This window comes from Beta vulgaris, chromosome 7, assembly GCF_026745355.1.
Source record: "Beta vulgaris subsp. vulgaris cultivar EL10 chromosome 7, EL10.2, whole genome shotgun sequence".
Classification (NCBI taxonomy): domain Eukaryota; kingdom Viridiplantae; phylum Streptophyta; class Magnoliopsida; order Caryophyllales; family Amaranthaceae; genus Beta; species Beta vulgaris.
The window spans coordinates 16,444,719-16,505,709 of NC_079208.1; the positions used below are offsets into that span (position 1 = coordinate 16,444,719).

Consider the following 60,991-nt stretch of genomic DNA (forward strand, 5'->3'; position numbering starts at 1 on the left):
CCTGTCATGTGCTTGGAACAACCACTATCAAGATACCATGTGTTGTTCCCCCTCACTCCAACCTGCAAAAATCAACTAGTTGTTAGTTGAAGGAACCCCATCTTTCGTGGGTTCCAGTTCTTGACTAGGATTTGTTTTGACAACCCATTTTTTCTTACTTATTGTCACATTTTCCCAATCATCTCAGATTTTAGTTGACATTGATTTATGTAATGACCTACCTTGCCACAATACATACAAAACTGTCACTAAGTAGATCCACATATTTCTTTGTCTTGTTCCTTTTCTTGTAATTTTCAAAACCAAGACCTTCCTTCCTCTTGGTCTGTGGTTTCTCAATCCACTTAGGAACTTTCATGATTTTGCCTCTCTTCCTTATGACAACCAGTTCCTTTTTAAGATTACAGATCTGTTCCTTTAAAATAATTTTCTCTTTATTCATTTTTTCAATCTCAGATCTGTATCCTTTCAAAGGGGTTGATGTAATCCCCCACATTTTTAAAGGATTTTCATAAATATATTTAAGTATTTATGTAATTATATTTAAATCCAAATGAGTTTGGAAAATGATTTGACTTTTAAAAAGGGTTGACTATTTTAAAAGTCAACTAAAAATATTTTTCTTAGCTTAATAAAGTTTGTAATATTTTAATTAAGCGTGTTTTAAATAAGAGTTTAATTATTAAAAACGTATTTGAAAAGAAAACTTAATGGAATCGAAAGCCCAAAAGTAATAAAAAGGGAAAGGATAATTTGATGACTAAAGTCCTAATAAGCCCATCTTGTTAGTCATCAAAAGTTTTAATTATTGAATTCCTTTTCCTAAGCCCAATAGGATTAGCCTATTTAAATATCCTAAAACCCAAATATTTTGCCCTACACTTTATTTTCTCTCTCCTCCCTTGCACGTGATTTCGAGCTCCCTCTCACTCGACATTTTCTCTCTCTCCTTCCTCTTGAGCGTGAGTTCATATTTTCCTCAAAAATCGTTTCTTCTTCGCTAAGTAACGTTTCTTGTTGAACAAGAAACGTCACAAACTTTTCTTGAAGCCGAAACCTTGCTGGCCGCCGGTCCCTTGCTGCTGTCTTCAGTCCGGCGCCTCTTCCTCCTCTTATTTTGGTTGTTTTTCTTTACTTCTCCTTTAAGATTCCATTAAAGTTCTAATTTTTATTGTTATTTTATTATTATTTGCATGATTACGATTTGAGTTATTATTTTTATTATGAAATATATATATTTTCGGATCATATGTATAAAAGAAAATTTTCAGATTTATTATTTTTAGTTTTAATCATGAAAGATGTGATTTTTAGGGTTTTAAATCACTAGAAATCGTATATTTAAAGTATGAATATAAATTTTGATTGGAATATGATTTTTATATGCATTTAAAATATTTTCAGGAGGTTTAGAAAATTTTATAGATGCTGAAAATTCAGAAAGTTAATATTTTAAGGTTTTTAATGGTTTTTAATCACTAGAATAGTTGGACTATACTAGGGATTAAAAATAATGAGAGTTTAAATTATAAAAACGATTTTTAAAGAAGTTTAAAAGGGTTTGGGACGTTTTAAAGTTGCTGTATTTTTTTTAGTTCAAGTATTTACTTGATTATTTGGTTGTTCTAGGCGGAGAATTCACTGTAGGGGACTTTTAGAGCATAAAGGTGGCCTACCGTTGCGTTTATACAAGGTACGTACATAGTCTACGTGCTAAATGGTTTAGAACATGCCTTAGGGATGATTTTTACTTATTAGTATCATGTATAGGACCTTGTTGTCATGTATATGATTTACTATAATTACTTTACATGTTACTTGCCTGTGTACTACATGTAAATTGAGAATATGTATGAGTATGACTTGTTTGTATGGAAGTTTGATGCAAGCAATAAGTTCAGTTTGGTATTAATTCGTAAGTGGATTAATTTAAGTAAGTTGGAATCATGTGTTACATAGATTCTTGGAGAGTATTTATTTATCTTATAAGAACCGTGGATCTTATTTGGTAAGTATGGTTTATACCTATGTAAAGGTACGAATTTCTGTTGGCTGGGTTCAACAAAGGATAAAAAGAAATAAAAGGAGTCTTGATTGATAAGTTGTGAACACTTGTTAATCTAAAGATAAAAAGAATTTTGTTATGATTATGTGATTGTGAATGGTGTATTATTTGGTTGTTGTGGTGTCAACACAAGTATTAAAATGAATGCAACGTAAAGTGAAACGAGAATAAGTTATAGACTTTAGACTAGTGCACGTCTAGAGTTGGACATAAGGGTTGGGGTTATGGTGAGCGTGCCATAGCTTTTCTAGGAATGGGTTGATCACCATCCCTTTTTATTCAAAGGTTCCTCGATATCGCAGGTCACTCTGAAATGCGGAGTCGCGCCCCCATTTCATTTTTATTGGCAGGACAACTCGTCTAATAACTATTCCATTAAAGTGATAAAAAGTTAGTTTAAGTTTAGTTCAGTAAAAGTTATCTGCAGAGTATTATTTACTTATGTTATTATTTATTCCTGCAAGTTTATGTTGTAGTATCATGTTTAGGATTATTTATGTCTGATATGTAGTACTCAGCTTTGCTGATTACGTGCTTGTCTGTGTTTGTGATCATGGCTTTGCCTATTGATCCTGTGGTGATCCTTCGGGGGAGCAGAGTCAAGAAAGCATTGACATTACAGGTTCGAAGATGCATACCATTGGGGAATCTGGAATGGAGAGGCTTTTGTGACATTAGTATTATTTAAGTTGTTTTCGTAGGAACATCTTTACTTAAGTTTGAGGTTTATTTAGTTGGTGTGCTTAAGTTTGACATTGTCATTTGGTTTCATAAGTTTGATAAAGTTGATTTTTGTTTTAATAAGTTTTCCGCTGCAAAATTCTGAGTAAGCCGAAACGTTATCACACGGGCGATAATGCCTGGGTAATTCTCTAGATTTGTTATAAAGGTATTTTCTAGAAAGAGAGAATTATCGGGGTGTTACAGTTGATCTTATATCAAAGGAACTCAGAACAGGGACAAATTCCTTCAAGTGTGAAATCTCTAAATTAATTAGATAATTTTCGTTTTTCAAACTTTCATAACATTCTTTGATTTTTAGGTTTTTATCAAATAAGTCAAAGAATCTTGTTTCGACATCTGTTCTCATTTTCTTAAGCCATTCTATGTGTTCCTTGCAGACTTTTAATGCTTGTTCCGTTTGTTTACGTTTTTCACTTTCATCTCTACACTCAACAATTGCATCATAAAGAAGATCATATATTTCAGGCCTAGTTTTACCATCTAAGTCTGACTCAAGACCATGTTGACTTACCTCAACCTTTTCTTCATCTTCTTTTTCGTCAGTGTTTGCCATGAGGCAAAGGTTTGCTGATTCTTCAGTTGGTTGTTCCTCGATCTTCTTCTTCCGTCTCTGAATCTCCCCAAGCAGCTATCATAGCTTTGCGCACATTTGCCTTAGAGAAAGGTGCTTTTGATTCTGTGTTCCTTTCAGCAAAGCGTTCCTTGTTCCTTTCTTTGGTTTTGTCATTTTCCCAAAGAGGACATTCCTTGATGAAGTGATCTGTACTACCACATTTATGACAAGCAGCTTTGTTAGAAAATTTCTTAGTTTTACCTTTGAAGTTTCCATTCTTCATGTTCCTGTACATCTTTCGAAATTTTCGAACCATGAGGGCTGCTTCTTCTTCTTCTGAGTCTAATCATCTTCATCATCTGCTTTGAGAGCAATTGATTTTGATTTGGAGCTTTCACCATATTCAGTATCAAGGTGAAGCTCATGAGTCATAAGTGACCCTGCCAGCTGTTCTAAGTTGAACTTAGTGAAGTCTTTTGTTTCTTGAAGAGCGGACTTTAGCCATCCATCTGTCCTTAGGAAGACTCCTAAGAACCTTTCGAACCTGTTCCTCAGATGAAATAAACTTTCCAAGAGAAGCCAACTCATTAATAATGTTAGTAAAACGAGTAAACATGTCTCGGATGCTTTCTTTGGATTTCATGCAGAACAGTTCATATTGATTCATAAGTAAATCAATTTTCGATCTTTTAACTTCATTAGTTCCTTCGTGGGTTACTTCTAGTAAATCCCATATTTGCTTTGCGGATTTGCATCCCATGATCCTATTATGTCTCATGGGGTCCAAGTCCACAATGCAACAATTTAATGCCATGGCATTTACTTCCATTTTTTCAAAATCAGATTTGTCATAATCAGAGAGGGGTTTTAGAGTTACCTCATTTTTGTCATTTGTAGTTGTGACTTCGAAATCACCAACTTCAATGACTCTCCATACCTGATAGTTTTCAGCTTTGATGAATATTCTCCATGCGGTTCTTCCAATAGTTGTAGTACTTCCCATTGAACATAGGAGGCCTTTGAGTGGAATAACCTTCTTCAAGTTTCTCGGTGGTATTCATTGTTCCTTGGATCTTTTTCTCAATAGGGTTTCCTATCTTACGTGAGTTCTAGCTCTGATACCAATTGTTATTTCCCTAGGAACACTACAAGAGGGGGGGTGAATTGTAGGTGTAGAAATAAACGTAACTTTTTGCGGAAATTAAAACTTAAACGAATAAACAAGCTAAAGGAACACAAGGGATTTTTACGAGGAAAAACTTCTTGGGCCCAACAAGAAGAAACAACCTCGACCACTAGGGATTTTAAACTCAACACTTTCACTAATTAGGCCAAACAACTTTGTTACAACCTAATTCTAACTCGAGCCACACCTTGAGTTCCTAAACTCAAGTTCCTGAGCCACTGTTCCCTTAACAGCAGTTCCTCTCAACTTCACTCGAAGTTTTCTCACACATACAAGCTTCACTCAAAGCCCCTCTCTTACAGAACTTCACTCAAAGTTCCCTTACCCCAAAAACCAAAATACAATTGATCGAAATAAGCTTAGTGGAATTAGAGTAAGAAGGCAAAGAACAAATGGCTATTATGAGAGAATGAAGGCACTGACACTTAATTAATTAAACTCACTTAATTACTTAGTCAGACACAATTTGGAACTTATCTAGACTTCTATATTTATAGTGTTAATCATGAAGAACGTGGGATTAAACTAGAGTACATGTTTAGTCCATTAACCCATGATGTTCCTTCCCCTAAGGAACACGTTTTCACATCATGTCCCATGATCCCATGAACTATAAATGAACGTGGATATTTTTCAGCCATTACTCCTAAGTAATAGGAGTTCCTTGAGCTTTATCCGAAAATCAGTTTTATAAAAATACTTTTTATCTTTAAAATGAATTTTTAATCTTTAAGAAAATAATTCTTTTAAAACAAATCTTTCTAACAACCGGATATTTATTTTCTTATTTTCCGAAAAATAAAATCTTTTTTAAACAGATTTTCTTTTTAAAACTGATTTTACATTTGAAATTAGATATAACTAATTTCCTATAATTTAGGCATGACTTACTCAATATATTTTTAACCGTTATATGTTGCACGCCTAAGTCTAGTTCCTTTTATTAACTAAGTTCCTTTAACATATTTGTTATAGTGCCACTTAGTTTGTTCCTTACAAAGGAACAAACTCTCATTCTCAAATAGACTGCCACAGTTCCTTACCATTCTTTCTTTGTTCCTTTACATTGGAACTAGAAAATAAAACGCCTAGCTTCTATTTCTTCTTGATCCAATGCTTGCTCCAGTATCAACATAGAAACTTCTTTACTTAGCCTTTGAAATCCTCTCTTGACTTCTTCATTGACTTCGTATTCTCCCAGTTCCTTATTGATACCCTAAACACCATACACTTAAATAACTCATTAGTTCACTGCTTAGTTTGTTCCTTTGTTTCTTTGTCATTATCAAAACTAGGGTTCAACAATAAGGATCAGCCAAAACCTTTTTCAAAAACAGAGAAGAAGAGAGCCATGGTTGCTGCATGAGGAGAATATGATTCTTTGAAGAGGAGCAGCCTATGTCTCATGGCCAAGACTGAAGAAGGTTGAGAGTCATCAAATACCAAGGTATGTCCTAACACTATAGAAGAAGAGCTTACAGAACTTAACAAAAGCCAACTTATGATATTACTTCTCTAATACTTAGAAGTTTTTAAGGCTATGTGTGTGAAAAAGGATCAACTAGGGAACGTCTTAAAAGTCACTAAGAAACATTCAAACTGGCACTATTCTTTAAAACCGATACTGAAAAACGATTCTTTGACCTTTTTGATAAAAATCGAAGTATACAAGAAGCTTTCGAAAAGGTAAAAAATGAGAATTATTTTTCAAAGGAATTGGCAGAGTTGAAACTCTTTGTTCCTGAAGGATCTGTTCCTTCAACTAATACCAGGACAGATTTTGAAATACTAAAGTCAGATTATGAAAATGCCTTAAGTGAAAATCGTGTACTAAAGAAGGAACTGGGTTTCTCTAGGAACAAACTTACTGACCCTGTAAGTTGGATATAAAAGTATCAAAACAAAGGAAGAGATGGACTAGGCTTTAATCACAAGAAGAAAAATAAAAAGAAAAAATATATTGATTTGCCTAGTAGCAAGGTATGTTCCTACTATGGGAACAGTGGACACATAATTTCTGACTGTTCCACCAGGGAAGAAAGTATAGAAAAAATACATACCTAGTGAAACAGGTATGAAAATTAAAGAATGATTTGAGTCCACAAAAGGAACTCAAGCAAGACTGAGTTCCTATCATTGACTAGTTTCTTTGGATACTGGCTGAAGTAAGGGGGAACAACATGTGGTTCCTCGATAGCAGGTGTTCCAAGTATATGACCGGTGATGAATCCAAGTTTCTCTCACTCTCTGAATACCATGGAGGAACAGTGACCTTCAAAGACAACCTAATTGATAATATTGTAGTTGTAGGTAAGATTGCTAAGTCTCTGTCACACTCCATAGATGACGTATTTTCGGTTGAGGGCTTAAAGCATATTTTACTCAGTATTTCTTGATTTTGTGATAAAGGGAAAATAGTGAAGTTCACTAATGAGTCATGTGTTGTTAGCAATAAAAGTACAGGAACCAAGATACTTGAAGGAACAAGGAAAGGAAACACCTACATGTTCGATATCAACCTTGTTCCTAGGAACAATCTCACATGTTTAAGCGTGATTGAAGAAGATCCTCTATTATGGCATAAGTGTTGCAGTCATGCCACCTTGTCCCTACTAAACAAACTAAATGGGAAAGACTCAGTAGTTAGATTACCAATGATTAAGTTCTCGAACCATGGTGTCTATGATCCATGTGCAAAAGGGAAGCAAGTGAGATCATCATTCAAATCAAATAAAATGGTAAGCACGCAAAGTCCATTGAAACTCATTCATATGGAATTATGTGGCCCTGTACGCATTCAAAATCGATCAGGTAATAGATATGTATTGGTTATTGTAGATGATTATTCAAGATATACATGTGTTATCTTTCTTCTTAGCAAAGAGGAAACATTTAGTGAATTCTTAACATTTGGTTAAAAGATTCAACAAACGAGTGGTTTCAAATTAAAACATCTAAGATCTGACCATGATAAAGAGTTTGAAAACTCCAAGTTTGATGAATTTTGCAGCAATGAGGGTCTAGATCACAACATCTCAGCTCCACGAACACCACAACAAAATGGTGTAGTAGAAAGGAAGAGCAGGACCCTAGAGGATAAGGCAAGGACAATGTTAAAACTAGTCTTCCGAAGAATTTTTAGGCTGAAGCAGTAAATACAACATGCTAAATCATCAATGGAGTCATGCTAAGACCAATTACATTGAAGACTCCTTATGAGTTGCTCAAAGGAAGAAAATCGAATATTTCTTACGTTCGAGTTTTTGGATGCAAATGCTTTGTACATAATGATGAAAAAGACAACTTAGGAAGGTTTGATGCTAGAAGTGATGAGGCTATATTTCTAGGATATGCCTCGAATAGTAAAGCTTATCGTGTTTACAATGAACGTACAATGTGTATTGAGGAAAATGTTCATATTATATTTGATGAAACTAACTCCTTGCAGGAACAAAGTCATGATGATGACTTTGAAATTGGATTGACTCACTTAGAAGAGTCTAATCATTACGACGAGGAACTAACTCCTGCGGGAAATGAGAAGAAGCTAGTTTCTGATCCAGAGAACCATGTGCCTGATCCATCAGCAAAACAAGCAATAAGAGGAACTCAAGAAAATATAGTGTCACATGAACCTGACGAAGCTCACATAAATCAACCAACTCAAGAAACTCAAGAAGCAACAAGGAAATTTGATCCAAAGCCATGGAAACAACTAAATTCTCATCCCTTAGAATTAACTATAAGTGATATTGAAAAAGGGAACTCAGAAAAGATCTGAAATAAAGATTTTTTGTGCTTTTCAGGCTTTCTTATCTATGACAGAACCTATGGATCATATGGAAGCACTCAACGAGGCTGATTGGATAAATGCCATGCAAGAGGAACTGAATGTGTTCTAGAAGAACAAAGTCTGGCACCTGGAGAACAAACCAAAGAACCAAAAAGTTATTGGACTTAAATGGGTCTTCAAGAACAAGCTTGACGAGCATGGAACATTGGTAAGGAACAAGTCCATACTTGTAGCTAAAGGGTACAATCAACAAGAAGATATTGATTTCGATGAAACCTTTGCTCCTGTTGCTATAATAGAAGCAATAAGAATTTTGATTGCATTTATTGCATTTATGGGATTCAAGTTGTACCAAATGGACGTAAAATGTGCATTTTTGAATAACTTTCCTTGATGACGTTTATGTGGAACAACCTCCTGGGTTTGAAAATCCAGACCTTCCAAATCAGTTCTATAAGCTTGGAAGGTTCTTTATGGGTTGAAACAAGCTCCTACATCTTGGTATGAAAGGTTGTGAAAATTCCTATTGTCTCATGATTTCATTAGAGCCAAGGTTGATAGAACCTTGTTCCTTCGATCAAAAGGAACATACATATAGGTAGTTCATATTTATGTTGATGATATAATATTCGGTGCTACTAATGATCTTCTGTGTAAGGAGTTTGATGATCTTATGAGTAGTGAGTCCGAGATGAGTATGATGGGAGAATTGAACTTCTTTCTAGGATTTTAAATCAAGCAAACTAAAAGAGGAATAATGATCCATCAACAAAAATATGTCAAGGAACTTCTGAAGAAATATGAACTAGAACAATAAAAAACGACCACACTCCCATATGAACAGGAACAAGGTTAGATGAAGACACAAATGGTAAGTATGTAAATGAGAAGCAATACAGAGGTATGATTGGTTCTTTACTCTACTTAACTACAAGAAGACCTGATATTGCTTTTAGTGTTGGTTTATGTGCGAGATTCCAATCAAATCCCAAAGAATCTCACTTAATGGCAGTTAAGAGAATTCTTAGGTATTGGAAAGGAAGTGATGGCTTATGTTTGTTCAATCATCAAAGTGATATTTTTGATCTTGTAAGTTACCCGGATGCGGATTATGCAAGAGACTTAGTTAACCACAAAAGCACATCAGACATTGTTCAGTATCTAGGAACAAGCTTAGTCTCATGGAGCTCAAAGAAACATAAAACAATTTCCCTATTCACTGTAGAAGCAGATTATGTGGCAGTTGCTGCATGCTGTTCCCAGGTCCTCTAGATCAAACAACAGGTAAGAGACTTTAGCATTAAGTTTAAGTGTGTTCCTATCTACTTCGATAATACAAGTGCCATTTTCATTTTCAAGGATCCAGTTCATCATTCAAGAGTCAAACACATACACATTAGGCATCATTTTCTTAAAGACAATGTGGAAAAAGGTCTTGTCAAAGTTGAATTTCGTCCTACTGAAAATGAAATAGATGACATCTAAACCAAACCACTTCCTAGAGACAAATTTAAGAAAATCCGCCTATTTGCTACACAAAAATAGAACCCTTTGTCTCACTAAATTCAATAATTGACTAGTAACATGTTGTGAAGATGTTCATATATTACAAATCATGGTAAAGGACTCACTCTTGTCTTTATTAATACTCCTCTTATTCTCTCTGCATATACTTGAGCATAAAATAGTAAGGATAACGTACATATAACTTAGAAATATAACATGCATGAGTTCACACCTTCTTCATTTTCCTTTGTTATTATTCCTCTAAGTTTTCTTTTCAGTTTTAATTTTTCTTTTTTTGTTCTCCTTTTATGTCCATTCTCTCAAATATTAAGTTCATTAATCCCCACAAACAATTTACAAAAATTAAATTAAGCAATGCTTCACCAGCGTGCATGCAGAAACCCATGATTCGATAAATTCAAAGGATTTAGAGAAAGGAAAAAGAAAAGCCGCATTAAATTTCTTTACCATCCCTAACAAAATTACCCACATAAAAATCCATCAGATCAATCCACTCTCAAATGCCAACTTTCACCGTTTTTAACCCCAAAACCTACGCATATGCAAAACCACTTTATTCTCTCTCCTAAAACCTCTCAACCTCAAACTCATCTTATTCACTTCAACCAAAAATGGCTTCCAAACGAAACACATCCAAAGATACCCAAATTTACCCACCGAAAAATCTTCTCCATTGGTCGACAACAATGCAAGTGAAACTGAATCCTCAAATTCCAATGCCAATTCTATGGAAACTCACGAAATTTCGGGAGAACCGGAAGAAAATTCTCCGAAAAAGAAGCCTTCTTGGAGGAGGTTGAAATAGAGCAAGACAAAGAAGTGTTGGTTCCTACTAAGAGGGGTAAGAAATCGAAGTCGTCTAAATATATAATTGGGTTTTGTGTCGACTTTTCTTGGTGTATTGGGGTAGTAAACGGGAAAATTGTGAAACTTTCCGAGAAACTTTTGGGCGAATGGGTTGAAGTACCTCTTGAAGGGTACAAGGAGTATGTGAAGGGTAGGGCTAAGCTAAATGTCAATGGTGCATGAAATGCTATCATTTTAAAATACTTTGGGGGTAAGGAATCTGACTTGTCCCGTGATCAAAAGGATCTTTCTCCTCACCACAAATTCCTTTTTCAAATGGTTTGGTGGTTCAACTTACCAAGAACACAAACGAACACAAGCGAGCCAAAATCGCCGCAATAGGCCATTTAATGATCGCAGCAATAAGCATTTATTCTACTAGTGGCTTTTTGTCCCTTTTTATTGATTTTGTATTGTCTTTTTCTCTCCTCATATTTCCTTTCCTTTTTAGTTTCTTTGTGATAACTTTTTCATCTTCTCTCTTATAACTTCTTCATTTTCTCTCTTATAACTTCTTCATTTTCTCTCTCTTCAAGTTTTTACTTTGTTTTTCAATTTTTTTTTCTTGCATTTCTCTCTCATTTCTTCAGCTGAATTTTGGAATGGAAAGGAAGAAAAACACTTCTGGCAAGTTCTCAAATGTAGGGATTTGTGTTCGTCACTTGCTACTCGGTTGTAGGTTCCAAATTGCATGCTGATCTTGAAACTGCTCAAACTGATGCTAATTATGTCGTTGAAAAACACAACTTGAAAGCTTCAAAGAAGGGTTAATTGTGTTAGAATATGAAGGACATAGTGCAAACCTTTTTGAAATAACTTGTTGTGGTAAAAGGCTATGTGAATTGAATGAGGGGTTGACTGCTGAACAAAGGAAAGTTGTGATAGAATTTAGTTTGGGATCTTTGCTTGATTTAAGGATTACTTTGACTTATAATACTCTAAGTGGATGGCTAATTAAAAGGTTTGATTGGTAGTTTTGGTATGTTTAGGATTGGTTATGAGAAAGAGTTTGAAATTAGCTCATATGATGCTTATGATGTGTTTCAGTTTCCTCTCCATGAAGGAAATATGTTGTTAATGTGTTTGGGGGAGCTAATGTAGACACTCGTAGCAGGTACGTTTTGAATGAAATTTCCTTAATATAATTTTTAGTGAAAATATTCTTAGAATTTATGTTGTTTGTTGCAGTGAAGAGGTTTGTAAGCTGGATGATGTTTTTTCTCCATTCCTCGAAGTGAGATATGACTATTTGTAGTAAAACTAAAATATTTCAATCGGTGATTGATAATTGGGCAAGAATGATGAAGATCAATGAACAGAGTCTGTCTTCTACTCCAAAAAAAGTTTATTTTACTTATTCTTCTCATAGTATAAGAACTTTTTGTAATATACTTATTTGTTGAATTCTTTATTTTTGCATGTGTTTTTTTTATTAAAAGAGTTTTTATGTTGCAAACTGCATTGATGGATGTTTTGGAAGATATTCTAGACGCATTGATGAGTTGATTAAGTGCTAGAAGTATCAAAACTTGAAGAAATAAATGAAATTCCAAGACCAGATTGTGGTGTTGAAATAGTGAGACAAGTTCTTTTTTTGAGATCGTGATTTTGTTTTTGATATAGTTGTGTCTCATATGATATCACTAGGGGAAAAAAAGGAAGGGTTGCGCCGGAAGGGTTGCGCTTTTCCTAAAAGCGAAGCCCTACTAACAGAAGGGTTGCGCTTTTTATAAAAAGCACAACCCTTCTCACACTCAGAAGGGCTGCGCTTTTCTACAAGCGCAGCCCTACTAAGTGAAGGGCTGCGCTTTTCTTGAAAGGCGCAGCCCTTCTGTTATGTAGGGCTGCGCTTTTCAGCGCAACCCTTCTTAAAAAAATTTGATATAAAAAATTCGCGGGCTTCAAATATATTATCCCTCTCTCTCCTCTCTCACATCCCTCCTCCCTTTTCCTCTTTTTCTCTCCTGTCCCTCCTCCCTTTCCTCCTTCTCCCTCATCCTCTTTTCTCTCTCAAAAACTCGCAGAAATGCGACAAAAAGCCTAAAATGATTTGCACTAATCATGCCGACAGAGTCCAATTGCCTATTGTGATACCTTTTCGGAAGCGGAACGGGCCAACGAGTCAAACTCACCGCTAAGCCGTGACGTATAGGCTTTTTAAGCCATCCGAGTTCGTTTAAGGATCCAAATAGGCATTTTAAGTATTTCCGAATTTTATTATCTCCTTAATTATGTATTAGGTTTTTGTTTTACGTATTTAAACATTATTAGGTCAATGTTTGGGGGCAGTTTTTGATTAATGTTCTTGTATTTTCAAATCTATAATTTCTTAATCTTTGTTTTGATTAATGTTCTTGTATTTTCAGATCTATAATTTCTTCTCTTTTGTATATTAGTTTTTGTTCCTTTTCGTTTCGTTCTTTTTTTTTTTTGGGTTTAGTTGCATTGTAGATTTATAATTTCTTCTCTTCTGTATATTTGGGTTTAGTTGCATTGTAGATCTATAATTTCTTCTCTTCTGTATATTTGGATTTAGTTGCATTGTAGATCTATAATTTCTTCTCTTCTGTATATTTGGGTTTAGTTGCATTGTAGATCTATAATTTCTTCTCTTCTGTAATTTCTTCTCTTCTGGATTTGGATGGTTTACTTTAAAGTTGAATGCAAATGTTAAAATTCAGAAAATGTGAGATTAATATATGAGTAAAAAAATGTCAAAAACAAATTTTTTTTTTTTGGTAGGAAGGGTTGCACTTTTTAGGTAAAAGCGCAGCCCTTCTAAGCTTGAAGGGAACCCTACTTAAAAAGTGAAGGGCTGCTATTGAAAGCGCTGCTGTCAAAAAGCGCAGCCCTACAGACCTTTTTTAGCGCAGCCCTTCTTCATTTTTCCACTAGTGTATGTTTGATTTTTTATGATATAGTTAATTGCCATAATATAGTTGGGTTTGTTATGATATAGTTGGTTATGTCATGATATAGTTGGTTTTGTACTAATATAGTTGATGTTGCAATGATATAATTATTTCTATTATGTAGTGAGTTCATATATTCTCTTTTCATTTTGTAGTTTTTCCCTAGCTACACTAAGATGAGCTAATCGTTTTATTCTGTTTGTGCTGAACCTAAAGAAAAAATAATGTTTTTTTTTTATATTGACAACAAGATTTGTGATGATGAGACTCTCAGTTCAATCAAAGCTGATGGAGTTTCTACTCTATTCCAATCTTATGAAATCCCATAATATGAAGGTGATGGTATGGGTTTATGGCCAATAACAGAAGTGAAAGGAAGCTGGAAACAAGGTGCATATAATTTGGATTGTGGTATGTATGTAATTGTCCATATGCTACTTTTTGACGGCTCGGTACAATTTGAATGCCTATATCTGAATGATGTAAGTTTGATATAATTATTTTAATTTATTTTAGTATTTAATTATTTTTTCAATTTTATAGTCTCGTACTTATTTAATTTATTTTTAGTAGAGGATTGGGAAATTAATAAGAGTCTCGTTGTGTGGTTGCATGATTTGTTTTTTTTTATCTGAATTTGGAAAGAAGTGTACTTGTGGAGAATGTTATCTCATTTAGATCAAAGAGATCATAGACAATTGCTTTGATTGAAGAAAATGAAAGAAAGAGGGCTGAAGAGAGTGAGAGGCTTAAAGATGAATTGAGAAAGAGAAAGTAGAAAGAAAAAGAGGACAAAGATATAGTTGATATACAAACTGTAGTTTGTAGTTGATATATGTATGTTTTAATTGATATAGTGTAGACTAGGCTAAATCATACAACTAGTTGTTTTCTCATATGAATTCTTTTATATAGTGTATTTCATAACTATATTATCTTGGGCTCCTTTTGGAAACCCATGGTAAGAATAATTTCCTCTAGGCTGCCCTCGCACAAGATCACTCACCTAGAGACTCAACAATTCCCAACCTAGCTCCCCTCCTCATCAACATTTAAATTTTTGCTTTCACCAAGATTTGAACCTTGGTCTCTCATGTGGGACATAACAAGTCATATCATTGAAACCAAGGGTTCTTGGTGTATCTAATAGCTATAGTGCATAATATTTGCATATAAGGCTTGTTCTCCCATGCTTATCTTCAGTCCAGTTGCAATCAGTTCAGTTCGGTTCGGTTCGGTTCAATTGCAATCAGTTCAGTTCAGTTTAGTTCAATTCAGTTCAGCTCCAACTATCATTTCTTAGTTATAATTTAATTCATTTCAGTTCAGTTGCAATACGTTCAGTTCAAGTCAGTTCTGTTCATTTGTTTTATGTCGAAGAAAACTGACCCAAAGTGTACAACTCTTATTACAAACTAGTTGTTTTCTTAATTGAATCTTTGTATATAGTGTATTACAAAGCATGTCTCTTGATACAGTTCACGTAAGATTTGATGTACATATTTATTTTTAAAATTTGGCGCTGGATAAACCATTATTCTGATTAGTGATTAATTTAAGTAACCGCTAACCAGAGTTGCGACCCTTACTCAATGAACCGCTTAATTGTTTCTTGATCTTAACCGCTACTCCACACAACGATTCACATTGGACTAACAAAATACATAAATACTAATGTCATATTCTATCTCACGCAAGCCAATTCCAAAAACCACAAATCTTTATTTTCCCTCTCTCACACAAGCCCCTTTCCGTATCATCTATTCATCTCATCTCCTTCCTTAAAAAAAACAGATCTTATCTTCCTCTTTGTGATGACTTCTTGCCGATTTTTGCTTCAAGTTGGACATGCATCCACGATCAATTTGTATTGGTGCAACAAGCTCGTGGTGTGAACCAAGGAGAAAGCCTCATTAGATGCGGTAGGGAAGGAGATATCAATTAACATCAAGAATTTAAATACAAGTTAAAGTGAACTCGTATTCTAGATTTGAAATAAATGGTAAAAAAATGTTAAGACGGTGGCTGATTTTTTGGATTTGAGAAAAAAAAAAGTGAAAAATATCGCCGATTAATTCTTATTCTTCTGAAAAATTATTGTAAGTAATTGATTTTTTAAGGGTTAATTGCCTAGAACATCATGACTCAAGTGCAGTGCTAACAATCTTTGACATGTCCAGTTCGTAACACGAACTTTAACTCGATGCAATGCATAGCTTAAATGTGATCGAAGGTCGGAGATTCTGCCAAAAATCTAGAATCTTGCATTTTTTATTCTTTTATTTTTTCCCTTTTATTCCCTCCTTTTTTTTTCTCTCTCCTCTCCTAGCTACTTCAAACCCTTACCAGATCTCCTTCCCTGCTTTAAATCCCGCCTCCTCTCTCGTGGTGCAGTGGTGTGATATTTTACAAATCTCTCAACGTGAAAGAAGAGCAATAATCACCGTCATTGCAGATCTAACCTCAATCACACCCAACAATGTCAAAATCAAATTTAGAATTGTAGGAAACGACCCCAAAATTGGCGGAGGACATTGTGGGGCAGGGAAGAAGACAGGAAATTTGATCTTGTCATTTCCATACTATTTTACGAGATTGAGATGAGTGAATCGATTTAACAAATCAATTCTAAGTAAATGACAATGGATGTTGAGAGAGTAGAAGAAGAAGAAGAAGAGAGAAAAAAGGAAAAAAAAAAAAAAAGAAGATGAGGGAATAAAAGGGAAAATTATAAATTATTCAAGATTCTAGAACTCCGACGGAATCTCCGACCTCCTATCACCATTTATGCTATGCATTACACCTCGAGATAAAGTACATGTTATGAACTGCACCCATCAAATGTTGTGCTGCTCAGTGCACTAGCTATAGTTCATGATGTTCTAGCCAATTAACCCTTTTGTTAATGGGTTGGTGAACAATGAATTCCCAGTACTATTGCTAGTTGATTTTGTAAGTTTAGGTATTTTGACTCCTTGATATTTAATCTATAATTTTGTAAGTTTATCTATGTATTTGATTTAATCCCTAATTTTGTAAGTTTATTTGATTTGCTTCATTGTATCCGATTTTTGACTATTTTCTTGCAACAAAAATTTGAAATCCTCGAAATTCTTAATATGATTCTTGAATTTCTCTTTTGGGAGTTTTTCTTTAAATTACATTGCAAGTGAGGACGCATGCATGAACCGCTATGACCATTAGCAACTAATGTAACGAAACGAATGCGAATTTCAAATATTTTTATTTCCTTTTGAAAAGACCAGAGCTTGGCGGTTTTACTTTATAAATCGCTATTATAAGTGGTGGTTTTCTGAGATGGACCTCTATTTCACTTACGATTTATTATAAAATGAACAGCTACTTGTAGTAGCCGTTTTGATGAGGAAAATAAAAAATATTTTCTCCGTGTCAATGCTGGCGTGGACGGTAGGAAGAGAAATGCTAATAAAAAATACTTTGTATTTTAGCATTATTAAGGCAATCAATTCTGGTTTTTTAGTTCACTATTGGTTTTCATAATATCCTTTCCCTATAATATACGTATACTTGCTCCCTTCTTTATTAATTGCAAGTGCATTTTTATATTATTCAGACATGACCCTATCAACCGTCAATTTTGAATTTTACGAACGAAAGAATACAATCATGTGTGATCTTGTGTAGCGAAAAGTGTAAGGAAAAAAGATATAGATTTATTACATTAATGTCCAAATTACACCTCCCTTAAAAAAAAAGGAAAATGTCCAATTACACCTCCATATATTACAGCTATGTACATTGAACTTGATGGTAAAAGCTCATAGTTGTGTCACTGTGTGCATGGATGATGGATTCCGTTTGCAGTATGAACGAAATATACAAGCTCTTGTACAATGGTACCTATCTCTATACACATGGTTCACACATCAAAACTAGTTACTTCGAGCTTCATACAGAAGATCCTTGCCGTAGAGGTTCAGCCTCAGAGTTATTGACTTCAACATTTCTGGCATATTGGCTGTCAAGTGGCATGTACTGGGACATGATAGCCATAATCTCAGAGTCCATGTAAGACTGCACATGAAATGTACGAGTCAATCAACCTTTCTAACCCCATATTTAGAATGCCAAAAGGATAAGGAAATGATAATTTAAGCAAGCATTCTATTTATAAAGCAGCTAACTTTCACAAAGACCTACCCGGAGTCTGTATTTGTAGAAGATGTATCCAGCTGAGCCAGCACCAACCAAGACAGCTAGGACTAAGAGAGATAGCGACCATCCGAATTTCGAAGAGCTTCTTTCTGTAAGTGGATGTTTTAGCATCAAAAACTGTAGAAATCTTCATAGGTCTCGATAATAATGGTTCGTTTGATAGGCGGTAATAATGGATGGTAATAGTAATAAACTTCTGTGAACTATCCCCACTCAAAGCACCTTCTAGAGTGGTAACGGATTGTAGCAAATTGAGAATGATGAGTGACATCAACTTAGAGAATTGTACTAAATTCATTATTACCACATTACCATCGCCTGTTTAATTTTGACCTACCAAAGGGCTTAAATAGATAAAGGACTAATGGATTTACCAATACAAGTGTCTTGGTCCTTTATATACAAGCGATTCCCTCCGCACTTGCAATCATAACCGCCCCATGTATTCTTGCAGCTGCATCCAGGGCACTGGCAAGCAGTTCTTTCCTTACATTCGTCGATATCTGATATTTAGCAAAGAATAATTTCAACTTTATTTTCTCACAAATGAAAAATCACAAACCATTGATTAAAAAGAGACGACAGAGGTGCCAACCATCACACTTCTGGCCATCTCCACGGAATCCATCAGGGCAATTGCAGCCAGAAAGCTCTGATGCCTGAATTACATATAATATTTTTAAATGTTAGAAGTGATTGCTAGAATCACATAGTGCTGATAAGGGAAAAGCAATGAAACTGGATAGACAAACCCTAAAGGGTGATAGTATAAAACAACAAATAGCGTCACTGAACTGAACAAGCTGAGAAAGTCTTTTCATTTCTTGTTTCTGACCAGCAACCGCCATTGTTTATGGTGCACCTTCCTGGTCCATGAGCTGTAAAATGAAGCAGACACGATATTACACAGGAGGTCATGGATATTGACGGCAGCAACAGCAATCAAAATGCCTCTATTTTTTTATTTTCAAAACGTTTCTAGTGTAGAAGTGAAGTACCTTTACAGGATGTATAACCATCTCCTTGATACTGAGTACCTGCCACAAGAGGACATTGACAAACTCTTCCCCGAAATGTGTCCTGCATATCATTAAGTGAAGATTCAGCATTTCAATCTTAATAATCTACAGAAGATAAAAACTGAGCTCCTCCATCAGAAGTGTAGCTTGGAAAGATATGCAAGGTACTATTCAGACATGAAGCAAACACACTACCTTGCAGGCTGTGATGTTGGCTTTCTTGTCCTCCCAACACCCACCATTGTTTTCAAGACACTCGTTAGTCTCAAGGCCTGCAGGTTTATTCTAACAGTTAATGAGATTATTGACAAATACAGCTACTGAACTACAAATTCTTGTTGTTGTGAGTCTTATTAGGGAACTAGTCAATAACCTCCAGTCAAACAAATAGGTGGATCAGTTGTCTCCTTGAAGGCAGCACATACAGCCGTCAGTACTGCAGTTCTCTCCAGCTTGCCTATCAAATTGACACAAATAGACATGAGGATCTAAGATCACTTAACCTAAAATGTTTTAAAGAATGACATAAGAACAAGGCCTGCCATAAATTATGGGACACATTCATCAAGCATTAGGCTTGCTTTATGAAAAAACCTTTATCAAATCTCAAGCAATCTAAGCATACCAACCTCTGTATTGCACGTCATTGATGACCAATGTGGGCAAAATAGTAACATCACCACGCGATCCTTTTCCAATCTGTGTTTCACAAGACAGATGAATATTATAACTCAAAATCTACAATGTAATATGATTAATTCCACTCACACTAGGAAGAGTACGACAATCACACCTGCTTGTCTTGTTCATTTTTCAAAACTTCATTCTCTACATCAGCTTCTGGATCTCCCATGCACTTCTTAATCTTATCAACAGGGAGACCTATTTGCATTAAGAGCAGACTTTACGTAGGATACAAGAGATTAACTGATCATAACAATTTTGAAGTTCAATGAGTCTTTAATCTGGATATTTCTTCAAATTTAGTAAGGAAACAAGATATCAATGAAATGCTCAAAATTGAATCCCCTCAATTATAAAAAAAAAAAAAGAAACTCTATTCTTTAGATGATCTTAAGAGCCCTTTATTTCAATAATAATCTGTATAAAAACTTAATGCAAGGGTTTCAACCGTTAAGACTTACGAAGAGACTTCAAGACATCCTCAGCACAAGTTTTACTGTATTTCTTTTCTTTCATTGAACACCGAATATGGAAATCAGTAACATAATCCCACCAAACCCATGATCTATTCTCGGTTTTTGCAACTTTATGAACACAAAGCTGCCTCAAATTTTCGAATACGACATCCTTGCCTTCATATCCTTCCCCAAAATCCTGCTCAGGGTCCGGAGCACAATACCTTCCTCGGTTTATACATTGCGACTTGCATTGGCTGCTGCGCAGGAATGGCTCAGGACAAAACCAAGTTATGTAGTGAGGTGTAAATTGTGTATAACCACCCTTCTCAAGAAGTTGAGCATGACCCTTAAAGTTCTTTATGAAATCCATTTGCTCGTTGCAACGAACTCCACATTCATCATTGCTGTTCGTCCACAGCTCGTACTCGACCCTACCATCAGGGTTGGGCATTGACTCAGACCAATCTAGTTTTACAACAACTTCATTACCTTTCTTTAAAGCTTCTTTCAAGCTGTCACCAAAGGCCCGTTCTACAAGAACTGAAGGGATTTGTATCTTGTCGATAAATCCATCTGCATCACTGCTTTCCTCAGGGGAGTCCATGGTTAATAAAGGCTCATCTACGCTATCCGCCACTAAAACTGCTGCTGCTCCTGCTTCTTGTGCATTCCATGCTTTCAGGGCAAAGTAGCATTCTGTTCACAGAATATGGAAAGATGAGATCAACTGCATGTATTGTTTGAACAGGTAACGACGCCTCTGTAATAGCATCTCTTTTTATCAGGCTCTAAGGTTCAAATGACTTTTGATTAACATGATCAATTCTATTATACTCCCTTTGGGTTTGGCAACAAACATCACAGCAGATAGTAAAAAAAATTGACATTATTAATCTTAACTGTATACTTAAATGTGACCATGAAATTTTAACATCCATAGGTGCGCAAATTAGATGATAGGCATGAGTCTACCGTATAAATAGTGCGCACCATTCAATATGATGAACAAAACAACATCCTCAATGAACAAATTAACCAAAGGAATAAAAGAACAACATACAAGACTCAATGAATATCTAAATCAGAAATGAACAACAAGAAAAAAAGATGAACATGAGAAGAAATATCTGATGAACAACCACTAGCCTAATGAACATACAAAGAAAACGCAATGAGTAAAGAAAAATTTGCAATACACAAACTAGGAAACATAAAGAGAAAGGTTAAGAAAGGAGAATCGTCGAAATCGATGTTCATTGGAGAATAGCTGAGATACATTAGTTTCACATGTTCATTAAAGAGCAGTTGATATACATTAATTTCACGCGTTTTATGTTTTTTAGGTTGCGTGTTAGCCCGTGTGTACCATTAGAATTGTAGACACTAGTCCACCATCTACCAATTGCCATAGGTGGGAGATTGGGTGTACAAATATTAATATGACCTATTAATCTTTCGCGGTTCTAGCCAATTATATTCTTGTAAGTATCAAATCATTTTTTGTATGTGGTTCATAATGGAACTACTATCTACACCATAAGCGAGAGTGAAGGTAGCTACACTTAGCTTAATAAGTTATTTCGCACCTTACTACAATTGGTAGATGGTGGACTCGTGTCTACCATTCTAATGGTAGACACGGGCCAAAACGTAGCCTAAAAAAACATAAAACGCGTGAAATTAATGTACATCAACTGTTCTTCAATGAATATCTAAAACTAATATACATCAACTGTTCTCTAATGAACATCGATCTCGATGATTCTTTGTTAACCTTGATCTTTATGTTTCTTAGTTTGTTTATTGCAGATATTTCATTGTTCATTGTATTTTCTTTGTCTATTAATTAGGTTGAGTGGTTGTTCATCAGATATTTCCTATTATATTCATTTTTTTTTCTTGTTGTTCATTGTTAATTTAGATGTTTATTGAGTCTCATGTGTTATTATTTTGTTCTTTTGCTTAGTTTGTTCATTGAGGATGTTGTTTTGTCTATTATGTTGAATCGTGTGTACAATTTAGATGGTAGATTCATGTCTACATCTAATTTGCACACCTTGTAGGCTTTAGGCTTTTTATTGGAGATAAATTGAAGCAAGTCATGTTAGATAATTAGTCGATCAGCTTGAGATGATGTTAGGTAGATTCTTTAGAGTTTATTTAAAGCACCTTCAGACTTTATTAGAATAAAAGGAATGGGTGGTAAATTGGTAATGATGATGACTACTGATGGGAACCTAGTTTGTAAAAACAGTTCAGAAGCTATTGTCCAGAGTTGCTGAGTAGTTAGGTAGGTACAAGTTCCTGTCTTGTGGTACAAGGACTAGATTGCTTGTGTCATGAGTGAGACCAAAATAAAAGAATTAAAACTAGACAGAAAACTAGTCAGATTACTTAAAATAAGGCCTTCACTCTACATACCAATCTTTTTTCTTACTAGCACATCAGATTAGCATAAAAGCCAAAAGGTAGTCTTAGGTATGGATAAACCTAGGAAGTATTATTGAAAAGTGATTATGCTCACAATTCACAGTATGAATTTTTAAAAAAATTTATAATTTTTTTGAATAATAAGTATATTAATAGTCAAAGGCATATTTTAATGATCGTGAAAAATAAATGTCAAGATTAAAAAAAGAAAAGAAAAGGGAGAAATCAAAAAAAGCTTAACAATTTAAAACATTATCATAGGTGGAAGTCAAAATAGTGTAGAGATAGATGGAAAAAGACAAGAGATTATCGAGTCTAAGCTATGGAATCTTCAATAAATTCGATCTACAATAAGTTTAGTGTGTACTCATACGCAATATTCCTTTCACATTTTCATAACTCAGCATCAAAACATCACATTTAAGAGCAAAATCGATAACTTATACTATAAAAATTAAACAAGGTTAACTAAGGATGTCTTGGCTTAGTGATTAAGATTGAAGTGCTGTGAAGGATAGATCATAGGTTCGATTCCTCCTCCCCTTTTTTGTTCTTTGTACTGACTTCGTGGCTCATATAGATTAAAAAAAAAAGTAAACAAGCTTACATAACAAACTTATTATGTACTAGGTCCATCTATAAAGTTGCTACTCAACATTCCCACAAGTGTCACAAAACTAACCTAGCTTGCTACATCCTTGCATCAACATGCAGACATAGCTATTATAAAAGTCAACTAAAAAAAGAGAAAAAAAAAAACTTGATAAAATATGTATAAAAAACGCTTTTAAAGTTCAATAGTTGCAAAAAGTTAAAAGAAAGATAAAGTCTGACCATCTAACACAGACTAACTGACGAATGAAAAGGCAGAAACAAACCTCCACGATCAACAAGGAGAATAGTGGGTCGAGAGGTGTGAGATTTGAAGGGCTTATCACCCTCAAAAGGCTTACAAGCATCAGCTCCATGATCAGGATACATAACAGAACCCACCAATGATCCTCCATACTCTGGTACTCCAAAATTAGCTATAGAACCATCATGATTTGACTTTAAACTATAAGGTTGTAAAACTGTTATGCTGTTCTTCTCTACCACAAACTTCCCACTAACACAGCACACAATTTCTATTATGACCCATAATATGACTAACAACTTCCCCTTCAAATGGACTAGATTCATGCCTCGTTTTTCTTTTTTTTTTTTGACACCTATTGATTGTGTTTCTTTATGAAAATAAAAATTTGAAATGAACCCCTTTTCTATACTGAGTTTTTGTTTGGGATGTTAGGTGGTTTTGTTGGGATTTCTAATTGGTTTTTTTATGGGAGTTGACGTATAAAACAAGTGGTTGCAGAACTGGTCCTCCAGGTGGACAAGTATATAAGAAAGACAGAGTTCGAGTTTTATAGACGCGAAAGCGAGGGAAGACCAAGAGAGGGACAGGGATGACTTTTCCATTTGTTTTCTTCAGAAGACTTCAGTTATGCGTTTACTTGGTAGTTTTTTCCAACAAGAAGGGTATGAGTAGGGGTGTTCATGGGTGGCTAACCGTCTCGAAACAATATTTTGGTTCGGCATACTGAAATTTCGATTCGCTCTTTTTGCGAACTGTTACCATAACCGTTTAGACTGGTTTACCGCTTAAGTAGTTAACCGTTTTGTCACTATAATTTTTCGATTAATCATTAATTTAAGTTATACTATTATGTTTTACTTAATGTATTTTACCCTCCGTTCCAAAATATAGTTCCCATTTCATTTTGCACAGTCTCCAAGACGTACCTTTGACCTATGATATTTTCTAATTCTTATTAGTAAAAAATATAAAAAGTTGATATTATGAATTTATACATTGTGACGAATCTAACAAGACCCCTCATGAATATGTTTTTTTGTATACATTAGTAAGAATATTTGGTCAAAGTTTTTGAAATTTGACTCCCAAAATAGAAATGGGAACTATATTTTGGGACGGAGGGAGTATATATTTTTAATTTTTTAATGCATATATTTTAATATTATATATACTTTAATATAAAATATAACTACATAACTCCTCTTATTTTTGTAACTTACCAACAAATATTAAAATTAATGTAATTGATTGAAAATGTTCCACAGCAATTAAATGGGGAAAAAAATATTTCGGTTAACCGTTCACTCAAAAATTATAACCATAATCGTACCGTTTAACCGTTAATTTTATCGGTTCGGTAACCTTACCGTTGAAAAAAAAATTATCATTACGGTAACCACCCATTTAGACCGATTTTTCAGTATTTCGATAGCTTTTTCAGTTTCGATTTTTATGAACACCCCTAGGTATGAGTACGCCTTGGTTCTTTTTAAAATGATAAGAAGAAAAAACATTTGTAGGCCCTTTGCTCAAGGGGAATAACTCCTAATGCATCGGTTACAAGGATACAAGAAAGAGCCGGAACATTACAGAGATCAATGGAAAAAGACCCGGGTGTTACCAACAAACATTAGGCATGGGATATTTGTGCCGCGAGGACAAAGTTTAATGCCAATACCGGAGTTCGGCTTAGAGCTTTCAAGAAATAGTTTTTGGATTAGACTATCCATGCATATTATAAACAGGTAAGGAGATCGAGGGTCACCTTGGCGAATGCCTTTTTTTTAGGTTTGAACCATGGGGTGATTTGCCCATTGATATTGACCGAGTAGGAGACGTTGGTGACACATTCTTTAATCCAATTGATCCATTGAGCTGGAAAGCCACGTGCAGAGAGACAAGACCACAAAAAGTCGCACTCAATTTTGTCGTATGCCTTTCCCCGTCTAGTTTGAGTGCACACCAGCCAATTTTGGAGTTAGACTTCTAAAACATATTCATAATTTCTTAAGGCTACTAGAATATAACATACATATACATCTCTTACATCTACTCGTGAGAAACATAGGTTCGTATCATGATTTCATACATATCAACAAAGAGAAACTTCACAACCATACTCACCACAACAATCAAATAAGTAGTATCCAAAGGAATATGTAGTTTATGAGAGAAAGAGTAGAATGTAACGCTAGTGGATCGCAATCAACTTACTAAGTTTTGTCAGATCACAACCTCCAGACATCCTATAAACTTACGTTCCCTATTGCATGTGTCTATGAATGGCCAGACTTTTGATACAGGATAGTACATAGCTTAGTACTTCCTGACCTCTAGAACTACAACAATTAAACTAGGTATAGCCCCTATATATATTGCAATGTATATCTATCCCTCCTGATATCTCACATATCAAAATAATAAAAAACAATTCATTCTAAAACCTTCTACCATCAATTAATTAATAGGAATACCCAACCGCCTTATGATAAGAGGTTTTTAGTGTGTCGTTCAGGCACCAAAAATCGTTTTTCAAACAATATTTGTAAAACCTAACAAGCAATTACTACGAACGTAGTAAAGGCAAGTTAAGGGTCAATCCACAGGGGTACCAAAAATTGTTTTTCAAACAATATTTGTAAAACCTAACAAGCAATTACTACGAACGTAGTAAAGGCAAGTTAAGGGTCAATCCATAGGGAAAACGGGATTAATTCAAGTCTATCAAGTCTAACTGTAACACCCTGACAATTTTCAATTTTTCCAAATACCTTTTAAATATAAGATTTAGAGAATCATCAAAGCATTATCACCCGTTTATTCAGTATTTTGTAGCGGAAAACATAATAAATAACTTTATTAATAAAACTTAGTCAACTACAAAGTTAACTCCAAAAGTCAAACTAAGAAAGCTAAACTTAAAAGTTAAAACCAAATCAACTTATAAAAGTAGGACCTGAAGTATGATAAATAGACTATACAGACTCTCCAAATCCCGAACCCAGTGATGCATTATTTTCAAACATGTAGGTGGACAATGCACTATATATTGATTCCTATAGACTGCTCACCAAACTGGGTCATCATAGGATCAATAAAGCATAGCCATAATCAACATACATAAACAAAAGCACGTAATCAGCAAGCTGAGTACTACATAATAAATAAATAATCCTAACATGATACTACTACATAATAAACAGAAATAAATAACAATATAATAACCTTGCAGATAACTCTTACTGAGCTAAACTTCACAACCAACATTTTATATACTTTAAATGGAATAGTCAATGGAACGACTTGTCTGACGAAAAACCAGTCTTCCCTTTCGAATACGACATACGGGTGCGACCCTGTATTCCCATGACCTACGATATCGAGGAACCTTTAAAATAAGAAAAGGAATGGTGATCAATCTGATCCTAGTAAAAAAGCCATGGGCTACCATCCTGTAGTCCAACTCTGTACTTGTCCAACACTTCAGACGTGCACAAGTATAAAGCTATTGATATCCACATTTCACTTTACATGATTAACCATTTTTACTTGTTATGACTCAGAAGCAATACAAAAAATACAATCGTCAAACAATCATAAACTTCCATTTTTATCTTAGGATTAGATAACTGATCAAACAACTTAACAACCCAAGATTAATTCAAACTTTAATCCAATTTTTCTTATGTGTTGAACCTAGCAAACAATCAACAAACCTTCACTAGTACAAAAAAGGCAATTTGCGTCGGATGTGAGGCGCCTATTTGCGTCGGACTTCGGTGCGACGCCAAAGCCCTCGACGCAAATGACTCAGAATCGATCTGCGTCGTATGCGGAAACGACGCAGATGGTTCACCTATTTGCGTCGCACCTTTATACGGTACGACGCATGCCTTATATACAACCTTGTTTTTCACCCACAAAAAAAAAAAAAGATATGCGTCGCATATAGTACCACATCCGACGCAAATTGATTTTTTAAAAAAAAAAAATCATCATTTGCGTCGCATAAGGCTCAATACGCGACGCAAATTTGCGATTTTTTAACAAAAAAAAAATAAAATTTGTTGAACTGAACCCAACAAACAGATACAGAAACGAAACTAAAACAGAATATATACAACAAGATGTATACTCACACCAACATATACAAAATATTTAAAAAATGATAAGCTAAAAAATATATAAAAAATGATAAGCTAAAAACAGATACAGATGTATACTAAAACAGATTCAGATGTATACTTAAGAGGCGAAAAAAATATATAAAAAATGATAAGCTAAAAAATATGTTGAGAAGATACAGAAATAACTGAAAATTCGACAAAATATATACAAAATGAAGAATAAACAACAAAAAATTGAGAAAAGAAGCGTGCAGATCTGAAAAAATGTAGAAATACAACACGAATTGATGCAACAATTCGTTAATCCAAAAAAAAATGCTCTAAAAATCCTAAAAAACAAATCTCTCAAAATACAACAACAAAAAATCCTAAAAACCTGAGATCTGAAAACTTTTCGTTGATGACATGAGATCTAAAATCATCGTGGCTTCTTGATGGTTGTAACACACAATAGAGCAATGAACAGCAACAATCGACGAACAAGTAGTGCCGACGAACCAGTGCCGACGAACCACCGCGACGAACCAGCGCCAACGAACAAGAGCGACGAACCAGCGCGACGAAGCCCACGAACTATCGCGACGAAGAGAGAGAAATAGAGTGTCGACGACCAGCGCGACGAGGAGAGAGAAAAGAAAGATGCGGCCAGGCAGCAGTTAGAGAGGAGAAAAGAAAGAGCGCGACGAACCAGAGAGGAGATTGAGGAATTTAGGAGGGAGAGAGGAGATTGAAGGCAGCAGTTAGAGAGGAGAAAAGAAATTTTAGGGTTCGCTGTTTAGAGAGGGTGAGAGAGAGAGGGGGGAGGGTGAGAGACGGCTTCTATAGTTTTAGGGTTTGGGGGTTTGAGCGAAAATTTTAAAGGGGCTTTTGGCTGATGTGCGTCGGATGGGCCAAGGGGTCCGACGCACATGATCCTTTTGCAACGCACATTGCTATAGTGCGACGCAGATAGGGCTTAAAAATTTGTCACCTGAATGCAGGGATGTGCATCGGATGGGCCTCAATGTCCGACGCATATGGGCTATATGCGTCGCACATCAATAGGGTACGACGCATATAGCTTGTATATGGTGCTTATGCAGTGATATTGTGCGTCGATTCATTGTTGTATGCGACGCAAATGGTATTTGTGCGTCGTTTCTGTGTTTGTGCGACGCAAATGGGACGACGCAAATTAACCTTTTTCTACTAGTGCTTTCAAAGGTATAAAATATCAACTTAACAAATAAAGTCCTCGATCCTCATAAAATAGTGAAATAATAAAAAGGGACAATATACATAAATGAGCTATTGCAACTCCTAAAAAATGTTGCAATAGAGCCAAAAACCATTGCAACGGTCCAACAATCGTTGTTGTTGTTGCCGTTGCATTAGACCTGATGCAACAGTTTTTTGGCCTATTGCAACTCCCATATGCAGACTTCAGAAATTGTTGCATTAGCTACAATGCAACACCCCTTTTGCTTTAATGCAACGCCCCTACTATATTATTCTAAGTCGTTGCATTAGCCTAATGTAATGCTTAATTTTTAGATTATTTGAAAATGGGCCTGGGTAACCCAATAAGGAGGAGGAGAGTTTAGCCAACTTACAAGTTAGAAGGTTCCATCTTAAAACCAATTGGTTTTAGGATGGAACCTCCTATCTTGTAAGTGAGCTCAACTCTCCTCCTCCTTATTGGGTTATCCAGGCCCATTTTCATATAATCTGAAATTTAACATGGTATCAGAGCTCGAGTTGCGGGTCTCGTCTAAACTGGGTATTTGATCGCTACTGGATAAGGATTTACCTCGACAGGATGTCCAACCCCTAAGAGGATTATTGCTCTGACCTTTCCAGTTAGCTCTGAATTTCTAAGGACACTCACAAATAAGGGGGTGTGTTGAAACCCATTGAAAGTCCACTTGTGAGTGTCCCACATTGGAGAAAGAGGAGAGAATAAACCACTTTATAAGATGAGGAGTTACTCCTCCTATCACCAATTGGTTTTAGGATGGAACCTCCTATCTTGTAAGTGGGCTAAACTCTCCTCCTCCTTATTGGGTTACCCAGGCCCATTTTCATATAATCTGAAATTTAACACTGACAAATATGAGGGTAAAGGTTTTGTCTTGCCTTGTATTACGTATACTGCCAGAATATATGTACAAAGCTAATGGGATGTAAAAGGAAGCGCCCCATGTGAATAGGATATTACATAAAGTACAGGATATACATAAACTAGGACACTATATAGAATTAAGGAAACAAAATATCCTCAATATATATCTTATACTCCCCCTCAAGGAGGCGCGTGAAGGTCACGAACGCCCAACTTGCCAAATAAAAGGAAAACTGTGCAGCACCAAGGGCCTTGGTAAACAAATTCGCCAACTGGAAAGATGTACAAATGTAGGCGGCGGTAGAAATAACCCCTGCCACAAGGAGTTCCCGAACAAAATGACAATCGATGTCTATATGCTTGGTACGCTCATGAAAAATCGGGTTAGCAGCAATGTGAAGAGCCGCTTGATTATCACAATAGAGACGAGCAGGAGAAGAATGAAAGACACCAAGTGAAGCAAGAAAACAACGAAGCCAATTTATTTCAGCGCAACAGAAGGCCATAGATCTATACTTGGCTTCAACCCAGGATCGTGAAATAGTACCTTGCTTCTTGCTCTTCCACGAGATGGATGAGAAACCAAGCATAATAAAATATCCGGAAACTGATCGTCGAGAAATGGGACAACTAGCCCAGTCCGAATCACAATATGCATAAAGCTGAAGATCACTATATGCGCGGAGAAACACATCTTGGCCAGGGTGTGATTTGAGATACCGAAGGACTCGAATAGCAGCGTCGTAGTGATCCTCACAAGGGGTCTGCATGAATTGAGATAAGACATGAAGTGCATAAGAAATATCCGATCGTGTCAATGTCAAATAAAGGAGATGTCCAATAAGACGTCGATATCGTGCTGGATCAGAGTATGCAGTTGCAGTAGAGGCGCCTAACTGGTGATTTTGAGGCAAAGGTGTGGCTGCGGATTTGGAGCCAAGAAGGTCGGCTTCTTGTAAAAGATCAAGAGTATATTTCCGTTGACACAAAAACATTCCGTCTGCAGAGCGAGCTGGAAACAATTATCTAAGTATTGTTTAAAAGTAGTACACAAAATAGAATTGTTCCCTGCAATAATAATATCATCCACATAGACTAGAAGGGATAAAATATCGCCACCACGACGATAAGTAAATAAAGTATGATCAGCATGGGATTGTTGAAAACCATAGTTCCGAAGAGCAGTAGACAATTTTGCAAACCAGTTCCGTGGAGACTGTCATAAGCCATACAAAGACTTACGTAAATGACAAACTTTACCAGGAGAAGAAGTGGAATAGCCAGGTGGAAGTTTCAAGTAAACTTCCTCAGACAAATCACCATGTAAAAAAGCGTTGTTGACATCTAATTGATGTACCTCCAATTTTTAGCAACGGCAATAGCAAGAAAAGTGCGAACGCGGACCATGTTGGCGATGGGAGCAAAGTATGAGTAAAATCCCCCCCCCCCCCTCCGTCTGATGATTGCCTAGAACGACAAGTCGCGCGTGGTGGGGGATGGCAGAAGGGAGGAAGGGGACTGCGTGGCGGTAGATGGCGAAAGGGGGGGCAGCGTGGTGGTAGATGGCGGAAGGGGGAGGGGGCTTCATGGTGGGGGAGGGGGGAAGGGGGAGGGTGTTGCGTGGTGGGGGTCAGGTGGTGGTGGGTATGGTGGCGGTGCTGGCCGGTTGGGGTTAGGGTTTGTTAGGGGGTGTTGGGTTGTGGGCTAGGGGTGGGGTAGTTGGGTTGTGGGCTAGGGGTGGGGTGGCTGGTTGTGGGCTTTTAGGGTTAGTTTTTTTGGTTAGTTAGGTTTAGGATTGAGGGTTAGAATTAAGGTTTAGGGTGTAGGGTAGTTCATTAGGATTAAAGGGAAGATTAGGGGTTAATGACTAACGAAAGTTTAACACCCTTGGTCAAAAGGGCAAGTTGATGTATTTTTCGAAAAGTGAGGGGTATATGGTGAATTTGAACAGTTGAAAGGGTATACGGTGGAAAAAAAAATTGTCAGAGGTATATGGTGAAAAAACCGTTGACTTTGAGAGCGAGAAAGTTATATTCTTTCTTCTACAAATCTTCTTCGTTCTTTCGTTGTTGAAGTTGACCATTTTCTTTCTAAATCTTACTCCATGATCTCCTAAATATATGCTTGTAAGATCGTGTGAGTTATGGCCCTAAATTAGCTGCGCATAATCCACGAGTATAGCAATGGTAATGGCAGCTCCCACTATCCGTTAATGGAGCAAAAATCAAGCCGTTAATTACTTTGTTCTTCGCCGGTTAGTTATGAAGGTTGGAGCACTTATAGGAAGTAGTTCCTCCTTTTCCATGCAACTTCAGCCAACTTAATCATTGAGGACCCGTATACTCCGACGGGCGTTTTAACTTATTTTAACAAAAACAAAAACAATACCTCATAACTAAGAATCTTCAACAAAAAGATTATAAGTTAATAGAACATTATATATACCTCATAATTCCAAGTGAACAAAAGTAATATCTTGACTTAGATTTATAAAATCTTTTTTCCTTCAAGATACATAAATAAATATAACAAAATTTTTGATGTTTTATAATTTTCGAAAATAACATAATATTTATAGAATACAACAATATTCTCCCTTTTTGATGATGGCAAATATAAGACATAAAATAACATAAAAAAATAAAACAATAGCAAAAAGAAAAATAATTAAGAGCTATGAGGTTTAATATAATAATAAAAACAAAAACAAATCAAAAACTAACATACGCTAAGTAAAAACTAACATACTCTAAGTAAAAAACGACACTAATTAAAGACACACAAGTCTATAACCAAAAAATAATCTTTAACGACACTAACTAAAGACACACAAGTCTATAACCAAAAAATATTTTGTGATAAGAGACTAATGACTATTAAAGAATCAGTCACCATAAATCCGAGATCATTAGAATGTTATTTTATGTGCCACGGTTTTTTCCCCCTTTTTTCATCATCAAAAAACAATAAAAGAATCAGCAATATGCATATAAGACATGATATATACAGCAGCATAGCATAATAGCTCAAACATGATATCTAATAATGCTAGCCATCCAAGCAATTTAATGAGAATAGCAAGATAGGAGCAACGCAACATAGCAAAAAAAATGCACAAGATATGTTCAGGGAGAAAAGGAAAAATGAAAAGATAAACGAATGAGGCAAATGAAAAATAAGCAGCAAAAGAAGGTGTGCTCCGCACAATCATAGGATAAAGAAAATAAAAACAAGTCACCTCCGTTTAATACAACCCAAAAAAAATGTTTAATGAGATAAAGAGATAGGAAATTGAAATGGGGATTAAGGTTCGGGACAAACAGAGAAAGTAGAGACCACATGGTCAATCTTCTCTCTCACTGCTGCTTCACCATGCCTTACAACAGCAAGAACCGTCTCCCATTGAATGTTAAGGCCTGCAACTCGAGCTTTCACACCTTCGATTCTAGCATGCAAGAGAGTCAGAGACTCTTGTAGTGAGTGAAGAATCCCAAAGAGACCAGTGGTGGAGAGTACGGGATGATCAATTGTCTGAGATCCTGAAGGAGCTTAATCCTCCTCCAAATTGATGTGAACTGCACCCTGTCCCTGTTCCCGAGGGATCTTGGTCTCAGCAATCCTTTGACTCTTGCAGACAGACCTAGGACCCTCTGTACGGACCTCCTCCTCCGACTTCCTCTTAGAACCAACTTCTCCCTTCCCCTTTGTCTTTGATCCCTCAAAGACTAAGTTCCCACCCAGTACCTTCAAGGACAATTTAGAAAGGGTATCCTTGGTCAAGTAGTTATCAGGTTCAAGGTCAAATGATGTATTTGAGGGGAGTTTGATTTGATTTTTCTTAAGGATGACAAAGATAAGGTTGGCATATCCAACCTTAGTATTATGAGAATTAAAGTAGGATAGATGGAAGATCATTAAGGCAGGGAAATTAAAATTAATGGTTTTTCCAAGGTAGAACATGAGGGAGAGATCCATAAGAATCGCTTGAGTCCTTTTAGATGTTCTTGGTAAGATGAATCGCCAGACCAATTGATAAAAGAAATTTGTGGTAAGGAGAGAAATCCTTTGATAAAGGGACAGGTCACATTCTTTTGCCCCAAAATATTTTAAAATGGTTACATTTGATGCACCATTGACATTTAACTTAGCACTACCCTTCATATACTCTTTGTACCCTTGAAGAGGTACCTCAAACCATTCGCTCAAAACCTTTTCGGAAATTTTCATAAATTTTCCATTCACAACCCCGATGCACATAAATCGTTATTCTCAAAACTAGACACAAACTCACCCATTTCCTCTTCATACAAACCCTCATTAAAACTAAGAATTTTTACCCTATTTTTAAAACTAAACTAAGTCAAGAAATTGACTCCATTTTATTTTCTTGCATCAAGAAAAATCGACACAAAATCCAATTATGTATTTAGAGGACTTAGATTTCTTGCCCCTTTTAGTAGGAACTAACACTTCTTGCTCTGTTTCAACCTCCTCCACAAATTCTTATTTTTTTTCAGAGAAATTAATTCCGGTTCGCCCGAAGGTTAATATGATCCCATAGAATTGGTGTTTGATTTTGATGACTCAGTTTCACTTGCATTGTAATCGACCAAAAGAGAGGAATTTTCGGTGGGTAAATTTTGGATACTTTCTGATGTGGTTTTCTTGGAAGCCATTTTTTTAGTGAGGTGAAGAAGATGAGTTCGAGTGTGAGATGTTTTAGGAGAGAGAATAGAGTGATTTTGAAGAGGTAGTAGTTTTGGGATTAATAGCAGTGAAATTTGGCGTGTGAGAATAGATTGATTTGATGGATTTTTATGTGGGTTAATTTTGGGGAAATTTAATGTGGCTTTTTTTTTCCCATCTCTAAATCCTTTGAATTTGTCATTTCTTGGGTTTGTACATGCACACTGGTGAAGCGGTGCTTTATTTAATTTATGTAAATTTTTTTGGGGAATTAATGAAGAAAGATAAATACTTTTTTGAGATTTTTGATGAAAATGAGAAAGAGAAAATAAAAAACTGAAAAGAAAATTGAGAGGGAAAAAATAAAAATGAAGAAGGTGTGAACTCATGCATGGTACACCTCTAGGCCATATGTATGTTGTCCTAACTAATGTATGCTCAAATATACGCATGGACAATAAGGGGAGTATTATGAAGACAAGATGTGAGTCCTTTACCATGAAGTGTAATACATAAATATCTTCACAACATAATGCTAGTTACTTATTGAATATTAATTAAACTAAGAGTTCTATTTTGTGCAGCACGCTCAATGAATTCTAATCATTCCTAGTTCTAGGCTAATTTTCTCAAATTTTTCTCTAGGAAGTGGGTTGGTCAAGATGTCAGTTATTTGATTTTCAGTAGGACAAAATTCAACTTTAACAAGACCTTATTCAACATTGTCGTTAAGAAAGTGATGCCTAATGTGTATGTGTTTAACTCTTGAATGATGAACTGGATCTTTGGAAATGCATATGACACTTGTATTATCACAGTAGATAGGAACACACTTAAACTTAATACAAAAGTCTTGTACCTGTTTCTTGATCCAGGGGACATGGGAACAACATGCAGCAGCTGCCCCATACTCTGCTTCTGCAGTGGATAGGGAAACTGTCTTCTATTTCTTTGAGCTTCACGAGACCAAGCTTATTCCTAGATATTGAAGAATGTCAAATGTGCTTTTGCGATTTACTAAGTCTCCAGTATAATCCGCATAAGTCATCACTTCGAGGATAAAACAAACATAAGTCATCACTTCCTTTCAAATATCTAAGAATTCGCTTAACTGCCATTAAGTGAGATTCTTTAGGATTTGATTGGAATCTTGCACATAAACCAATACTAAAAGCAATATCAAGTCTACTTGTAGTTAAGTAGAGTAAAGAACCAATTTATATCTATGTATTGCTTCTCATTTACACACTTACCATTTGTTTCTTCGCCTAACCTTGTTCCTGTCCTATGGGAGTGTGGTTGTTTTTTATTGTTCCAGTCCATATTTCTTCAGCAGTTTCTTGACATATTTTTGTTGATGGATCATTGTTCCTCTTTCATTTGCTTGATTTGCAATCCCACAAACAAGTTCAATTCTCCCATCATACTCATTTCGAACTCACTCCTTACATAGAAGACCATTAGTAGCACCGAATATTATATCATCAACATAAATTTGAACTACTAGTATGTTTGTTCCTTTTGATCTAAGGAACAGTGTTCCATCAACCTTGCCTCTAATGAAATCATGAAAAAGTAAGAATTTGGACAACCTTTCATACCAAGATCTAGGAGCTTGTTTCAACCCATAAAGGACTTTATCAAGCTTATTGACCCAATTTGAAAGGTCCGGATTTTCAAACCCAGAAGGTTGTTCCACATAGACGTCTTCAAGTAAGAATCCGTTTAAAAATGCACATTTTACGTCCATTTGGTACATCTTGAATCCCATAAATGCATCAAATGCAATAAAAATTCTTATTGTTTCTATTAGGAGCAATGGTTTCATCGAAATCAATACCTTCTTGTTGGTTGTACCCTTTGGCTATAAGTCTAGCCTTTTTTCTTACCACTGTTCCATGCTCATCAAGCTTGTTCCTAAAGACCCATTTAAGTCCAATAACTTTCTGGTTCTTTGTTTGTTCTCCAGGTGCTAGACCTTGTTCCTCTGGAACTAATTTAGTTCCTCTTGCATGACATTTGTCCAATCAGCTTCCTGGAGTGCTTTCATATGATCCTTAGGTTCTGTCATAGATGATAAAGCATGAAAAGCACAAAAATTCTTTATTTGAGATCTAGTTTGAGTTCCCTTTTCAATATCGCTTATAATTAATTATAAGGGATAAGAATTTCGGTGCTTCCAAGGTTATGGATCAAAGCTCCTTGTTGCTTCTTGAGTTCCTTGAGGCGGTTGATTTATGCGAGTTTCTTCAGTTTTCAGGAGTTAGTAAAGTTTTTCTCGATCTCCTCTCGTTGCTTGTTCCTCGGGAGCATCAAGCACTAGGTTCTCTGGATCAGGAACTAGCTTCTTCTCTTTTCCTGCAGGGGTTAGTTCCTCGTCAATATGATTAGACTCTCCTGGACGAGTGAATCAAAATTCAAAGTCATTGTCATGAATCTATTCCTGCAAAGAGTTAGTTTCATCAAATATAATATGGACACTTTCCTCAACACACATTGTACGCTTATTGTAAACACGATAAGCTACTATTTGAGGCATAACCTAGAAATATAACCTCATCAGTTCTAGCATCAAACTTTCCTAAATTACCTGTTTCATTATTATGACAAAGCATTTACATCCAAAAACTCGAAAGTAAGAAATATTTGGATTTCTTCCTTTGAGCAGCTCATAAGGAGTCTTCAATGTAATTGGTCTCAGCATGACTCTATTGTTGATGTAGCATGCTGTGTTTACTGCTTCCGCCCATAAGTTCTTCGAAAGACTACTTGCAATTAACGTTGTCCTTGTCATATACTCTATGGTCCGGTTCTTCCTCTCTACTACACCATTTTGTTGTGGCGTTCGTGGCGCTAACAAGTTGTGACCTAGACCCTCATTGCTACAAATTCATCAAAATTGGAGTTTTCAAACTCCTTTCCATGGTCAGATCTTAGATTTTTTAATTTGTAACCACTAGTTCATTGAATCTTTTTAGCAAACGTTAAAAATTCATTAAATGTTTCGTCTTTGCTATGAAGAAAGATAACCCATGTAATATATCTCGAGTAATCATCTACAATCACCAATACATATCTCTTACCTGATCGACTTTGAATGCGTACAGGGCCACATAAGTCCATATGAATGAGTTCTAATAGACTTTGTGTGCTTACCATTTTCTTTCATTTGAATGAGGATCTCCCTTGTTTTTCTTTTGCACAAGGATCACAAACACCATGGTTTGTGAACTTAATCGTTTGTAATCTAACTACTAAGTCTTTCCCATTTAGTTTGTTTAGTAGGGACAAGCTGGCATGTCATCAACACTTGTGCCACAACAGGGGGTCTTCTTCAATCACGCTTACACATGTGAGATTTTTCCTAGGAACAAGGTTGAGATCGACCATATAGGTATTCCGTTTCCTTGTTCCTTCAAGTATCTTGGTTCCAGTACTTTTATTGCTAAAAACACATGACTCATTAGTAAACTTCACTATATTTCCTTTATCAAAATATTAAAAAATACTTAGTAGACTATGATTTAAGCCCTCGACCAAAAATATGTTATCTATGAAAAGTGACATAGACTTACCAAACTTACCAACAACGAACTACAATATTACCAGTTAGGTTGTCTCCAAAGGTCACTGTTCCTCCATGGTATGCTGAAAGTGAGAGAAACTTGGATTGATCACCAGTCATATGCTTGAAACACCTGCTATGGAGGAACCACAGGTTGTTCTCCTTCACTTCAGCTTGTACCCAAAGAAACTAGTCAATGGTAGGAACCCACTCTTGCTTGGGTTCCTTTTGTGGACTCAAATCATACATTGCTTTTCATACCTGTTTCACTAGGTATGTATTTTTCTTTATACGTTCCTCCCTGATGGAACAGTCAGAAACTATGTGTCCACTGTTCCCACAGTAGGAACATATCTTGCTACTAGGAAAATCAACAAATTCTTTCTTTTTATTTTTCTACTTGTGATTAAAGCCTAGTCCATCCCTTCCTTTGTTTTGATACTTTTGTATCCATCTTACATGATGAGGCAGTTTGATCCTAGAGAAACCCAGTTCCTTCTTTAGTACCAGATTTTTACTCAGAGCATTTTCATAATCAGACTTTAGTTTTTCAAAATCTGTCCTGGTACTAGTTGAAGGAACTGATCCTTCAGGAACAAAGAGTCTCAACTCTGCCAGTTCCATGTTTAAAAAATAATTCTCATTTTAACCTTTTCGAAAGCTTCTTGTATACTTTGATTTTTATCAAAAAGGTCAAAGAACCGTTTTTCAATATTGGTTTTTAAAGAATAAAGCTAGTTGGAATGTTTCTTAGTGACTTTTAGGGCATTCTTTAGTTGACCCATATTAACACACATAGCCTTAAAATCATCTAAGCTTTTGAGAAGTAATTTCACAGGTTGGCTTTTGTTAATTTCTGTAAACTCTTCTTCTATAATGTTAGGACATACCTTGTTGTTAGATGACTCTCCTTCATCGTTAGTTTTGGCCATATGAGACATAGGTGAGCAGTCTCTTCTTCTTCCTGTTCCTGTTCCTCCTCAGAATTAGATTCTCCCCATGCTGCAACCATGGCTCTCTCCGTTTCTACTTTTGAAAAAGGTTTTGGTTGATCCTTGCTCCTTTCTTTGAATTTGCCTTTACCCTTCTCGGTATCCAATCGAGGACACTCTTTGATAAAGTGGTCTGGACTTCCACATTTGTGACAACTTAATTTGGTAGGCTTCCTTGTGACCTTCCCTTTATAGTTCTTGTTAAAGAACTTCTTGAATCTTCGTACTATCATAGCAGCTTCTTCGTCATCTGTCTCTGACTCTTCTTGATCATCTAATTTGAGAGCCAGAGTCTTTAGTCTTACTGTATTTGATTTATAAGTTCCTAGATGCAACTCATGTGTCATCAAGGAACCTACCAACTGCTCTACATTGAATGTAGTGATATCTTTGGTTTCTAACAAAGCTGTTACTTTAGCCATCCACTTCCCATCTTGGGGAAGACTCCTTAGAACCTTTCGAACTTGTTCCTCTGGAGTAATGATTTTTCCAAGAGAATAAAGTTCATTTATGATGTTCGAGAAGCAAGTTAACATTTCTTGAACAGGATCTTTTTGTTTCATTTCAAACAATTCATACTTATGCATGAGCATGTCGATCTTTGATCTTTTCACCTCACTTGTTCCTTCATGCGTAATTTAAAGAAGTGGTCGTCCTAAAATATACCTACAATTTTTGCAAGTGTACGTATCAAGTATAATAGTATAGGTGAGTAAGGTATCGTTTCCCACAAGGAGGTATGATCAACTACCAAATTTAGAGATACTAATATTATTTAGATGTTCCAGAAATAGTGAATGATAGTGATAAACTAAACTACTAAAAATAAGAACTAAACTAATCCTAACACTAAAAAGGGTCGGGTAATAGGTATAACCAAATATGAGAGAGATAGTTATTGGTTTCGGGTTTCACCTTTTACTTCCTATAATGAGATTAAAATAGTTGTTGGGTTGAAACAATATTGGGTTGCAATGATCGAACTTCCTATGATATGTTATCTCCTCTTCCAAGGTAGAAAACGTTTATTTATACTAATTTTACGCCTACTTCCCTGGTCATAACAATTAATATAAACCCATTACAAACAAGAAATTCATATAAAGGACCACCTCAAGTGTATAACTATTCCTAAAATTATACTACTTGACGTTAATTAATAATCCCATGAACTAATATTGAAATTTCACTTCCACTAATGATCCAATATCTTAAACATATAATAAACTGACAAGATCAATTATATGAAAACAAACCAAGATTATGAAATTGCAATTATAATAAATCAAACCCAAATAATATTTTCAATTCATTGATGGAAATATAAAAGACTACATCCCTAACCTAGAACAAAGAAATTTAGCAAGAAATAACAACTAAATCAATCCAATTAAATGACAATGAATAATTAAAACCTAACATTGTAATTAAACTAAATCAACAGTTGAATGATTAAAAGTTAAAGAAGTAGAAGAACTCAAATCAGATGAACTTTTGACTTCCGTCAATAGCCACCGCAGCCGTACTGGCGTCGTGCGCTGGTGTCGTGCGCTGGTGTCGTGCGCTGTTGTCTGTTCTTCGTCGCATTTTTTGTGCTACGTCTCCGTCGCTTCTATTGTGCTGCCTCTGTACTCTCCTCTTCCGTCCCTCTGCACTTCGTTCCCTCTCTCCTTCTTTTTTCACTTTCATTGGCGACCTCATTTTCTTTAATCGTACTCTTTATGTTACTTAACTCCTTACCATTTCTAAGAATGATAGTGTTGCAGTGCTATTTAGGATTAACTTCAGTTTTACTAGGCAAAGCTCCTTGACTTCTAGAATTAATGGCATTAGCTAACTGTCCAAGTTGAAGTTCTACATTTTTATTAGAAATAGAAATCTGATCAACTTTAGTTTCCAACTTTTCAATTCTTTCAGAAGTAGGATTAGCCAATTTTTCAATAGCCAACTCCCATGATGGTCTAATTTCTTGTTGATTTTGCCTTTGGTGGAACCTAGGTGGATGTTGTGAATTATTATCATTAACAGTTTGTTATCCTGGATTCCTCCAAGAGAAATTAGGATGGTTTCTCCAGCCTGGATTATGAGTATTAGAATAGGGATCATTTTGTGGGTGCTTATAAGAATTAGAAACATATTGATCTTTCTCCACATTAGCACATTCAACAGTTAAATAATCACCTCCACACAAATTACATGCATAGTAGTAGAGACAGAATTGACATTACTTATTTTAGTAAACAAATTGACTAATTTGTCAACTTTTGCATTTAACATGTTAATTCCTTTTGCTTCATACATACCAACAATATTCTTTGGTTTACCCCTATTATTAGACCAATGATAATTATTAGAAGCCATTTTTTCAAGTAACCTATTAACTACTTTAGTAGTTTTACTTATTTATTGTTATTCAAACAGATTCATTAAGACTGTTATAAAAAGTTTGTACTAGCAACCAATTAGGAACACCATGATGAGGACACTTACATTGTAAATCTTTAAATCTTCGTCATGCTTCATATAAAGACTCCCCATCATATTGACCAAAACTACTTATATCGTTTCTAAACTTAGTAGTTTTTTCTGAAGGAAAATATTTACTAAGAAAAGCTTGAGATAATGTAGCCCGTGTTGTAAATGAACTTGGCGGATTAGATTTTAACCACGTTTTAGCTTTATCTTTAAGTGAAAACAGAAACAAACCAAGTCGAATAACATCGTCAGTTACTCCATTTAACTTGACAGTGTCACATTTTTCAAGAAAAGTGATTATGTGTTCATTAGGGTCTTCATTATCTAGGCCACTAAATTGGCCTTATTGAATTATTTGAATTAAAGCACAGCGAAGCTCAAAATTATTAGCAGAAATATTAGGCCTTACACTACTTGAAGGTGCACCACTAGTATTCAGCATTGTGAAATCACGTAAAGGCTTTTCATTTTTGTCCCCCGTCTCTAATGATTTTTTGTCAGATTCTTCAGAGAAGATGTTCTCTAAATCAAAATCTGACAGCTTTTATATTTGCTCCAACCTTTTTCTGTTTCCTTAGTGCACGAGCTGTTTTTTCAATCTCAGAGTCAAAAGAAACCAAAGATTGATTAGTACATGGCATACACTAATAAATATCATAAAGATTGAACTTAAATTCATAATTCTGTAAGCAAAAAAAGAAAATTCATGAAAAGTGCAACAACTTCTACGCTAAATAATCAAGAAACACAATTACTAGTGATTAGACAAGAAACTAGTTATTAAAAAAAAATCTAATACTAATAACTCAAGAACACAAAGATAGCTCTAACAAAATGTTTATGAGAGGGAATAAAAAATTTTCTAAGGAAAAATAAAACAATTGCTAACAAGAAAATAAAGTCTAAACTAACATTAAAATCCCTCTAGTATGATATTGAACTATTGCCTCCCCGACAATGGCGCCAAAAACTTGGTCGGTCCTTAAATTACCTTAAAATACCACAAGTGTATGGGTCAATTAAAGTAAATATAGGGTAAGCAAGATATCTTTTACCACAAGGAGGTATGATCATCTACCAAATTAAGAAAATCTAATATTATTTAGACGATCCGGAAATAGTGATTGGTGGTGATAATTAAACTACTAGTTAATAAGAACTAAACTAATTCTTACTCTAAAAGGGTTGGGTAATAGGTATAACCAAATATGAGATTAAACTAGTTGTTGGGTTGAAATAATATTGGGTTGCAATGATCAAACTTTCTATGATATATTATCTCCTCTTCCAAGGTAGAAAATGTGTATTTATACTAATCTTACGCCTAGTTCAGTGGTCATAACAATTAATATAAACCCATTACGAACAAGAAATTCATATAAAGGACCACCCCAAGTGTATAACTATTCCTAAAATTATACTACTCGACGTTTAATAATCCCATGAACTAATATTGAAATTTCACTTCTGCTAATAATCCAATATCTTAAAAAATAATCAACTGGCCAAATCAATAATATGAAAACAAACCAAGATTGTCAAATTGCAATTATAATAAATCAAACCCAAACAATAAATTCAACTCATTGATAGAAATATAAAAGATTACATCCCTAACCTAGAACAAAGAAATTTAGCAAGACATAACAACTAAATCAATCCAATTGAGTAACAATGAAGAATTAAAACCTAACATTGTAATTAAACAAAATCAACAATTGAATAATTAAAAGTTCAAGAAGTAGAAGAACTCCAATCCGATGAACTTTTAACTTCCGTTAATAGCCACCGCAGCTGTGCTGGCGTCGTATGCTGGCGTCTGTTTCTTCGTCGCGCCTGTGTTCTTCGTCGCGTCTTTTGTGCTACGTCTCCGTAGCCTCTATTGTTCTCCTGATGCCTCCTTTTTTTTTTCTTTTCTTTCTATTGTCATCTCCCCTTCCTTTAGTCGCTGTCCTCTTTTCTTAGGTTATTTTTTTGTTCTCTTTCTGGCCCAACAAGAGGTCTTTTACTTCAATTCTTCATCCTACTTGGTTGTACTCCTCCTTTACTTTTCGTTTTGTCATCATATGGCTGTTGTAGGACTAACATTAGGCACAAATTATCTAGAAAGACTGCCTAACTTTAATATTAAAGTTAGACCAGTCCAGGCCCAATTCTAATAGAGACCCAACCTCAACCAGCATCATTTAATCCAGTGACATTCTGTTATCTCCAACCCAGCGACATTTCTCTTTCTCTCTCTTCCCCCTCCAAATTTCGTTCAAATCCTTTCTCTTTCTCTCTCTTCCCCCTCCAAATTTCGTTCATCTCGCTCTTCGGATGCGTGTATAACTATAATTACATGAATATTATCATCAATTAATTCAAATTTTGAAAATTGTTTTTTTCCAGATCTTGAGAATTAGATATTTCAATTAGCAAGAAAAGTAATTCTTCTGCAATTGTGAATTTGCTGCGGTCAATTAGGGTTTTATTTTGTTGCAGATTGATTCATACGGGTAGAAATTCATTGATTTATAGACGCCAATTCTTTTCTAATGAATTGTGAAAGAAGAATTGAAATCGGCGAGCCGACAGTGTCGAGGTTTGTTCTTTCAAATTTTCGTGCTGAATATTTGATTCGATTATTTTCTGAGGTAATTTTCCATCCACATTCTTTTAATCTTTCTTAATTAGTTTTTTTTTATATTATGATGATGTTGTTTATTTCACCCTCGAGGATGGTGTTCCTCAACGAGATTCAAAGGTTACAATTTTTTTTTTTATTAGTTTAGGATTTAATTGTGATTAATTGCTGATAATTTCAGTGAATTTGTGTGTGCATAAGGTTTTTTAGTAATGGTTATTGGTGTTCAAAGGAAATCAATTCAAAATCTATATGTTTTGGAACGACTAATTTAGATATTTCTCTTCAAAAAATTGCACGAGTCAGCTGGTCAGTTGAATCCTCAAATCATAATATTTTGTTGACCACTTATGGCCTGCTTTTCAATTGTGTTTCCATTAATAGCTTTTAAAAGTGCTCGTATATACTTGACCTGGTTTCATTCAATCCAGTGCATAAGAAGGGCTATGTAGATTTGGTAGAGATGGCCGCAAAAGAAGGCATTTCTTGTTGCTGTGGTACTACACTTGCGAAAGATCCAACTTCTACCATTGCATTCAGTTGGACAAAACCAAGGGAAGAAGTGTGAGGCCAAAGTCAGGGATTGAGAAAAGCAAAAATCGAGGCGACAAATCTGATGTTTTTTTTCTAATGTAGCAAGGAGTTTGGTGCTTACACTCCCCCTGCTAGAGTGTTGTAGCTTCTTGAATGATTTTAGTGGTCACATGATGATTTATGTTGGTGACACAATGGTTATTGTTGGTCACTTATTTTTTTTTTTAACATTTAGGAACCCACACATGTAATTGGAGTGACATTTTGTTAGTGATTATGGTAATAAATACATTTGGTTCTTTCCATTTCACAATAGAAGTTTCTCAGTTATTATTATATATTTTGTCATTCAATATCTTAAATATTCAGTAAATAGATTAAAGTGGGCACCAATTAGCTTAAATTTGGTACCAAATGAATTTAAATAGTCACTTATTGAAATATATTAGATGTTCAGCTTTGTGTCTTTTAAAATTATTTATAGTAGTCCTATAATGGATCCATCATAGTTCTCTCTTGCACTCTTTTTGAGCTCCTCCAACCTTCTTGTGTGCATGTTATAGCAAACATCTAGGTCACGCCCCAACTTCAATCGAGCTTGATCAAAGGGTTATGCAAAAAATAAAAGTCAAATAACAAAAAAATAAGTGAAAGCAGATTATACAACAAATTCATTTAAAGTGAAAACCAAAAGATTCAAAACGCTTTCAAAAAAATTAAGTGGTTACCAAAGAACTTAAACTGGTCACATAAGGAAGCAGGCTAGTTACTTGATGAAATAAATTGTCAAAGAATTAAGCATCTTTCAAATAACAAGAACCCGAATGACAATTCATTAGGAGAGCAGTATGTTGCAATAAGAACTTGTTTAGCCTTATAGAAGAATTAGGAAAGCAGTAAGTAATTGAATTTGAAACTTCTCACTGACGGATGGAGAATTGAGTTAAAGTGGTCACAAATAAACCTACACTGGTTACTAAATAAGTTAAAGTGGATACTTAGTGCTTCTAACAATTTCAGTTTCAATTGTAGTCTTGTTAATGTCCATATATTATAAAGGAGTCTCAGAAATGATAATAAGGAACTAATCAACAATCAAGTTATAGTGGATACTAAATTAATTAAAGTGATGACAAATAGACAAAAACTTGTTGCCAAAAGTGATCACCAATCAAGTTTAGGTTAAATGACTTAAGTGATTCCAAAATGACTTAAAATAGTCACCAATCAAGTTATAGTAGCTACTAATGTATCTTTTTTTTTGTGAACGGGAAGAAGATTAGTTTATATCAATATCCGCCAAAGTTATGATACTTTGGAAAAAGGAGTTCGTACAAATTACTTCCTCACCTATATTAATCTCCCTTCTAGCAACAAGATAGGCAACCGTATTCCTATCCCTTGTAATATGATTACAAAGAAAAGAAACAAAATGAAACTTTAACATCTTAATACTATCATAAAATAAGAAGATTGGTGACATTTCTTCTACTGCATCCCCTTCGAGTATAATGCTCCTGCACTCCATTTTCTTTATAACTTTGACTCCAAAATCAGCAGCTCCTGCTTCAGCCATATATGCATCCCAACAATAGATGCTCCTACTTTTTGCTTAACAATTATAAACTAATACTTATTAAACAAAAGGCTACAAGACTAATCAACTCAATTATGAGTCAAATTCAACTAGCAATCAACTAAATAATTCCAATGCCACATCAATCAAACAACAACAGCAGAAATAAAGGAGATATCCAAAACTTGAAAAAAAATGCTTCGATGAATTTGATCAGAAGATATCAAACTAATAGAACTAAACAGCTCAACAACAAAAAAACTTCGATAATCGAATTGAAATTATATCTTCCATCAATTCAATTTGATTCTAAGCTTATAAAAAACCTAATTAGTCAATCTCGTCGAATATAAAAGCGATAATCAAAATAATATTTTACAATTAGCTGAAACTTAGCTTCGAATTAGCATCTCCAAAATCCTAACTTGAGTAAATTTAACATATGCATGTAACTTGATGAAGGAACGAGCTAAGAACTCAAATTTTGACAATAAATCAGCTCGAAAATGCATGAAACAAGTAGTTTACTTACCTTTACAGTTTTTGTGATTGTAATTCTTCAAAAATCGAGTGAAAATGTGCTTGAACGTCCGTTCGGTGCAGCCGTCAAATTTTGGAGCTTATCTCTGTGAAATTCGGCATCCTTGTAAGGTGATGATGGAGCTGCTATGGAGGATTTCCCTTGGTGGGAAAATTCTACCATTGAAGAGAATGAAGAGTGAAGAGAGGAGAGAGAAACGCGCAAAAGACAGAGGAGAGTTTCTGTTTTTTTTTTTTTTTTAATTATGGGCTGATTAGCTCATATTGTTTGGACTTGGGCCTGCCTAATTATAACATGTTATAATTAGGCGGTCTCTTGCAAGACGAGCTGAACATTAGGAGTGGGTTTTGGGGGAAGGAAACATATTTCCGTGTTTTTAAATGCTAGGTGGGGTGTGATGAGAAAATGAGCGCAACCCATTTTCTTTCTACAATATGTTTGATAAGCCAAGGCATGCTTACTGTAGTATAATCATACTTCCTCTTTATTTTTATTTTTCTTTTTACAAATTGGACCTACAAACAATTCAATAGAGTAATGGGCTTTAAAATGAAATATGTGCATAATAAACTATACTAATATTGTAAATATTAGATAAAATAAATTAGCATGTATAAGTAGTATATTTAACGCATTTTTCAAATTTTCCATATTAAAATATGAGTAGAAAACATATTATAAGTCTCGAAACTTATACTAAAGAGCAATATTACAGGCAGGAATCATGTATAAAATAGAGCCTCATAAAGAAGTTCCCACATCTGCCTTGCATTCTTACACCCCATGATTTTGTTGTGTTCATAAGGACCAAGGCATAGTGGAGTAGCTTTTTAGCTAAGTTGTTCATCTCCATTTTGCCGAAGTCTTCTTTATCAAATTCTTCCAGGGTTTTCGGATCAGCTCCCCTTTATCATTCTTCTTGGTCACTTCGAAGTCACTAATCTCAATTACTCTCCATACTTAATAGTTTTCTGCTTTTATAAAAATCTCCATACGATTTCTCCGGTATGGATAGTGCTTCCCATTGAACATGGGTGCTGAGTTAGAATATCCTTCATCAAGGTTTTCACCGATAGTGTTCATGGTGCCAAGTACTAGCTCCTCAGGGTTAGCTGATTTTGGAGGTACTAGGCTCTAATATCAATTGTTGTTCTAATATGAACACTATGCCAACTACAAGAGGGGATGAATTGTAGTTAAGGGAAAATTTTTGAATTTATAATGCCGAATAAAAAATAACTTTAACACTTAAGAGAAAAGATACACTGCTTTTTATAAGGAAAACTTCCTAGGCCCAATAGGAAGAAAAACCTTGACCCCAAGGGATTTTAATCTCAACTTTCTTTAATGAAATAGGCCAAAAGATTCTCTCTTTACAACCTAACAAGGACCTTCTCTGTTCCTCTAGGAACTTGTTCCTAGTCACTCAGTTTCCCTTAAACTGATGACACTCACTTTCACTTCTCTAGAAGTCTTCTCTTTTCTCTCGTTCTTTTTATCTTTTTATCTCAAGGATATTCTCTGAATTTTTTTTCACCCAAACACTTAGAATATTTACAAGGAATAGTAAAGAAGAAAAATACAGAAAGAACTTTCTAAGTAATAATTGATTTTAAGAGCGAGAAAGTTATATTCTTTCTTCTATGAATCTTCTTCTTTTATAGTCATAATTGAAGTTTACCGTTTTCTTTCTGAATCTTACTCCTCCATGAGTTGTGTATGCTTGTAAGATCATGTGAGTTATGGCCCTAAATTGGATGCGCATAATCCATGAGTATAGCAACGGTAATGACAGCTCCCACTATCCGTTAGTGGAGCAAAAATCTAGCCGGTAGATGCCTTGTTCTTGGTCGGTTAGTTATGAAGCAGGTTGGAGCACTTATAGGCAGAAAAGACATAGGACCCTTGCGGACAGACCTAGGATCTTATGTACTTACCTCCTCCTCCAACTTCCTCTTAGAACCAACTTCTCCCTTCCCCTTTGTCTCTGCTCCCTATAAGTGCTCCAACCTTCATAACTAATCGGCTAAGAACAAAGCAACTACCGATAGATTTTCCCGCCACTAACGGATAATGAGAGCTGCCACTACCGTTGCTATATATACTTGTGGATTATGCGCAGCCAATTTAAGGCCATAACTCACACGATCTTACAAGCATACATTTAGGAGATCATGGAGGAGTAAGATTCAGAAAGAAAACGACCAACTTCAACAACTATAAAAGAATAAGATTTGTAGAAGAAAGAATATAACTTTCTCGCTCTTAAAGTCAATTATCGTGTTTGGGTGAAAGAATATTCAGAGAATGTATCCTTGAGATAAAAAGAGAAAAGAGAAGACTTCTAGAGAAGTCAAAGTGAGTGTAATCAGTTCAGGGGGAACTAAGTGACTGGGAACAAGTTCCTAGAGGAACAGAGAAGGTCCTTGTTAGGTTGTAAAGAGATATTCTTTTGGCCTATTTCATTAAATAAAGTTGAGATTAAAATCCCTTAGAGTCAAGGTTTTTCTTCCTATTGGGCCTAGGAAGTTTTCCTTATAAAAATTCGCGTCTTTTCTCTAAAGTATTAAAGTTATTTCTATTCTACGTTAGAAATTCGAAAATTTTCCCTCAACTACAATTCACCCCCTCTTGTAGTTAGCTTAGTGTTCATACTTGAACAAGAGTTCCTCCTTTTGCACGCCACTTCAGCCAACTAAATCATTGAGAATTGGTATACTCCCACGCCCATTTTAATTGTATTTTAAGAAAAACAACAATATCTAATAACTAAGAATTTTTAACAAAAAGATTCTAAGTAAATAAAACATTAAATATACATCATAATTCTAAGTGAATAAAAGTAATATCTTGACTTAGATTTATAAAATCTTTTCCCTTCAAGATACATAAATAAATATGACAATATTTTTGATGTTTTATGATTTCGGAAAACAAGCAACATAATATTTTTACCTAAGTATTTGGCATCATCAAAACATGGATTACAACAAATAATAATTAATTATTTTTTATTTATGATAGATAAATTTTTAAAACATATATTTTATAGTTAAAATCAGATTTTATCCCGTATATCAGATATCCGTAGTCAAAAGATAAAAAAAATCTTTGAAAACGTGTTTTTATCAAAAAAAAAATGTCAAAAACAATCTATGCGCTTAGCGCGGCAACGTGCGCAGAGCGCAGCTGATTGTGCTAAGCGCACAAACCTGCGTTGAGCGCACTTGTCCTGACACGTAGACTGCCACGTAATCTTGCGCCTAGCGCACAACAATATCACATAGATTTTATGTCATGTAGAGTCCTGCGCCAAGCACACTTCTATACGCGAGACGCGGATTTTCTTTCTTATCAAAATGCGTACCACATGTACACTTTCTACTATGCATGTCGCGTCGTGAGCTTGATACGTCAGCCTGCACCTAGCGCAGCTAGCGCGTGAGGCGCGTGTCGTTTCCCTATAAGGAGGCCTGATTTCCTTATAGATTTCAGAATGGATTTTTCACATTAACACACTTTGAACTCAACGAATATATTAGGAACCTCTCTACAAAACTTCCTTAGAAAAACTCATACTTTCAAACACAAATACATTCAATCTACATACTTTCATACATTCAGATTTTCAGGCTTCACGATTGCTCGTCCTGAAGGTTGTCAATCTCGCAAACCCGAGCCACGGTATAATCCTGAGGGTACTTGAATAAAATAACTCTTTTATATTGAAGTTACTAACTATTTCTTTCATAATGTAGATATTTAATATAAGATCGTTGTATGGTAGATTTTAACTTTTATTACCTTTTTTTTATTTTTATATATTATCATATGCTGCCTAATTATTATATGCATATTAAATGATTGCGCTGCCTCATTGCTTTTATCACCCACATGTTATTTATTGTTAATGAAAGACATAAAGAACTATTCTAACATTAATCAAATCAATTTGGACAACCTACTAGGTTCTATAAAATTGATTGCATAATAACATATCACTAAAAAATAGTCTTTTATGTGTTTCCTGAACCAACCTAGACTAATTATTTTAAGGGCGCTTAAAACATTATTTGGTTATTCTATTGCATAAACATTGATATGAATTGATATTTAGTAAAGGCCAGCAATAGGCAACATAGTTCCTGATTATGTTCGTAACCTCACCCTTGAACTCAATCTTTGGTTCATTTTGACCATCTATGGAGTCATGAAAATGAAATCTACATTGGATAAGTCCCTAACTTGTGCCTACGATTTCCTAATATCCACTTAGGTTTATGATTCTTCCTTTAAAAAATTCTTGGCGACTTCAAAACGTTTTCAATACAAAAAACCTTTATAGTGGGGTAGTTAAATACAAATACGCGCTAATCTCGCGTAGTCGGAATAAAAAAACGCCTACTGATGTGTTCATTATTCATCGATTATTTACTCTAATCCCCTTAGTTTTGATAGTCGATTTGGGATCTTTTGAGCTCTTTTCTTGTGGATTTGATGTGTTTGGAGCTCTTGTCGTGTTTTGCAGGTTTTGATGCAGATTAGGCACTTTTTGCATTTATCTGAGTCGTGACACAGAAGTCTAGCGGTCACACAAGGTCCAAGGCGTATCCGGAAGACCGCACGAGCGTTTCGGTTGGATTCAACGAAGAAAAAGACAAGGAAATACGTTCGCCCGGTCGACCGGGCGGTGTGGCCCGACCGGGCGAACTCTCACACTTATCTGCTGCACAAAACAGTGGAAGAAATGCTCACGCGCCCGACCGGGCGAATCAAAGAAGTTCAGTTTTTCACCATTTATTTCGCCCGGCCAACCGGGCGACCAGACAAAGAAAATCATTTACGCGCCCGACTGGGCAGGCTCTCCCGGTTGACCGGGCGGATTTGGTCCTTTGTCGTAATTTGCTGATCACCGTCGCCTGACCGGGCGGATTTCGCCCGGTCGACCGGGCGGTTTCTCAGGACGCTTTTTTTCGGGTTTTTTAGCCGGTTTTGTAAATAGTATAAATAGGTTTTTTATATTTTCGAGGTGATCCATCTCATTTTCTACGTTTTTAGGGCCAAACACTTAGTTTATTCTCTCTAGTTTTGTTGAACTTTTACATTGGAAGATTATATAGATCGTCGATTTCCTTTTCGTAGTTATTCAATCATTCGGTATTTCTTCTCTACTTAGTTTTATTTTATGAATTCTTTTACTTTGATCATATTTATTTTGTTTATTAGTATCATGAGTGAGTAGTCTATTTCTAGGGCTTAGAGAGGGAAGCCATGTTTATACCTTTTTGATTGTTGTGGTGTGATGTTCTTCAATAATTGGATTGAATTAGAATAATTCCTATTGATTGGTTATACTTGTTTAATTCATGTAATTGCGCAATATCATGAGTTATTTTTAGCCAATAAGAATTAGAATCGAAAGATCGTATTCATTAGAGGCTTGTTACAATAGGTAGAATTGATTATGTTGAGCGACCGTACTGCATATGTTAATCTAAGAGTTGTTAATGCCTGACCAAGGATTAACGAAATACTCCATTTATTCGAACCTCAATCCAAGTGTTGTTGAACTATATTATTTTGATTAAACTGGTATAAGCATATGGTGGACCGATCAATTGCCCTAGGCTTTTAATTAATTGATAAATCCCCATTTTTCTGCATTCTAGTTTAGTTATTAATTCCTCAATTATTTTCCTCTCTGGAAGTAGTTAGGTAATTGAACATAAATCTGTAGAACTCCTCTCCCTGTGGATCGACCCGTATTTGCCAGTTTCTGCTAAACTGACACCTTGCACTTGCGGTATATTTTAAAACACATCACCTACAAGATGTAATAAGTGTGAAGGTTACAAACCCAAGAGTCGCCAAAAATACACTCACACAACGCTTCATTCTCCTTTTTTGTTTGGCCAGTTATCACCCCCACAAACATGCCTACCACATGCCCCCATAAATGGGCTAAGGCACACCAATATATTGTTCACCCAAAGTCCGTCCAAACGATTAAAAAACAACGATGACTACATCGCGCTCCTAAACAATGAAAATCAATAAAGTAAATGAGAACTAAAAGAATTTGCAGGAAAGGAAAATTTTGAAGGAGTTGAACAATACTGTGATTAAACTGGTACAAAAAACCAAGTGTCCTCATAACGTAACTGAGTTTAGACCTATATCATGCTGCAACACAATATACAAGTGTGTTATAAAAGTTTTTTTGTGGAAGATTAAGATAAGTTTTGCCAGATTTGATCATGGAGAATCAAAGTGAGTTTGTACATGGGAGATATATCGCTCGCATATCATGGTGTTGTAGGATTCAGTGAAGTATCATGGGAGAAAGCAAGTAGAGCCAAGTTCTTTGTTGAAAATTAATCTTAAAAAGCTTATGACGCACTGATCTGGGAGTTCTTGAAGGAAATGCTAGATGCTTTCGAATTTTATACAACCTTTAGTGAAGTAGTTATGGAATGCGACTCTACTCCAATGTTCTCTATCATGCTTAATGGTACTATAAGAGGCTTTTTTATGTCTTATAGAGAACTAAGACAAGGTGACCTAGTGTCACCCTTGTTATTTGTTCTATGTATGAAGTATTTGTCAAGAATGTTGACAAAACTCAGTGACATAGAGCAGTTTCGTTATCATTGTTGGTGCAAGGAAATGAAGTTAACGCATATGTGTTTTGCTAATGATCTAGTAATGTCACGCCCCGACTTCTAAGAATCATTATCAGCTTAATTAATAGTTCATTAGTAGCGGAAGACCTAATTTAATTAGTTGGAGCATCACTGTCGTACCTCCCATCAGAAAGGCACAAGGTAATATTCTTTCATAAAATTGAATATATCATAATGATTAATCTAGGAATATATAATTAACTTAAACATAGCTAAAGTTTTATAATATAGTGTAAATGATCTTGTGATACATAACTATCATAGCTAAAACTTATTCTTTCCTCACTGCTACGTCATCCCCTCTTTCCCGTTCATACCTAAAGGGTGGATCGTGGTTAGGCAAGGGCTGGAGCTGGGTGAGGGTGAGGGTGAGTGAGAGAGGGTTATAACGAGTCGTGGCGGACTAGAGTTTGGGTGGATGGTGGCTAGGCGTCAGTGAATGGGTGAGGGTTTTAGTGGGTTGTGATGGAGAAAAAGTGAAGGGTGGATGAGGTGGTATATTTGTGGACTGGAGGTAGAGTGAGAGAGGGGTGGAGGAGGGTGAAACACAAAAATTATGAAATTGTCAAATTTGTTAAAATACAAGCAAAACACATAAGGTATACATAAAAGAATACAAAAAATATATATATAAATAGAAGTACAAAAAAATATCAATACCTTGCCCGTGGAGTCAATCATCGATTATTTTACTTGTTTAAAATTAAGGAGTAAGAAAGCTATACTTATTATAAAATAAAATAAAAATATCTTGAATAAGCCAATTTTTGCGCGATCTTCCCAAAATAAGTCAAAATTTGAATTATTCCTGATTAAGTTAAGCTTGTATGGATGTTTTGTTCTATGGAGTTTAACATGTTTGTGATATGTTTCGTAGTTTACATGTGATGCGTGTTACAATGTGATTGGTTCAATTTTTATATTTTTGTGTTTTTTTCATATCCGTGATTTTGATTCTGATTTTTGCTTAAATTTTTTTGAAAAAAAATCTCCTTTCCTCATAAACCCTTTCCTCCCTTTCTAGGCCATCTCTCTCCTCAACTCCCTTTTCCACCGCTCATATCTGCCTCTCACCATCTCTCTCCTCAACGTTTTCAACCTCCACAACAACCTCCTCGTGGGGCCCATCCCCCAGCAGTTTCGCTCCTGGTTCGCCTCACCACCTTTGACGTCTCCTTCAACCGCCTCTCAGGAATGATCCTGCGTTTCATCAGGAATCACACTAAGACATGGCCCCTTTAATGCGATCTCGTTTCAAGGGAACAAGGATTTTTAAGGGTACCCGCTTAAGCCATTCAAAGGCAAAAGGTTGTCTCTAATGGTGATTGATGGGATTGGGCATGGAAGCGGGCCTTTGAGCCTTGTTGTTAGTTTTACTATTAGGGTTTCATGTGGTGGGTTGGGTGGTTAGAGTTAGGGTTTAAGGCTGTTGTTTAAGTAGTAGGTGAATTGGGTGGTTATGGTGGGGGGTATCGATTGGTGGTTCTTGGGTGGTAATGCTAGCTAGTGAATTGAGTAGTGGCTGTTAGGAGGGAGGTGGTGTGTGAGAATTTTAAAAAATATATATAAGAAGTAAAAAAATTACAGTAAAACAAAAAAAAAAATTTCAGGTTGTAAGTATTTTGACTTATTAGAAAAAAAAAAACAATCGTGCGAGCTTAACTCAATTAGGAATAATTAAAAGGTAGACTAAAAATGGAAAGATCATCCAAATCTTGACTCATTTAAAGAAAAGTTCGTATAAAATAACCAAAATGTTAACTTAAAGACTAAAAATGGAAAGATCATCCAAATTTTGACTTAGTTTAAAAAAGTTCCTATAAAATAATCAAAAGGTTAACTTATTTGGAGAAGACAGAATAAAGTTGGCTTATTCTTGATAATTTTTCCTATAGGATTTTGGTAACTAGTTAGAGTTTTTTTTAAACTAATACTTATAGTTTTGGGTTGATAGTTACATTTTTTTGAGTTAATAGCTATGTTATTTTTATTACTCCCTTTGTTTTCTTTATCATGTTCACTTTCACGTGCACATCTAACAATACACCTTGAACTTAAGTATCTTTTATTATATATTAGTAAAAATTATAACGACTGAATATTAATAAAGTACTATTAGAGACAAACTAAACAAGACCCCTCATGACTATATTTTTTCTTATAAATTGAGAAAATTGAGAAAAATTGAGAAGATTATCGCTAAGTATAAAATGTGTCAAGATTCAAAGTCAGAAAGATAAAAAACATAAGGAGTATAAGTTATGATTTTTAGGTAATAAGTTGTAGTTCTAGTCTAATATATGAGCTCTTGACATTTGGTAGATAGTTATAGTTTTTGATTCTTAGTTATAGTGTCCAGAGAAATAGTTATATTTATAAGTATAATAGTTATAGTTTTTAGTTATTAATAATTGCTGACAGGTTATTAGTTATAGTTTTCTAGTTACTAGTTATAGTTTTTTAAGGGGTGATATATGGGTTTTTTTTTTTGGAAAATTCCAGATTGTTATGGTTTTCTTATTATTTTTTATGATTTTCATGTTAATAGTTTTTGTTTTGGATTATTAGTCATAGGTTCTGTTAAAACATTGTTGATTTGGGTTTAAGATTATGATATTTTTGTTGAGCTATGAATTTATTGTTAATAGTTATAATTTTTGGGTTAATAGTTATGATTTTCTAATAGTTATAATTTTGAGGTTTAAAGTTATGATTTTTGGCTGAGTAGTTAAGATACTTTAACATTTATAGTTTTGCAGAAGAATTGTCTGACGTCAACATTGTTTATGCCAAATTCTGATCAGGCAGAACTTAGCTGAGGATCTACAGCTAATGGAGATGCAGCTACAAACAATAAAAGATACTAGCTACGAAATTGAAAGAGAATGCAAAGCAAAGGCGAAGACACCAAGAAATGGTGACGCGGAAAACCCCAAGAAGAGGGTAAAAACCGCGGGTGGAATTGAGTCCACCAATCCACTATGTAGGAAGATTACAACTTATAGCTAGTAGCTAGCAGCTTGTAGCTTATGCTGAATACACTTGTAAATATTTGTGAAAGTAAATGGAAGTGTTCTAATGTAAGCAATGTTAATGAACTGCCTTTTCCCCAATACTTCTACTCCTATTTATATCCATACATTTATTGTAACGTTGCTTTTCATGTTTACGTTGCATAACTAATCTCCTAATATGATGCCATGATCTCCTAATATCAAGGAGTATCTCCACTTCTGCTTAATGACTCTGTCAACCCTATTTTGTAGGCGCAACAGCATTACTTTGACTTGTCTTGATCAGTATCCAATGCTCTTTGAATCGAATTTATTCAACTCCCTTCGTTCCTGCTTCTGTAGCTGCTACCTGATAACTTCTAGCTGGGACGGATGTATACCTGCAATTCAGCTTAGCAGATTTTTAGGACATAACAATTGCCCCTAACTTGTGATGCCAACCTAGGCGCAACTGAGTTAAAATCGCAAGTTATCAATCAAAAACAAACTATTAGCAAAAGGACTTAAGATCTAAACAAACTGGTATTTCAAAATTTTATCTCTTAATCTGAGGAATTAAAACGTGTGAAGATAATAACTTTTATCCTAGAAGATAAATCCTTTTAATCCGCTGAAAAGATAATTTTCTTGGGGAAAGAAAAAACTCATCAGATTAATGATTACTTATCAACAGCTAAAAGATAATTTCTCATGCATCAATAAATTTTTATCCGTTAGCCCAAACTACCGTTGAGCTACCAGTATTTAAAGGACTCCTCCTCCTTCTTTGAACTTCACTTTATTTTCTAGCGACTTCTCTCCTTCTCAGGTAAAGTTTCTTTCTCTTTCTTTCTTCCTCAAGAATTCTGTAGACTTTTCTTCCTTTCTAATGGGCAGAGCCATAGATGACGTTGCTTCATCTGTCACTGAGAGAGATATCGAGGTGCTTAAGTCCTGGGGGCTTCCCTGAAATGCTCAGATTATCCTCCTACACCCATGCAGGCCCGAAACCTGCCCGAAGATTACATTGTTATTATGAACACCCTTTTACCTAGGATACAATTACACCTTTTCCCCCTCACTAGATCTTTCATGGAAGTTTTGCACCTTTCCCTGGCCAGCTGATGCCAGCTTTTTGGAAAACCTGCCTAACTTTAGAAGCCCTAACTAAGACATGGCATAATCCTTTCTCTCTAAATGAATTACTAACTGCCTATAGCGTTAGAAAACAGGGTAAGGGTTTCATCACTTTTAGGGCTAAGGCTCCCTTCCTCCCATTAATAGAAGGTACAATTGCATCAGACTCATTTGGAAAACTAGGTATTTTTTGTAGTGAAAGATTCGCTGGGCGAAGCTGGGGCCCTCTAGTTGGGGGTTGGTCTACTAAAGGTACCTAACTGTCCATTTGTGCTTTGTTTCTAAAAATGAATTAACTAGGTTCTTACCTTGTTTTCTTGCAGGTCTTGGCCCTATTACTCCCAGATTCCTGAACAAGCTGAGAGGTTACCTGAATTGCTCAAGTTTCCTGTGAGGAACGCACCTTCGCAGCTCCTACCGAGGTTCTACCCTTAGATTCAGAGCATCTTCTCGCACTAACTCGATGTCGACAGGTAATTTTGATTTTTGGTGCGTTTATACTTTGCTCACTAACTCTTAGATTAGGCCAACTAATTCTCTTCATGCAGCTCCAGCAAGATCCAGTAACTTATCTGACGAAGATGCATGGACAGGCTAAGAATAGGAAGAGTCAGCTGCTTCTTCTGGGCAGTCCAGATTGAAAGAGTTCCTCGCAAGAACCTACGCTCATCCTCCATCCCAACCACCATTGACATCACGACTGATTCTCCTAGGGATGAGGTCCTTGTGAGCTTTCCTGCTGACTTTCTAGCTGAAGAAGGTCTAGAAGGTGGGATCTGGCCTGCAGCTGACAAGCTCGTATTCCAGCTGCACAAAAGAGTTAAAGGGACAGGACCCTGAGGTCATCCTGAACCATGCTGTCCAGCTATCCCTACAGGTTAGTAACATCTTTTGACCTACTTTAAATAAGAAAATGATTCAAGTCGCTTATACTTATGATTTTTTTGCTTCGCCAGCTTTCCCAGAGTTGCATAGCTGCCAGGGACAGCTTGCGGACTGTTGCTACCCTTCAGGATAAGGTGGCTCGTCTGCAAAAGGACAATTTGAGCCACCAAGCTAAGCTGGAGAGGGAGAAACAATCCCGGCTGGATGCTGAGAGCAAGCTGGCTGCTGAACAAAAATTGATGGAGAAAGAGAGGCTGGAAAAAGATGAGAAGATAGCTGAGGCGGAGAGGGAAAATGCACGCCTGGCTGCAGCTGTAAGAGAAGCTGAGGAGAGGGCTTTAGACATCCAAGCTGAAGCAAAAATTATCGAAACTGCGAAGCTAGCTTTCCTGATTAAGTTCAAGAAGCTAGATGACAAGGGTGTCAATTTCTACATTGACAGATTCCTCAAGCTGGATTCTATGACCGCTCTGGAAGCTTTAGCTACAGGTGGCAAAACAAATGACTCGGAGAAGTCTACAGCTGAATCTCCTCCTTCTCTCAACCACCAGAAGGTGTGTTCTTGGTGACAAGGACAAGGTTGCTGGCGATGATGCCAGCGTGATCTCTTAGTTTTTCAGTCTTTCATCAGTTTTCTTTTGGAACAATTTAGTTTTAATTAGCTTGGAACTTTTACCATTGCCTAGGGGGCAATGTGTTTTTGTAAGAACATATTTTCTTTGCAATTTAATCGTTTGAACTTATGTCTTTGCCTTTTGATCTTAGCTATTGATACTTTGATGAGTACTTAAGTTACATGCATGCTTTTTGATCTTAGGTATTAGAACAACATATTTACCTGGGGTAAGTGTTGTTCAACTTAGGTTGGGCCCGTTTTTGGTGCTACGACCACTCAGCTAAGTTTGGGTGAACTAACCCTTAGCTGCTTGATGCTGGTGCTACGACCTTGTAGCTGGATCTCGAAATTCCAGCTACCCACCTGGGTGCTGCAACCCCTTGCGTTTACCTGCGTATGAAGTGGACTTTAGATGGCTTGCTGCTACGAGCAAAAAAACTTAAGTCGTTAGACAAATTAAGTGTTGTTTACCTGGTGGACCAATGCTTTGTGCAAAGCAGTGGTTGCCTTTAAAGATTCTGGCGTCTTTGGCCCGATAGTAACCTGGTAGTGCCCCAGGTTAGAAATGATATAGCTTAAGGTGAGAAGCGTTCCAGCTTCTAGGTATGCTTTTCCATCTTTAGTAGTTAGACGATAAGCTCCTTTTCCAACTACTTGATCGATTAGATAGGGGCCTTCCCAGCTGATCCCTAATTACCGCATTGACTTCTTGGGTATTCTGAAAAACTTTCCTTAGAACCCAATCTCCTACCTTGAATACTTTAGCTTTGACATTCTTGTTGAAGCTACGAGCCACTATTTGTTGTGTGCAGCCATTCGTATAATGCATTATCTCAATTCTTGATGGAATCTAGGTCGTAGCTAAGCTCTTTGTCGTTGGCTTCAGGAGTCATCAATCCATATCTAGCTGTAGGGACAGCTACTTCCGCAGGTAGCACCGCCTCGCATCCATACACAAGTGAAAAAGGAGTTCTTCCTGTGGCGCCTCTTGGTGTTGTTCTGTTTGCCCACAGACCTTATGGTAGTTTCTACCCATCTTCCCTTTTGCTTTTAGGCGCCTCTTATGGCCTTGATAATTACTTTATTGCTGGACTCAGCTTGTCCGTTAGCTTGCGGATATCTAGGTGTGGAAGTTATCAAGCTGATGTTCCATTCGTGACAGAATTGCCTTGTCTTGTCACTTATGAATTGTGATCCGTTATCACAAATGATTTCGCTGGTACCCAATCTGCAGATAATGTTAGTATGCAAAAAGGATATTACTTCTTTATCTCTCACCTGCTGGAATGCCCCAGCTTCGATCCATTTAGAGAAGTAGTCCGTGAGTGCTACATGAAAACTTTTTGCCCTGGAGCTACAGGAATTTCCCCACAATGTCCATGCCCCACCTCATGAAAGGCCAGGGTGTTAAGGTGGGGTGCAATATCTCAGCTGGCTGATGTGTCATGCCTGCGTGTTTTTGGCAGCTTTCGCATTTTTGCACATACTTCTTAGCATCAGCACGCATGGTTGGCCAATAATACCCGTATGCTAGGATTTTGTTTGATAAGCTTCTTCCAGCTGCATGAGACCCACATTCACCTTCGTGGAATTCCTTGAGGGTGGGCTCCCATTGGTCTTTGTCTAAGCACTTTGTAATAGATCGTAGCTGGCGCAAGCTCTTTTGAATAGAGTGCCGAAATAACATGATATCTTGTGGCTTTCATTCGCAGCTTCCTAGCTTCCAGCTTATCTTCTGGCAAGATGCCCCTCTCCAGAAAATCGATGATTGGCTGGGTCCAGCTGGTGCTTCCTGCCTGGTTGTCATCTGATTGCACCATGTTTACCTCTTTGCTGATAGCTGGCTCAGCTAGGTGGGCTATAGGTATTGATTTGAAATCGCATTTTCTGAGTGCTGATCCGAGGTTAGCTAGGGCTCGCCTTGGTATTCTGGTCCCTTGGGATCTGCTTTATGCTGAACTCTTCGAATAACTTGGCTTTGTCTTTGGCTAGCTCAGGTAAGAGGCCATTTTAGAATCTTTAGCTGCGTACTCTCCATTTACCTGGCTTACTATTAGCAACGAATCACTGAAGACACGCAAACTGTTAGCTTTTAAATCATGTGCTAGTGTCATACCTGCTATTAAGGCCTCATATTCAGCTTCATTGTTGGTAGCTTTAAAATCGCAGCAGATAGCGCGT

At 35.8% G+C, this 60,991-nt stretch overlaps 1 protein-coding gene, 1 long non-coding RNA gene and 1 other non-coding gene across 3 annotated transcripts; 1 reads left to right on the top strand and 2 right to left on the bottom strand.

Annotated features, from left to right (window-relative positions):
- Positions 1–17,299: 17,299 nt before the first annotated feature.
- LOC104898862 (vacuolar-sorting receptor 7) lies at positions 17,300–23,800 on the bottom strand. Its single transcript, XM_010685990.4, has 12 exons — positions 23,293–23,800; positions 19,988–20,680; positions 19,636–19,724; positions 19,472–19,541; positions 19,216–19,299; positions 19,038–19,114; positions 18,822–18,903; positions 18,619–18,701; positions 18,419–18,482; positions 18,198–18,326; positions 17,809–17,912; positions 17,300–17,682 (listed from the first exon to the last, which is right to left on the bottom strand). Exons 1-12 carry the CDS (start codon positions 23,594–23,596, stop codon positions 17,557–17,559), a joined length of 1,905 nt encoding a protein of 634 aa, XP_010684292.2. The 5' UTR covers positions 23,597–23,800; the 3' UTR covers positions 17,300–17,556.
- A 17,412-nt stretch (positions 23,801–41,212) lies between these two features.
- LOC125492187 (small nucleolar RNA R71) lies at positions 41,213–41,319 on the top strand. The gene has a single exon (XR_007268631.1). It is a non-coding gene; the product is annotated as a small nucleolar RNA R71 (small nucleolar RNA).
- A 4,330-nt stretch (positions 41,320–45,649) lies between these two features.
- On the bottom strand, positions 45,650–46,599 carry LOC125499423 (uncharacterized). The gene is made up of 2 exons (XR_007276295.2): positions 46,488–46,599; positions 45,650–45,990 (listed from the first exon to the last, which is right to left on the bottom strand). It is a non-coding gene; the product is annotated as an uncharacterized LOC125499423 (long non-coding RNA).
- Positions 46,600–60,991: the final 14,392 nt, after the last annotated feature.

Coding starts and splice junctions, on each gene's coding strand:
- LOC104898862 (XM_010685990.4), bottom strand. CDS start 23,596: ATGAATCTAGTCCATTTGAAGGGGAAGTTGTTAGTCATATTATGGGTC. Junction 19,542..19,635: donor AAAATGAACAAGACAAGCAG/GTGTGATTGTCG, acceptor TGTGAAACACAG/ATTGGAAAAGGATCGCGTGG. Junction 17,683..17,808: donor TCTACAAATACAGACTCCGG/GTAGGTCTTTGT, acceptor TTTCATGTGCAG/TCTTACATGGACTCTGAGAT.